Here is a 68564-nt window from a genome sequence, read left to right as displayed (position 1 = left end):
CTTTTATATTTATGAATTCAATGTAAGTATTTTTTTAGATCGCTTCAAAATACCCATCCAATTTAAAATCGGAGACTGATTTCGGGGTAATTGACTCAGAGAGTGAGATTGTTCAAGAGGATTTAGGGCAATGCAATGATGCTTACACTCAACCTAGTTGCTCTTTTTCCGAATGCAACCCAAGAAATGAGGTATATAACAATCTATTAATTTAAAATAATCTACTAATACAAATATCACTTATATCATACATACAACTTATATCATTATATACACATTTTTCTTTTAAATTCGATTGTCCCAGATAGTCAAAATTACTACATAATATATTTATTAAATCCTTTTCCACTTTTTTCAAAACATAGCTTCTCTGATCAAAATTCGGGACTTTCTTGTAGAAGTTTAAAGTGGAAAACTTGTGGTATTTATAATGAATATTAACATAATACTTACCCAGCGAGTGAAAAATGTCAATAAATTTGTCTGTTATACCTAAATATACAAGAAAAACTCATTTTTCTAAATTTGATATTTAAAAAAAAACTTCATTAGATTTAGGACACCGTGTTTGACAATTCGTATAACCATTACCGACGAAATGGTTTTTGTTACGATTTGCAAAAAAATGCTTTATCGGACTTAAATTTATTAAAAGTAATACATATGCTTTTAATATATTATTGTATAGTCATCTATTAATTACCCATATATTATGTGAATAGTTCAGGACACAGGTAACATAACCGTAAATCGTACTTCAATTCTTGGAGCGGTTTCTTTCTAATTATCCTGTGACTCATAACAATTTCATTCGCATGCAAACTATTAATTGGCTGTCATATTCAAGATGACGTCTGGTATTATATTATGTATAGGTTACTTACGTAAAAGGGGCGTACCTTTGGGTCGAAAGTATAAACAAGCTATTCCACTAGTTTTGATCACTGTACACGGTGTTTAACACATAATATTTACAATGCACTTAATTAATGATATTTATTTTAAATGTTGTGATAACAATAAAAATAGTTTTCGATTTAAACCTTAACACCAATTTAACTTGCACTTATCAGAATATGTTTTCAAAGTATGATATTTTTCAAAGCATCCGCCAACATGAAGTGCCGGTTTGTTAACCCGACTGAAAATAGACTATGGGCTCCAAACAATTTTTTGGTGTATTTGGCACAACTATTCTATTTTTTGAGGTAAAATGGTAGTAGACAATGAGTACCTACCATGTTTTCGTTGAGTTACATGATGTCGTAGGATTATTGGGTATTTTATTGGTGAAGCTGGACTATTGGGTGCTGGATTGTCGCGTGTTGGATTAATCGGTGTTGAAGGTCTTATCTTCTTCATCACTATCATCGCTGAGATATGCACTTCGCCTTCTTTTGGGCGGGATAATATCGCTTTCACTATCTTTATCATTATGATAATTAACGGCCCTCCCGATCAACCTATCTTCTTTACTTTCTTCGCTGAAAGAACTATCATTGCTGGTTCCGATAATTACATTTCCACTGTCTGCGTCTCTACGACTATTTCCGATATTTCCTAAATTTTGAATAAGTACGCGTTCGACATCATCAAAATCGATACTATAAAATGTATACAAATCTTCGTCGTCACTTGTATTGAAATGATCACTATCAAAATTTTAATTGACGTTTTCCATTGTGATTGTTATTTAATTATTTTCTTAATCATGTTATTTACTGTAGATAATTATTAATTATTAATAGGTTTCTACTGTTATGGAACGGCGAGATGAACTTCATTAAATGCGAATTTATTTTGATTAAAATGGCTTTATTAGAATGTAATATAATTATAATAGATTATATTGTGTTGGACATTTACGGTCTTACGGTCGAGTCAATACTGAAGGTGAAAGAGTACTAAGATTATATTAAATAATCATATTATTCAGTGCATTGTTAGATATTTAGATTGATAAGAGAAGTGTAACTCAACGCAATATACTTTCTTCATACAAAAATAATGAGGCGTTCAAAGGACATTGTAAATAACAAAGGAACGATTAAGATAAAGCAATCAAAAGCATTCGTACACCCCGTTATACATTGGGTGTTAAGCATTAAAAGTCCGCCCCTTATAGGATATTACGATAGACTGTCTCAAAATTATTTGAAAATTGCAAATATTTAATCAGTTGGATAGATAGGTACATCAATTTTTCCAAGAATTTATTCCACCCAACGGTTGATACTAATGTAAATTTGATGGTTTATCCTACATGTTATAATGTAGTTAAATTTGTCGGCAATAACATTTTGTAGAATTTGTTTTCACTTTTGATAAATCAAGGAGTAAATGTACACCTGCTCTGCAGCTGACCTCCCTACTAGAATCGTTCGGGCCAAAATGTCTGGCCAAGAGAGTGCAAAGAGTTGATTTGAAAGATGTTTGATTTAATAAATATTATTCTCTCATATACCTATGTCGTCTGTCTATATTAATGCGATACTTCACCTTCTTTTAGTTGATTCCTGCAACCACTGCAGTGACCTATTTCGGTAGTCTCGAAGTGTCAGAGAGGATCTTAGAGGTGCATGGGCCATACGATGAAATACAGATTGACTATCAAGACATTAAAAAAGAATTGGGGTTATATGAAACCAACAAAAATATAGTCAGTCGCACTGCTAAACATAAGCATATCCAATCTTACTTCACAGATCAAAAACTATTAGTAGCTGTCATAAAGTTGGAGAAAAAAACGTTCAATGACATAAATTTTGCGTGCAGTTTTTGTTTTGATTTTTTTGCATCGTTATCTCTATTAAAGCTTCACAAAGCTTTTCATAAAAAATCAATAGCGCATACAATGGAAAAGTACAAAAGCAGTCGATCTGATTTTAAGAATGAAAACATAGTAAATCATTCTGAAGAAAAGCCATTGAAATGTGACCGATATAATTACTCATGTATAGGATCTGGGGTTATGAAAATACACAAAATTACTCATTCTGGTGAAAAGCCATTTAAATGTATTAAATGTAATTATTCGTGTGTTGCATCGGGCACCATGAAAAGACACGAAATGACTCATTCCGGTGAAAAGCCATTTAAATGTGACCAATGTAAATACTCTGGTTTAACATCTAGTGCGATGAAAATACACAAAATGACTCATTCTGGTGAAAAGCCATATAAATGTGACCGTTGTGATTACTCGTGTATAACATCTGGTAATATGAAAATACACAAAATTAATCATTCTGGTGAAAAGCCATTTAAATGTATTACATGTAATTATTCGTGTGTTGCGTCAGGTACCATGAAAAGACACGAAATGACTCATTCCGGTGAAAAGCCATTTAAATGTGACCAATGTAAATACTCTTGTTTAACATCTAGTGCGATGAAAATACACAAAATGACTCATTCTGGTGAAAAGCCATATAAATGTGACCGTTGTGATTACTCGTGTATAACATCTGGTAATATGACAATACACAAAATGACTCATTCTGGTGAAAAGCCAATTAAATGTGACCAATGTAATTACTCATGTAGAAAATCTGGTGATATGAAAATACACAAAATGACTCATTCTGGTGAAAAGCCATTTAAATGTGACCGTTGTGATTACTCGTGTATAACATCTGGTAATATGACAATACACAAAATGACTCATTCTGGTGAAAAGCCAATTAAATGTGACCAATGTAATTACTCATGTAGAAAATCTGGTGATATGAAAATACACAAAATGACTCATTCTGGTGAAAAGCAATTTAAATGTGTTGTAACGGAAGAATTAAAATGGTGATAATGCCACTGTCACGACTAAGGGCCTTAGTGTCTAATGTAAAGAATGTAGCGTAAGAAATCAAAGCCTCGTGATATAAGATTATAAAGCGATAGAATAGAATATTACCATAAATTCCCCATTTCAACGGCCTGGCTCAGTTCCTGAGTATAGAAAATAGAGCAGATGAGACTTTATAGAAAACAAAAATATGATAACGGGTCGTGAGAGCGGCTTTTCTATGCTGCCTACCTTCAGTTCAACTTGTGCACAATGTAATGTAACTAGTAATAATTAGGGCGCCATGCCATCCTAGGCAAACACAATGGGAATAGTCAGGCAACTTAAAAAAAAAAGAATGTTTATGCTAGGAACCATGTCCATAATCAAAAGGTTTATTAGAACAAAAGTTAAAAAAAATCATGGTCGGTGAAATATACACATATATGCGAACCAGGAAAACCGAACATATAACTAGGCCTATTCTCTACGAGATAGATATCGTGTGGGGTATTTAATAGTAAAGACAGAAGAAATTAAACCATATCGTATAATAATGATACTGTTAAAATACCGCCATGACCGTTCGACGACGAACGTGAAGATCCTTCCTTCGAGACGTCCTTCTGCGGCGATGTCGGTTGTAGAACTCCCTGTTGATCGGCGTCATTACGCTCACGATGCATACGTACCAACGTAAGCGTTTCATATTTCTCAGGCTTGCAACATATCGGTTGCATATATTCTTAACTGCCAGGTGTGGCCAGCGTTAAGTAACGTATTTATAATTTATGTTGGATAAAGATCGTTACAGTGTCCATTGTAATTACATACATATGACACATTTTGGTGAAAAGCCATTGAACTGTGACCATTGTAATTACTCTTGTAAAAAATCTAGTAATATGAAAAGACACAAAATGACTCATTCTGCTGAAAAGCCATTTAAATGTTCCCAATGTAACATTTATCACATCTAATTTGATGAAAATACACAACACGCCTCATTCTGGTAAAAAGCCATATAAATGTGATATTTGTGAATACTCCAGTACGCATTCCAGTTACTTGATATTACACAAAATGAATTATTCTGGTGAAAAGCTATTTAAATGTGACCAATGTGATTACTCTTGTATAACATTTAATAGGATAAAAATACACAAAAGGTCTCATTCTGGTGAAAGCCATTTAAATGTGACCAGTGAAAATACTCTTCTAGAACATCTGGCAACATGAAATTGCACAAAATCTCTCATTCTGGTGGAAAGCCATTCATGTGTTCGTTGTGATTACTCGTGTAGAACATATTATAGCATGAAATTGCATAAAAAGACTCATCGTTGAGTTGTAAACCTCTTAGACAGTCAATGCTTCTAGTCTTATGGTACGTTTAAATCTAAATTTTATGAGTCTGACATAAAATTTCACTTAATGTTTACACCTGCATGGATTTGACATACAATTCTCGTATACTTCTCGTTGAAATAAAGTCTCTACACTTTATTCAATGGCAACATTTGGAATAAATATATGCGGTATTTACAAATGGCATTGTAACTTATTCGGACACTTATTTCGTATACTTCTCAAAAACGTTATGTCAGTTGTCAATATGGGAATGTCGAGAAAAAAAACTGTGTTATTATTTTAAGTCTTGGCAACAAAAAGGAGGAAAAAACGGTCTAAATGGGTGCGGGAATGGATTCAGCGGCGAGAAGACCTAGGTGCCTTCCGTTTAATATCCGAGTTTAAAATCGAAGATCCAACTCAATTTGTGAACTTTATGAGAATGAGGCCAGTGGATTTCGAAAAACTAGTTTGTAAGATTAGACCCTTTGCCAAAAAACAAGACACACAATTTAGAAATGCCATAAGTGTAGAAGAACGTTTGGTAAGAAGTGAATCGTCCTTGCATATTCAATAATATTATATTATCGTAATACGAGTGCAGTTGTGGGCCAAAATGAATTAATACCATTTGAAGCGCATTTTTCTTCACAGACTGTATCAGAATTAATCGTATGTGCCGAGAACATGCGATATTTTATTTTTCCACAAAATAAATAGAATACGGCACATCTGATTTATTTCTCACTGTCTATGATATTTGACAGACCGCTACAGTACATTTTATTTACGTGCGTTGGGGTTAGAGTCGTTGTTTTGAACTGAAAACACCCACATGTATCAATATTTATTGATGAAATACTTCAATGTGTGTTTGGTCCAATGCGAATATGTGAATGTGCCAAATGTCACATAAGATAATATATTGAATATGCAGTGACGGATATTAAAGATAATAAAAACATATTGTATAGGTACCTACTTTGACATGTTTATTCACACAATAATTTTTACAATTCTAGGTGATTCGTACGCTAGTCTTGTTTATTTATTTAGAATACCCAAATGCACAATCGGTTTGACCGTTCCAGAGATCTGCCAAATACTTGTCGATGTTTTGGAAAAGGATTACATGTCAGTAGGTTCAGTTTAGTTCAATTGGTATCGCAGCTGTCAGTTTCGTTTTCAATATAGATAGTGCACTATCCGATGGGCTCGGTGATATTATAAGAGATTATGGGGGTAAAGAGGTTACTTTTTTATATTTTTCCAAACTATATTGATGCCCAATTACTTTGACTAATCGAGACTCTACTGTACTTACCTTTTTCAAGTTTCAAGGTGATAATTTATATTACTGCGTTAAACATGACTGACAGCTAAGCCTAATTTTTGGGATTGCCTTCTTGCTGTGCTTGGTCGATAAACTTGGATTACAGGATTTAAATTAAAGCTGACAGTAATGTATGTGCTCTAATATTTTCCAGGTAAACCTCAGTCTCTTTAACTGTTTAGGCATTTACGTTTTAATTTATCAACTTGAACGTGTCTGCCTGTACTGCCTTACATGTTGGTATTGCATTTTAACAAATTACAATATTTAATCAATAATAATTAATTATAGTGTGTTTTAGGTGTATGGATGGGAGTACCTAATATATAATAAAATATCTTGAAAAATTATAATACATTTATTACTTAAATCACATCCTGAAAAGTAAACACAACCTAGAAATAAAAATAGTAAGATAAAAAACAAGTAGTTTAAAATACTTAAAGATTAACAAAAGGACGAGGAAACGGTAAAAACACAATTGAAATTAATAATAAAATACAAAGCAATGTACGATTAATTTCCACCCAAAGATTAATCATTGTTCTAATGTTTTTGAAAAACTTGTTTTAAAATGATATAGTATACAATACTAGCTGAAGTACCCGGCTTCGCACAGGGTCGCTTCGTGGTTATATTTATCTTAGATATTTAAAAAATAATAAGAGGTAATTATTTTTTTAATATTAAAATATCTGTGTAATACAATATATCAATATGAAAATAATTCTAATAGGAGTAAAGGTCAAACAAAAGAACACTAAATTAAAATCGAATCCAAAATACGCAAACGTTATTAATGTTATTAATATGCACTAACAAACCAAAATTGGATTAAACGAACTTTGTATTTTATATAATACTAATTTAGAAACCTTTGCAGGTGTGCGCACAACAACTTACAAAAATTTTATCGCAATCAGATGAATGGTATAAGAACGCATACGAATAGAAGAAGATAGAATATATGAAAAAGAAGAAGAAATGGTTGCCTCAATTCAGAAACCTTGGCGGGCGTGAGCACAATACTTGATCAAAATTTCATTGCAATCGGATGAATAGTATAGGAACGCATACGAATAGAAGAAGAAAAAGATGGTTGTACTAATTCAAAAACCTTTGCGGGCGTGCGCACAACAACTTGTCAAAATGTCATCGCAATCGGATGAATAGTATAAGAACGCACACGAATAGAAGAAGATAGAATTGAAGAAAAAGATGAAGAAAATAGTTTTATCAATTCATTAACCTTTGCGGGCGTGAGCACAACACTTGATCAAAATTTCATTGCAATCAGATGAATGGTATAAGAACGCATACGAATAGAAGAAGATAGAATATATGAAAAAGAAGAAGAAATGGTTGCCTCAATTCAGAAACCTTGGCAGGCGTGAGCACAATACTTGATCAAAATTTCATTGCAATCGGATGAATCGTATAGGAACGCATACGAATAGAAGAAGAAGAAGATGGTTGTACTAATTCAAAAACCTTTGCGGGCGTGCGCACAACAACTTGTCAAAATGTCATCGCAATCGGATGAATAGTATAAGAACGCACACGAATAGAAGAAGATAGAATTGAAGAAAAAGATGAAGAAAATAGTGTTATCAATTCATTAACCTTTGCGGGCGTGAGCACAACACTTGATCAAAATTTCATTGCAATCAGATGAATGGTATAGGAACGCATACGAATAGAAGAAGATAGAATATAAGAAGAAGATGGTTGTACTAATTCAGAAACCTTTACGGGTGTTACCACAAAAACTGATAAAGGTTTCATCGCAATCGGATGAATGGAATAGGAACTCATACAAATAGAAGAATATAGAATAGAAGAAGAAGATGGTCGTACTAATTCAGAAACCTTTGCGGGTGTTATCACAACAACTGACGAAGGTTTCATCGCAATCGGATGAATGGTATAGGAACCATACGAATAAAAGAAGATATAATGAAGAAGACGAAGAAAATGTTTGTACAAATTCATAAACCTTTGCGGGTGTTGGCACAACCACTGACGAAAGTTTCATCGCAATCGGATGAATTATATAGGGACCATACGAATAAAAGAAGAAATAATGAAGAAGAAGAAGAAGAAGATGGTTGTACTAATTCAGAAACCTTTACGGGTGTTACCACAAAAACTGATGAAGGTTTCATCGCAATCGGATGAATGATATAGGAACCATACGAATAAAAGAATACATATATAATTAAGAAGAAGATGGTTGTACAAATTCAGAAACCTTCGCGGGTGTTGGCACAACCACTGACGATCGGAATCGGATGAATGATATAGGGACCATACGAATAAAAGAAGATATAATGAAGAAGAAGAAGAAGAAGAAGATGGTTGTACTAATTCAGAAACTTTTACGGGTGTTACCACAACAACTTATGAAGGTTTCATAGCAATCGGATGAATGATATAGGAACCATACGAATAAAAGAAGATAGAATGAAGAAAAAGAAGAAGATGGTTGTACTAATTCAGAAACCTTTACGGGTGTTACCACAACAACCGATGAAAGTTTCATCGCAATCGAATGAATGGTATAGGAACAATACGAATAAAAGAAGATAGAATGAAGAAGAAGAAGAAAATAATGATTTTTCTAATTTAGAAACCTTCATGGGTGTGCATACAAAATATAATAATAAATAAAAAAATATAATAAATATAATAATAAAAATATAATGAAGAAGACGAAGAAAATGTTTGTACAAATTCATAAACCTTTGCGGGTGTTGGCACAACCACTGACGAAAGTTTCATCGCAATCGGATGAATGGTATAGGAACCATACGAATAAAAGAAAATAGAATGAAGAAGAAGAAGAAGATGATGATTTTTCTAATTCAGAAACCTTCATGGGTATGCATACAACCACTTACCAAAATTTCATCGCAATCGGATAAATGGTATAGGAACGCATACGGGACAGACACACAGACAGACAGACATACAGACAGACAGACATTCATTTATATATATTAGTATAGCCTATACTCTTCGCGAAAGTGCAAGCAATAAGTTGACAAAGTTTTATCGCAATCGGATGAACGGTATGGCAGTGCATTCAAAATGAACAAACAAACAAACAAACAAACCCACAAACAAATATTATTTTTTATATATTAGATAATAGTCTCAACGGAAAACCACATGTATAATAAAAGCGCCGTAATTTTGGATTTAAATATGATAAAACAAAATTAATTAGGTCGCTTGTAATAAGCTATTTACATAGTTATTTGGTTATTAACTCAAACGTATAGAATTATTTGGTTGAACCACAACTGTATTTTTTAGGAACCTATCAATATATTATATGTATTAAAATGATATAGTGCTAAGGGTACCTAAATAGGATCTACAAGGGGATATCATATATATATATATATATATATATATAAGGGGCAATTGGTATTATAAAATATGGAAAAGGGAATTCGGATACAGCGAGGAGAAGTTAGTTTCAGGAAGTAGGTCTCGATCCCGGGACCTTACGCCGCTCACGTGCCTTCCAACAATATAACTTACGGTTTAAACTTATGGCCGAGAATGTTCTGAAATGAGAAATACTAGAAATGCAACCCCCGGAGGGGATAATGTCAGATGTATCAAAATAAAGAATAGGTTCAGTTAAATAAAAGACGGTGGTAGTTATAATAAATAAATAAATATAATTTCTTGAAAGGCAACATGGTGTATACATCTGACATGGTAATACTATGGACACCAGAAGTTGATCAAATTTAAATAGACTGGAACGAAGCTATGGTGAACTAATTATAGAAACATAATACTAGCCACGATGTCCGGATGCTAAATACCAAAAGACCATGGGAACGATACAGATAATACTTGCAGTTCAACTCGATGATGACAGTCCTTTGACATTGTTCTTTTAGGTTAAACGGTGCACTGAATTTAAAGTAAGCCCACCGGTTACTAAGTTCACCGGGGGATTACGCTAACACTGGACTCGACCACGGCTGGGTATCAAAAAAAGCCTTGTAATCACGCCGGATTATCTTTTTATATCATCCTTAATCGGTGGAACCTGTCAAAAGCAACTTCAGTGTTGTGACGTTTCGGATGCCATGTCGCTATGTTTTTTACAGGTCGCCGGGCGAAATGGTGTTGCCATCATATCGACAGATATCATTATGTATACTCATTGGTTATGTTATTTGAACATAACAGTATTTAATTAGAAAGTCAATTTATAATAATACTAGCTGACCCGGCGAACTTCGTACCGCCTCAGAATCAAGAAATATTTTGTTAACTTATTAGCTGAATAATTTAATTCAGTTTTTATGAATACTCAAAATTAATTAAGTTCAATAAATGTGCAAAAATCAAATCAAAATTAAAAGTATTTTAATTACATTGAAATGAATGTAATTCACGTGGCAGCAAGGCATTTGCTTTATTGAAGCGAATAGATATGATTCGCGTAGCATTGTTGCACTACTTTCTGTTAAACTATTTGGTGGATGGCTTGCACTCGGGTCGATTCCTTTCATTGAAGTAACTTGTGCTATACGATATTTTTCGTTTTGTTGTCAGGTGCGAGAACGAACAAAGTGGATGGTTTGCCGACACGTTATCATGCTACGTACAATTGACCGTGAGAGAAACATTCATTTTCTAGATTCAGGCCACAAACACTCAAGGATTGGCCTTGTGATTTGTTAATCGTGGTTAGCAATGATGTTTGTAAACACTTTGTTGATGAGGTCGTCCTTCGTTGAGACGAAATTTCAAAAATTCAGCGGAAACGAAATCAATCCATTAGATTCGTCGACAGGAACACGGCCGTTACCGATAGTCAGCAATTGCTTGGAGAAATCTTTGGCAGATGGATCGTTTAGCAATGCAAAGCATGTTTTTCGTCAGCTGAAGTTTCTTCACATAGCGTCACAGAGTCGATGATTTGAGGAAAGTGTTTATTTCATCGGCAGCGGTCGATCTTGGAATGACTGGTAGTGTTTGGCGGAAATCGCCAGATAGTAGAATCATTGCCCCTCCAAAACATCTTGATCGCAGATCTTTCATAGTTCGATTGAGTGCTTCCAATGCGCGTTTGTGCGCCATTGTGCATTCATGCCAGGTGATGATTTTACTTGCTTCCAAACCTTTAGCCATTGCTGAGTATTTAGCAATGTTGCATGTTGGTTTTTGAGTTTTTTGAAGGTTTAACGGCAATTTAAACGCTGAATGAGCCGTTCAGCATCCTTCTAGCAACGTGGCCGCTATCCCGGAAGAAGCAACTGCTACATCAATTTCGGATCTCGCACGAACAGTGGCGAAATCATGAACATGAGGAATGTCTTCCCAGTTCTACCGGGCGCATCGAGGAAAAATAAGCCACCATTTTCATCATCAATTGCCCTCATTAACGTATCGTACACTTCCTTCTTTTGGGGGTTCAACAGTGGTACATTCGTTCGAACTGATTGGTTCAATGCATCTCAATCATATTCATGTTCACTTCCAATTCTAGATTGAAAGAGTCGTTTATTCCACGATGTGGCGTTGGCATTCCTAACTTGACTAAAAAACTGCCGCACATGAGGTAACACATGTCTTCGATCAAAAGCAAAGCCTGGTTATGTATTTACTTATTCACTCCGAGATCGGGATTCCCTTAACTGACACGAATTCAATGTAAAATGTCTTCCGACATGTCATCCTTGTACTTGTTTCACAGTTCAGGTGGATTCGATGGGAAGCATGTCGAAATAATGATAGCAAATAATGTGCGTGTCTAACTTGGAGATGCAGAAACAATAATTACTTCAGCGATTGTCATGTCCCAATGAGTATCGTTTTCAAGTAAATTGAGCGTTGACATGCAGCACGAAATATTGGGCACACCACACCATTTCGAAGTAATTCAAATGATGTCGGCCCACGAATATTCACCGGAAACAACCGCAAGTAGAAGCATTCGTCATTCTTCGGATGAACTGTGTAAATGGGACCAAGAGCATCAGCAAAACGCACATCCGTATGATCAGGAACTGCATCGCCTTGCTTCCGACATTGAAATTTCTTCGATGAAGCGTTCCAAGTGTAATAACGTGGCATCTCAGAGTAGAGCAACGTTCGTTCAAACGGATCGTTTTGGCAAATCGAAAAGAAACTGGTCAATGTTGTCGCTGGAGGTGTTACAGCACGTTGAGCAACATTCGATGCATTAAAATAAACTCGTTGAACATTCTCCAGATGCACCGCCAAATGTACAACGTTGTGATGACGTTCATGAATGGGGAATGAGAAAATACGCTAAATCGCTTCATTGCAACTAACATATCGACAACTTGATAGTGTGTGATTTTATCGTTGGTATTGGAAGTTTGAACACCAAAAACCGCCATATCGCTGCCTTTGGTGACATATTTACAGATTTATTTGATGGACTTCACTGAATTGCAATACTCCACGTTGCAATACGCCTTGAATGTTTTGGAAAGAAGTGGCAAATACGGAACAATCCAAGTGTTGTCGACTACGATATCGTTTCCTTTCACTTTCGATGTGATGGTTCTACCGTTATCATCGGGTGATCGACGCCGATATAGTGGATAACCATCGTTCGCAATGATAGTCTCCGCCGTCAAATTTTGTGGATAACGCTTGTAACACTTGCCGTCGACCATGCACGGTGATTGGGGGTTGATGGCGCCACACGGTCCGTGAACCATGTTAGTAATTACAACATCATGCAGGTCTGGATCGGTTTCGGGATCAGGAATCTCGTCGCATATGATGTCATCTATTTGGTCTGGTCGAATTCTTTCAACTAACCAAAAAAAAATGTGTGCATGCAATCGAATACATCCAGCATCGAGTATCCCCAAAGACGCGATGATTAACAATGTAGTTCATCAGCGACAGGATTTTTTGTTTGAAGACACGTGCGGTGATGTCGTGCTGATTATTTGATGTTTGTCCGGGGGCAGCAATTGAACAATTTCTATCCATTTCGGATTGCACGTAAAGGTGATGAATAGATCTGGACGACCGTAATGACGAACATAATATTATGTCATTGCATATTGCGCATATTCATGCATATGACGCGGGCTGCCAATGTACGTCGCCAGTAGAATATTCAATCGACCAACATTAGCTGCATCTCCTTCGGTGCTGATTGCATCGCGTAAATGAATATACTCCTCCGAACGCAGTTTGGCTTGGTTCAACCGAATGAAAGTGAAGCGCTCCGTCTCGATTTTGACGTACAAAACGAACAACAAACGACAAACAAATGAAGAACAAAAAAAAATCAACGAAATCAGTCAATCAGTTCTCGAGATGTCATCAAAAAAGCCGCTCCATACGAAATGTATGAGAAAATTAATTTTCTTCACATTTTTTCCGTGATTTTTTCGATGTTTTAATAGTTATTCTGCTATTCTGGGCGGAGACAAATCCAACAAATCAATGATCATAAAAATCGGTCCCACCGTTCTTGAGTTATAAATGGTGTAACTCGTATCGTTTTCAAGCAAATTGAGCTGTTGACATGAAACACGAAATGTTGGGCACACTACACCATTGACAGTTAGATATTTCGACTATCATTCTTTCTTTTGTTTGTTTGTTTATTGTTTCTGTCATGTATCAGAGATGGCGTTGTATACGGATTTAAATTTTATGTGATTTTCTTTTATTTTCGATTGCGCGTTCATTGTTCAAAATGTCAAAATGTATGAGAAAATTAATTTTCTTCATAATTTTTTATTCCGTAAAATTTTCCGATGTTTTAATAGTTATTCTGCTATTCGGGGCTGAGACAAATCCAACAATGCAAAGATCGTAAAAATCGGTCCAGCCGTTCTCGAGTTATAAATGGTGTAACTAACCCGACTTTCTTTTATATATATAGATTACCGGTGATCAAATATAATTTATTATTTTTATAATCAAATAAATTCCATCTACAAATCACTAGCCAGTACAAAAATATTTGAAATTGAATGTCGGTAGGTTTAGTTTCGTTCAGTTTCGCAGCTGTCAGTTTCGTTTTCAATATAGTGCACTATTGAATGAGGTTGATATTAAATCTGAATATCAACCTCATTCGACAGTGTACTATCCGTTACGCACGGTGATGCTTAGGATGCAGAGGAATACATTCCTGCTCGTATCATTTCCTCTTCCTCTTCAGTTACCTCTAACATCGCCTGCGCTATTTTTCTGTTCATCTTTTTTCTTAAATATTCAGATTTCTTCGTTCTAATTTGTGATGCAATAAAATTGCTGAAAATGTCATACTAATCATCATCCTGAGAGAGGATGTGTGTGGCTTTTTGCATTAATAAGGCATCACGATCGTCCAGTGTCCTCTTTCCTGGTTTTTTGTTGGCCTTTCTTATTTTATCCACCCTTTCAACTTCTGGTTTCGTAACTGAGGACGATCCTTCAGCTTGTTCTCCAGTTGTTACGTATAATGTATCGTCTAATTCGTTTCTATTTGTGGAAGCATCGTCCTGAAAATATAAATAATAATAAATAGGTTGTAGGTTGAACCGTTACTAATAAGTATTTTGATGTTTTTGTAGGCACCATCAACACCAGAAGCATGGAAGGCTGTCAGTGAAAATTTTCAATTAAAATGGAACTTCCCCCAGTGCTTGGGTGCTATAGACGGCAAACATGTTGTTTATCAAGCCCCAAGAAAAGTGGAAGTTATTATTTAAATTATAAAGGACAGCATAGTGTTGTTTTAATGGCGATTGTTGATGCACACTATAAATTTATCATAGCTTCCGTTGGTGGAAATGGCAGAATTTCTGATGGTGGAGTTTTTAGAACTAGTGAATTTCAAGTTACATTCAAGAGCAAGCAAACAGTTTACAACAAACACCTCTTGTCGGTAGAAATACCTATTAAAGTTCCATATATGTCTTTGTTGCTGATGATGAGTTTCCTCTTCAACCACATATAATGAAACCATATGCACATAAATGCCAAGATTCAATGAGAATTTTCAACCACATGCTTTCTAGAGCAATAAATGTTGTCGAAAATGCTTTTGGTGTAATGTCTAGTATTTTTAGGGTACTAAGAAAACCAATTCTTCTTGCTCCAGAACGTGTTGATAAAATAATATTAGCCACAGCTTCGTTACACAACTTCTTACTTTCAGAGAAATCTTCTGCTGATATGTATGCTCCTGAAGGTATATTTGATAGAGAGAATATCAAAACAGGTGAAATCTAAAATAGAAGTTAGCGAAATGAGGAATCAACACGTAACCTTTTACCTCTAGAACAGCAAGGGAGTAATAATTATTCCTTGGATGCAATGGAGATCAATTTACTGCTGGATGAAAGCATCTCGAACCTGATGTCTTCTTTTAGATCTGTGCATCGTTATATACATCAAAATTGAGGTATATCCATATTATTCAGCTATTTATATTATCATTGCCATCAGCCTGAGACAATCCATTTCTAGACGGAGGCCTCCAAGCTAATTGCATTATTCTTCCGGGGCATATGATTTGCTACGTTCATCATAATTTGTAAGATTATAAAGAGACCTAACGCTATAATTATTATGAACATCATCCCTAATCAATCCACTACCAGACGAAGACTTCCCCAAGCTCATCGACATGTATAATTTTTTGATCAGAATTAATAACGATTCTCTAGATATTTAGTAAAATCCTAAAAAACGAGAAGGGGGCCTTGTCCACCTGACGTCAATTTTTCAGGGAAATTACCGCCAGTCGCCTATATTAACCCACATTTTTCCATACAAATTCAGTGTTCGGCTCCTGCGTTTAGAGATAAGTCTTCTAATCTGCGCCGGTTAGCGCAAAGATTTACAGACGATTGTGTTTTTGAAAACTCAATCGGGAGATTTTCTCTGCTCGTAGCTACGTGCAATACGACAGCGACATAATAAGTAGTCGTCTCCTACGTCATCAATGTAAGACGCCCCCGGAAAATTATTTATCTCGTAGATGAATACGTCACTAAGTACGTAGTTATTAAGTACCTAGAAAAACATTTAGAAAAGGAACAGCGGTTCCTAATCTTTCGTAGTCGGTGCCTCATTAGTGTAATAAACGCGAAGCCATACCTATAAATTAAAAAATAATTAAATAGATATATAAAATAAAATTAAGTGATTAAAATAAGTTTATATAAATAAATATTCTTTTGATTATTTTTGTTAATAAAAATATTAGTGTTTAGATATCTAATAAAATTAATTATAAAAATTATTTTATATAATAATAGAATAATTATTAAATAAATAACTAAACTATAATTACAAGAACTTTTAATTTAACGTAGATCCTCGATCTATATTGCGAGTGTCATAATACGGCACGTAAGCTCGGTGACATTGAATTTAGATCACCAGCTGTTTTCGACGTTTCGCGCGGTGGCCGTGAAACAATTTTAAATTACATAAATAATACACCTATTAGATTCTGACGGCATCCTAATATCAGGTGGCATTTCTAAACCATTATAACGCAGTGTAGATACGGTGTATTCATAGATATCGTTAAGAACTCTTAATTTGACCACCCTCTACGCTTCTTTGCTGAGCTAGCCCAAAGCAGGGGTTCTCAACCTTGTTTAGGGACGGACCAAGTTTCGCTGTAAAGTCTAGACTGTAAAGTCAGATGCCGGACTTCTATACAGATATATCAAACGCTTTCGATCTAGTTGATCATGATATTCTTTTAACTATACTGAGTGCAGTGGGCGGATCTATTAATCTTGTAAATTTTTTTAAATCTTATTTTTTGCATCAATGTCAATACCTATGTCGAGTACCTACGCTGGTTGTGCATCTGAAGTTTTCATACTCTTTCAAAATTAAATCAAGGATCAAACCAAGGATCAAATCATGGACCAATTGTGTTGCTTATATTTGTCAATGATATATTTATAGGCATGGATGGAGTAGAATTTTTAATTTTTGCAGATAATTTGAAGTTATATGCACTAATTTGCAATGAGTTGGACTGTGTCATATTATATTCTACAGCCAAATCTCTGATCACTTCAAAGATTGACAATAAAGAATAAATTGGAATTTAATACTGACAAATGTTTTTGTATTACTTTTTCTAGGTCAAGAACACCGAATAAATATAATTATGTTATGTCAAAAAGTTCATTAAATCGTCAATCTGAGGCGAAAGACCTTGGGATATTTTTTGATTCTTCATTATCTTTTCACTCGCATATAACTTCTACGGCTCTACGTGCGAGCAATCTTCTAGGATTCATCGTGCGACAATCTAAACCATTCAAGAATCCAAATGTCTTACGTACACTCTACGTCTCATTATTGCATAGCATTCTTTAGTATGGGTTGATTATCTATGAGGTTTCCTATAAGCTTATTTTAGAACGCGTCCAGAAGAAATTTCTTTGATGTCTTTATTTTAAGACATTTAAATATTTTCCTTTCGATAATTCGTCAAATGATTATTTTACGACTGCCTTTCTAGAACGCATGCTTACTTTTCACTCTCTTGAATCTCGTCGGTCTGTTCTGCTCTTGAAACACTTTTGCTTTTATTGCGAGTGATGGTTTTCCAATCCTGGTGCCACAATGAATTTGAATTTACTTGCGCCTGTCACTACCTGTCATTATTACGAGGTCGCAGCCATGATTTATTCTGGATCGGAACCGTTTCCTCGTGTCAAGCCCATCAGGCACCATGAGCGACGGGTGCAAGATTAGTAAAGGCGCTCCCTAAAGACATAGACATTTTCAATTATGTACTTTGCATTTTGTTTTTGAAACTTTATTTTGAAATTATACTTAATTAAGTATGTTTTGATTTAATTTTTTTGTTATACCTAATATTTTTTTCTATATTATCTTCTTCTCTCTTATGAGGGTAATATTTGACTTATAGTGTAAATCTGATGTTGTGTACGTCTTGAATTAAGATTTGTTATGTCCACAATGTTTGTATTCTTTAATAAATAAATTAGGTATTAATTATAAATGTATAAAATGGAATTAAAAGAATTTTAGTCTTATGTAGTCACTGAAATTTTACAATTTATTATTTCCTTAGCTCATTCCATGTACCTACATAATTATTATTTCTAATTCTATTTAGCATTCAAACCTAATCTTATCACTATTAGACATACCTTTTAATCGCTTTTATATTATAACAATATTGTATTACGATAGTAATAATACCTACTTTGTTTGTTTATTCGATAACATTAAATGTGGTATTATTTGATGCAGTGAACGTAAGTACGAAAAACCACATATGTGTTTTTAGGTGACATTCGACTTTGTCCTGCCTATGATCAATGATGACATATTGTGCGGCCGTTTCTACTACTGCAGAATGCGACAAGCCGTAATCGAATTTGAACTACGTTTCTTGATGGCCAATTATTTTATATTTTATACGATTACGTGCTAATTGCATATTATGTAAGCAAACATAGGTACTGTAAAATGATGACCAAATAGCATTAAGAAGCATGGCTAACCATCTGAAATGATCAATTACCTTTAAAGAATGTTCTTTTGTTTTGTTGTTTCAAGTATCATGATGATATGGATGAGGAATTAAAATAAAATGCTTTTCCACCAGAATGTGTCAATTTTTAATTACGTAATTTCAAGCCACCGTATTGTGTACAGAAGGATAAGCTATTATTAAAAATAAAAATATTGTTTCGTATTAATATGTTGTATACATTAGTTATTACATTGGACAACCTAAAAAGTAATTTCGCAAGAATGCAAAATTTCAGGAATTGTACACACTAGTCATCCCATAGATTAAATTGTTATTTTTGTTTTTCAACAGAATGAGTCATTTTAAGGGGGGACATGCTCGTCGAAGGTCAAAATTGAGTTTTTGTTGTATTTTCAAACCATGATCCTGGACACTCCTTAAACGTTGTAGATAATCTATTTATATAATTTTGAAGCCTTATTATCCTTTATAGTTATTTTAAACATTTGATGACTGCATAAAGTATTTTTGTTACATAAAATAGTATTCTTTTAAACCTCTCGCTCTAATGTTTTAGAATATAGTCATATTTCGGTACATAACTGTGCAGTGGTGTTAAGATTTTTTACATTTATTAATTTTTAGATGCATTTATAAAACCATTAGTATAATTTATTACGAGATAATTTTTGTAAAATATTCACGATAAAAAAACATATTGATAATCTCTGTGATCCCAAATTTGACAAGAATTAGGCATTTTATTATTCAAAAAATCGGCAAGATTAACACATTTGAAGATGATTCTAAAGATACTTATTATAAGCTATGTCTTTGACCATTCAAGTGTGATAGAGATCTTATGAATAATGATTGCTTTATAATAATTATTGACCTAAGAATAAGGTAGTGTTTTTTTGAAATACGCCATTTCTTTTATCATTCCCCAGTGGTTAAGCTACAACATACGGCCGTAGCCATAAATTGACAAACTATAATTAAAGTAGGGAGTAAAATTATGTTAACGCGCGTGTTTGAACATGTACCTAACCGAATTTTTTTTAATTTTTTTTTAAACGGTACATGTTCAAACACGCGCGTCAATATCATTTTACTCCCTATTTCAATTATAGTTTGTCAATTTATGGCTACGGCCGTATGTTGTAGCTTAACCGCTGGGGAATGACAAAAGAAATGGCGTATTTCAAAAAAACACTACCTTATTCTTAGGTCAATAATTATTATAAAGCAATCATTATTCATAAGATCTTTATCACACTTGAATGGTCAAAGACATAGCTTATAATGAGTATCTTTAGAATCATCTTCAAATGTGTTAATCTTGCCGATTTTTTGAATAATAAAATGCCTAATTCTTGTCAAATTTGGGATCACAGAGATTATCAATATATTTTTTTATCGTGAATATTTTACAAAAATTATCTCGTAATAAATTATACTAATGGTTTTATAAATGCGTCTAAAAATTAATAAATATAAAAAATCTTAACACCACTGCACAGTTATGTACCGAAATATGATTATATTCTAAAACATTAGAGCGAGAGGTTTAAAAGAATACTATTTTATGTAACAAAAATACTTTATGCAGTCATCAAATGTTTAAAATAATTATAAAGGATAATAAGGCTTCAAAATTATATAAATAGATTATCTACAACGTTTAAGGAGTGTCCAGGATCATGGTTTGAAAATATAATAAAAACTCAATTTTGACCTTCGACGAGCATGTCCCCCCTTAAGCGATCTAAGTGTATCAGATTGTGCACATGAGTATTTCATTGTTCAAATTAAAATGGCTTTTCACCAAAATGGGACATCTTGTGTCTTTTTAAACTGCTAGAATATATATAAGAGTAATCACAAATTAAATGGATTTTAACCAGAATGGGTCATTTTGTGTAATTTCAAGTTACTAGATATTCTACAAGAGTATTCACAATGGTCACAATTAAATGGCTTTTTACCAGAATAGGTCATTTTTTGCGTTTTCATCTTGCTGGATATAATAGAGAAGTAATCACATTGATTCTATTCAAATGGTTTTTCTACTGAATGAGTCATTTTGTGTATTTTCATATCACGAGATCGTACACATAAGTAATTACATTTATCACATTTAAATGACTTAACACCAGAATGCGTCATTTTGTGTATTTTCATCGCACCGGATGTTGGACAACAGTAGACACAATGGTCACAATTAAATGGCTTTTCACCAGAATGGGTCATTTTGTGTTTTTTCATATCACCAGATCTTATACAAGAGTAATTACACTGGTCACATTTTAATGGTTTTTCACCAGAATGAGTCATTTTGTGTATTTTAATATCACGAGATCGTACACATAAGTAATTACATTTATCACATTTAAATGGCTTATCACCAGAATGAGTCATTTTGTGTATTTTCATCGCACCGGATGTTGTACAACAGTAGACACAATGGTCACAATTAAATGTCTTTTCACCAGAATGGGTCATTTTGTGTTTTTTCATATCACCAGATCTTATACAAGAGTAATTACACTGGTCACATTTTTATGGTTTTTCACCAGAATGAGACATTTTGTGTAATTTCATATCACCAGATCGAAAACAAGAGTATTCACATTGGTCACAGTTAAATGGCATTTCACCAGAATGTTTCATTTTGTGTAATTTCATATTACTAGATTGTATACAAGAGTAATTACACTGGTCACATTGAAATTGCCTTTCACCAGAATGCGTCATTTTGTGTATTTTCATCGCACCGGATGTTGTACAACAGTAGACACAATGGTCACAATTAAATGGCTTTTCACCAGAATGGGTCATTTTGTGTTTTTTCATATCACCAGATCTTATACAAGAGTAATTACACTGGTCACATTTTAATGGTTTTTCACCAGAATGAGTCATTTTGTGTATTTTCATATCACGAGATCGTACACATAAGTAATTACATTTATCACATTTAAATGGCTTATCACCAGAATGAGTCATTTTGTGTATTTTCATCGCACCGGATGTTGTACAACAGTAGACACAATGGTCACAATTAAATGGCTTTTCACCAGAATGGGTCATTTTGTGTTTTTTCATATCACCAGATCTTATACAAGAGTAATTACACTGGTCACATTTTAATGGTTTTTCACCAGAATGAGACATTTTGTGTAATTTCATATCACCAGATCGAAAACAAGAGTATTCACATTGGTCACAGTTAAATGGCTTTTCACCAGAATGTTTCATTTTGTGTAATTTCATTTTACCAGATCGAAAACAAGAGTATTCACATTGGTCACAGTTAAATGGCTTTTCAACAGAATGTTTCATTTTGTGTAATTTCATATTACCAGATTGTATACAAGAGTAATTACATTGGTTACATTTAAATGGTTTTTCACCAGAATGAGTCATTTTGTGTATTTTCATCGTACTACCTTGTATACAAGAGTAATTACATTGGTCACAGGTAAATGGCTTTTCACCAGAATGTGTCATTTTGTGTACCTTCATCTTACTAGATGTTATACAAGAGTAATTACATTGGTTACATTTAAATGGTTTTTCACCAGAATGAGTCATTTTGTGTATTTTCATCGTACTACCTTGTATACAAGAGTAATTACATTGGGCACATGTAAATGGTTTTTCACCAGAATGTGTCATTTTGTGTATTTTCATATACCTAGATCGAATACAAGAGTAACCACATTGGTCACATTTAAATGGTTTTTCATCAGAATGAGTCATTTTGTGTTTTTTTATATCATAAGAGTGTAGACAAGAGTAAACACATTGGTCACATTTAAATGGCTTTTTACGTAAATGATTATTTATGTTTAGATTTTTGAAATTAGATTGAATGATTTTGTAAATTTCCGTTTTATCCGCTATTGATTTTTTATGACACGCTTTGTGAAGCTTCAATAGAGATAACGATGCAAAAATTTCAAAACAAAAACTGCACGCAAAATTTTTGTTATTAAACGATTTTTTTTCTAACTTCATTACGGCCACTAATAATTTGGGGTCTGTGACGTCAGATTGTGTGTGCTTACGTTCAGCAGTTCGACTGCCTTTATTCGTGATCGTTTCATATACTTCCAATTCTTTTTTAATATCTTGATAGTCAATCTGTATTTCATCGTATGGCTCCTGTACTTCTAAGATCCTCTCTGGCAATCCGAGACTAGCGGAACAAGTCATGGCAGTAGTTGCAGGAATCAACTAAAAGAACGTGGAGCATATTGCATTAAACAACATATATAGGTATATCAGAGAATAATATTAATAAAATCTCATACCTTAAAGATATGTAAGCATATTTAAATACAGAGGCTGGAATTTAGAGACAGAATGGGTGTACTGAAAAGTTATATCAGTTTGTTTATTTGAAGTGAATACGCATGATTCCAAAATATATAATTTCAGACGATTGCTTATGTTTCCAACAGTACATATATTATTGATGCAGATTTCTAAGGGATGCGTAAGACATAAAGATAGTACGGAATCTGGCTAAATGTATTCACTTGACCGTATGGGGATTCATAATACAACACCAGTCTCCCATCTATTTTTATCAAACAATAGTAATCGGGGCCCAGTGGCGAAGGGTAGAGGTAGGCTATTAACCATTAACCATTGTCAGTCATACGTAATTATTTTCATTGAAATAAGACTACAGTTTACGGAAGGTGAAATTATTACATACATTTTAACGTTTGCGGAAGTTACCCTATTATACCTCGTGCGAAAAGGATAGAAAATATATCTTGTATTCACATTCCCCGAATCCACAGTTCAGCCAATTAATAAAACAGTGAACTCCTAATAACATCAATGTGAATGTGAACATCAAAAGAAAATAAAAGCATAATATAAGTGTCTTCTTATGAAGATATAATATGGTGTACCGAAGAATTGTGTGTGTAATAAAGTGTGTTAGTGGATCAACAGATCTTTGCCGTCTATTAAAAAGTTACACCTCAATAGATATGTCCAAAAAAATCGATTGTTTTCGACCAAAAAATACTTTTGTTGCAAAAACTAAGCCTACCTACCATAAAGTTAGTCAATAAAGAAATGCACCTAATGACAAAAAATCTGTGATAGCATAGTCATTTCGTTAGTACGAAATATATTATTACAATCCTTAGTTAAAATATGTAGGTAAATCGAATTTTCGCCACCCCACGTACCATTACATGTGCTTAATTTAGTTTGTAAATACACTCCACAATATAACTCATAACACTTTGAGAGCATTGATAACTAATTACAGACATTTTCAAATACATTATATTAGATTTGCCTTGATTTATCTGTCTGTAACGCACGGCAACAGTAGCAACACTCTTATACCAGATCTGACGTTGACGCGACAACGACCATCCTCTTCGGGTTTCCATTTCTGTACGTCAAAGTCGAAATTAATCTCAAGATATACGAAATATAGAATGCCAGATTTTGTAAATCATGTTCCTGATAATAAATGTGTTGAGGGCCGAACAAAAAAGGTTGGCGGGCCGCAGGTTGAGTATCACTGCTCTAAGAGCATGGATAATACTGACAGACATTTTCAAATACATTATATTGTATATCATTTGATTTATCTGTCTGTAACGCACGGCAACAGCAAAAGCGCACAGACTCTTTTTCCTGTTTGCGCATTACATATTGAAAGCATCGAGCCCAACTACAAGAATTTTGATTGGTGACACTGCTACCCGGTGTATAGAAACTAGTTATTATAATACTTATCTAGAAAAACACTTGGCTTGAATCCTGTTTCACACGTAAGTAAGTACCTACCTAAGTAGTGATGTGAAAATCCCGGGAATTTTACAATAATTTTACTTGCACGATCATATCAAATGTTTCGGTACCTTCGTATTGAACATAAGACCAGATTTTATTTCGTAATTCGCTACTCCTTACACATCGAACATGCCTTCCTAACTTTTAACTGACATGAAACACTGCTCCAAATTAATAATCGTGCAGAACAAAACATCGCTGTAGATGCGCACAGTACCGGGATTAATAATATGTAACACATCTATGAGACACAGTTAATGAATGTCAATAATAAAATACCAAATATACTAAATAACAGGGAGTCCTTTTCGCAAATCTAGTACCTATCCAAAAACCAAGCTAAAATCTAAGCATTGATATATTATGTAGCGTTTTGTTCGTTACGATAAATTTATATAAAACATATTCTTAAAAATACACTTTGAATTCAATGGTATAATAATAACGGAACCAAAAAGACATGATCACTTACAAGCATGATATATGTATATTACACAATATTGTATAAGAATGTAAGCACCTGATTTATTGGCTCGCATTTTGAATATGAGCAGCCAGGTTGCGGATCACTGTCTTCAACAAATTCTTCTTTCAAATCAACTCGGAGAGGATCAATCTCTGGTATAACATTGGCAAGGCTGGTTACAGAGCTCTGAAAAACAGGACAGAAGGTATTTTATGATATGTGTTTACGCCTATATTGTTATTATGCGTTGAACGCAAAAACATGGGCGTTTCTGCGTGTGACCTATTATCACTGTTCGACAGTCTCGCTATAATTAATAAACGTCCAACAGCTGTCTTCAGATGAATGAGAGTAGTTAGCCTGCAGCCACAGAGAGGCAGAACCTATAGGTAGGTACTTAAGTGTCAACACAACGGTGTATAAGTGTTATTGCATGTTTCAGTTAAGCCTCAATTACATAGAGCTTCTTTACGAGCTGTTTATTTGCGAATTTAAAAGCGGGCGATTCAGCTACTGCGATTTGATGATTACACACAAAACTTTCCATTCGCTGAGAAGCCACAAGCCAGCGACTATTTTGACGGAAATTAGTTCGTTTTTTTACCGGGAGGTTGGTACTACTGCGCAGACCCAGTAAGCCCACACGCCGGCGTGTAGCGTGTAAAGTTGACCGGTTTTCAACTTTTCTCGGTAGAGTGTTTACAACGTGCTTATTAGCTTATTCGATGATTACACTGGGCGTCTTTACAGGCAGATTGTAAATTCGCCAATAAACAGCTCGTAAAGAAGCTCAATGTAATTGAGGCTTTATTGAAGTCCAAAATGTCACGCAACTGTTTTATTTGCATCAATAAGAAACCACTTCAACTTAGAATAAACATTTTTTTACAGTGTTTAATAAGTTTGGAAAAACTAACCTCAATAGTGCTGTTGGCATCGAAAGCATTCTCTTGCTTTATACAAATGTTTGTAACCGGATTATTTGGATGCATTGTTACACCAACCCATTGCTGCACTTCCGCATCATCTTCAAATGCATCTAGTTCACGTTTTATATCCATTTTACGAAGTTTAATTGACGTAAATATGTCACAAGATACACGGTAAGTAGATTGACAGCTGACGTGACAATAGACAATTAGACATGCGTCGTTCTCGAACGAACGTATCTTTTAAAAATAATCTATAACCGGCAAACAAATCGGTCCCGTGTCACCTGGCGCTTATGTCGTTCGAGGCGAACGAGATTCGCGAGAGTGCGCGCGCAGTATATAGGAAGAAACGTGGGTACGAAGGACACGCTGCCAGGCGAACTGAATATTTCGTTCCGTTGAACTAGAGTGCGCGCGCAGTATAGGAAGAAACGTGGGTGCGAAGGACACGCTGCCAGGCGAACTGAATATGTCGTTCAGGGCGAACGAGATACGCGAGAGTGCGCGCGCAGTATAGGAAGAAACGTGGGTGCGAAGGACACGCTGCCAGGCGAACTGAATATGTCGTTCGGGGCGAACGAGATACGCGAACTCTGATAGTAATAATCAACTGGATACAAATAATTCGATACGAATTACGATACAATAATTCGAACAAATTCGATACGAATTCCGCCACCTATCTTGAACGTCACAACGTCGCCATCTTGCTCCGCCACTTCCGCCGATTGATTTTAATACGAAGCTGCCACCTTCGTTGAAATAATTTCACCACCTCCGCCGACCCAGCCCGCCACCTTTGGATGCCACCGCCATTACCATCGCCCATCCAGAGGAAATTGATCCGAGTTCCGCCACCTTTCTCGAACGCCATAACTCCGCCATCTTGCTCCGCCACCACTACAGATTGATTTCAATACAAAGCTGCCACCTTTGTTGAAATAATTCCACCACCTCCGCCACCTTTGGATGCTGTATCGCCGTTATCATCGCCCATCTGGAGGACATCTAGTGAAAATCTGCCGCCACTGATGGTCTTTCTTAAGATAATTATCGACGGCCGAGTGAATTAGAACTTCTCTGAAGCCTTCATAACGGCGAATAGAGCAGACACATTCAGATATTGTTACCGATAGTACGCTGTAGTTCGATAAGCGTGTCAAGATGAGCAAGATCCCCTCGCTTACCGGTTTACTGAACCCGGACTCACATGCGCCGATCGATGACAACTTTAAAGCCGACCTGACGCAGATCCATGGGCTGAGGAGGAAGCTGAGAGCGGCAGATTTTGCCTACATCTACGGCTTTCTCTGCATCGCTTATGGGATCCCGCCACACGAGTCACTGCCAGATCTCCAAAAACAGAAAGATAAGCCAGAGAGAAAAAAGAAACCGAAATCAAACATGCAGAGAGTCTTGGAGGAAATCGAAGCCATCAAACTAGTTGCCTCTGATCACGCCGACACGGAGGACGACGCTTACTATGAGGACCTAGACATAGATGACTCCGACTACTTTAACGACGAATCACAGACTACGGAAGCTGACAAACCCGCTCAGGCCCCTGCTGAGGCTACCGCCAAAGCCCCGGCCTCAAGCGGCCCTTCAACATCCACCGCCAAAACCACGACCAGCTCCGAAAAGATGGACACCACTCCAGCGGTGCCATCAATTCCCAGCACCAGTAAAGACATACCAAAAACATACGCAGCTGCAGCCAAAACAGATGCAGCCGCAGCCATGATCAAGAGGAGTGAGGACGTAGATTACTATAAAAGATTAAAAGCCGTCAACGATCGCTTCGAACGAGAAGAAGACCGATAATAAACTTTGTTCCTGTTTAGTGATATCGTTGGCGTCATTACAATATGTTAATTGTCTAGAGCAGTTGTCGACAAACCGCGGCTCTTTGGCCCCTTGTGTGTGGCTCTGACACAAATGACTACGTACGGGTTAAAACAGTGAAAGATAGAACAGTCAAAATCTTTTCGAATATAACCAACCAAGGTTAGCAAGTCAAATTTTAAATGGATTTCAGATTTATCAATAGCAGTTGACGAGTCTTGTGACATAAATGATAGCACAGTTTTCATTTTTGTACGATTTATTTTATCTACTAATTAATTCTACTAATTCTACTAATTTATTCAAAACCAACGTTCCAAATTAACCTAACATCTCAATAAATCAGTCTAATCATCACTGGCGACTCATAGTAATTATACCTAGTCGTTGAAAGAGTTGAATAATTTCCTTTCACGGCTATTGAAACATTCTAATTCCATTTCCAAAACGAATACCTTCGCACATCCGATGCAACAACGTGACAAGTGCTAAAAAAATCAAAAATGAGATTATTGTCAGAAAACATGCCTAATAGGTCTCCGCACCTTTGGGTCTATTATATTCTATACTTATCGACCGCTAAAGTGATAAAGTGATATATATTATCAAACTTATGGTAGGATTTTATGAAGGTATAAGCACTTATTGTAACAATTACAATAAGTTGGTTGTAATTATTGCAATAAGTGCTATAATTTAAAAGCAGCGAGAGAGGTGCAGTTGAAATATAATATAGCGAATGAATAAAACAATTTTAACTACACTAACCATTATTGTTATTAATAATTATATTCCATTTAGTATGTCATAAATGAAGCTGTAATTAAATCCTAGTGCAACAATGATATAATTGAGGGTGTATTTGACCAAAAAAAATAATTGAATGCAATATTTTTTTAGACAAAAACCTTTAAATATTTCGAAATAGAAGGTATAGACAATGATAGACTCACGTAAAGATCCTAAAATCATAAAACCAAGTGACTATCAAGTTCACAACCTTTAAATGCTTCTCCTGAACAAAAGTGTGATTGCACTTATGACGTTATTGCACCGGTTGTGCGAATGATTCTTACGGAAATATACACAAATGTCAACTGAATTTATAAAACAATTTATTGATTTGTATATCAGTTAATCGATACTTTCGTGAACAAAAAAAACTCACCTCAAAAATGCTTTTAAAAGCGTCGGCGTCCTCTTGTTTCAGAGAAGTATCGAAGCCAGGGCCGTTTAAATTATCCATAGGTGGATCAAACCATTGTCCTGTGTCCACATCAGATTCGCTGCCTTCTAGTTCACGTTTATCGTCCATCTTGCGGAAATATTCAAAAAAGGACAATAATAATTACTATGTATGACGTGCGACGAAGAGCACCCAAAGATAATATAGGTAAGCAAGGCATTGTGGTCAGTGTTACTATCTTTTTATTTCCTAAATAAAAGTGCGTTCCAGTGATGTTTCCAACGGTTTGGCCATATACGATATACGTACAAATTGTATGTAGAAAGTAGACCGACAACAGTTTGAGATTTGACGTTTGGTCCACCGTTCCTTTCAATTAAAGCATTCTCGGACCGTCAGAAATGGTTTGGTATGAAACGTCAAACCACTTCTGACGATCCATAGACTTATATGACGATATGTAAAAAGCCCAGACAGGAAAACTAACTTAAAATTATACTTAGTATTTTTTTTATTATATTCCGTATCTGTCATTTTCTCGGCATGTTGCGTTACTTATGAACATTATAATATTTTATGGATTACAAAAAAATTAGATGATAAGCATTCTTCGGCATTTATATATCATGAGATGTTCATATTAATAGTTTAGACATTTACACCATAACTTGAATTAGGTATATTGTATCTTAATAATCAATACTTACATATTATTATTATTCATGCAAACAAGAAACTGCGTTTGGGCTTATTATCCCAAAATTCCAGCCATATTTTCTATGCAGAGTTCGTTTTATTATCATTAGGTACCTAGAGTCTGTATTCTATAAACTGACGTACACGTCATACGGAAAGCATTGTCCCGTCGCGTTCAACTGTTGCATGTATTCAATGGAAGGTAACGAGATGGATGCTGAAGCGGGCTGGAAACCGGCAAGCCAGCTTATAGAAGACAGAATCTACCTACCTTAATTATTATGTGAGACCAATGATTTATTTTCATTTTATTTATATTTTATAACGGAGATTTTAAGCTAAAAACTGTGTTAAATAAACCCGGAATGATCAGGTTTTATATTACCTAACGAATTTTATCAATAATTATTATTGATTATGTTCGATTGTCGTTAAGTCACAATATCATTTCGACATGAAAATAATCAAACATGTGGGCGATTATGAAAAGCTTTGGGCAAACGTAATTTTTATTTATTTAAAAAAGACACGTTGAGCACATAACAAATTATTAATTCATGAAGTTCACAACATGACATTTAGAATAAAAATGACAAGTAAATAAACTAGAGAAAAAAAATAATGATAAAAAAAGTAATCAAAAAAATACAAATTAAACAATAAAATAGAAATTAAAAAACAGGATAAGTACATAATGCATCGCTAAAAATGTCTACATCTCTAGGGAGTGCATTGACCAGCCGCACAGCCCTCGCTATTGGTGCCTAAATAATTAAACATTTGTCATATAAACCTTACGAATCAACTAAATGGCTATATAGTCGTGAAGCATTATTTATATTTTGTACATTTAAAATAAATTAATAGAACAGCTATTAAATTTGTGTTATTGTAGACGATGAGCTATATGAGGTTAGAATTTCATAACAAGTTAACATTTCAATAAACGTGTTGCTGTTTTAGAGTAAAATAAGTTTTTGAATTAATTTAAGTACTGGCAACACTAATTAATTAGTCGTCAGAAAAGCGTTCCCAAAGACATTCTGCCAAATGGTCCAAAATCAAAAAAAAATCAAACCGCCCGGTTTGATTCGTTCGATTCAGTAATGGTACGAACCTAGCGGTTTTGAATTGCTTGGAAAGTTTACCATTCAATGAATGTGTTGCTGTATATAGACAACTGTATTATTAAATTAATTTTAAGTAGGTTCCTACTGGAAAAACTGATTAGTCGTCGGACACGCAACATCGTAAAAAATCTATCAAATCGTTCAAATCCAACCGTCCGACTTCATTTGTTAGGTTTGAAATACTATACATAATACGTTCTACAATAGGTAATTGTTATTAATAATTTATATGGAAAACTAACCTCAAAAATGCACGTGGGATGGTCATCAGTATCCTGCTTTATATTAGTATTGGCGTCTGGTTTGCTTGTATGTATCACATTAGAGCAATAATTATGATCTTTTATATACGATTCGAGATCAAATATATCGCGTTTTACGTCCATTTTGCGTGTTTGAATAATTGAGAATAAGCTAACGATTATCGGGACAGAACACTATTATTTTGGCAGCCGTGAAATGACAATATGCCGCAGTGTTGCCATCCTTTTGTCACTGAATAATTTATAAAGTACGCGGTCCAAGAAAAAGAGAGCGTTGTCATTTATTAGCTATGACGTGCTATAATATTATTATATTAATTGATAATTTACCGAGACCCTTTTTATTTAGATAACTCTCCCGACCAAAATTTTTACCTACCGGTGAATTTAAAAAAAATCCATGTTAAATAACAGCCAATAATTGCTTTAGTTACCACTTTTGAATACTTTTTTTTCTTTTAAGATAGATTTTATGTAGGAAGTAGGTAGTTAATAATTATACTAGGTACCTATATAATTATTATTGTTATAATATTAAAATAAGATAAGTAGTAAAATGATCTCATATTTGACCAGACTTTTTATAATGTGCATTTTATTAATTTGCAATTATAATATGGTGAATAGGTACCTACCTAATACCTTTTAGGTCCTTTTACCTGGATCACCCAATGTTAAAACTCCAACTTTTTTTGGGTGCATTTGTTTGTGCATCGTTAGTGCACGTTTGTGCACGTTTTTTTTTTCGTTTGTGCACATATAATAACATAAAAATTCCAATTTCAAATTGGGTGTTCCAGCTAAACGTTAGGTCTCTAGTGACTTGATACTTGAACCATTAAATTAGCCTTAAAATTTTTTTGTTAAATGCATCTGATTAGGTATATTTATGTAAACTTTAAACACGATTTTTTAAATTTTTATCTCTTATATTAAGCTAGTAATTTAATTTTGAGCGGCCGTCAAGTTTTAAGACCAAACATTTTTTTTCCACATTTTTTAATTACACACCTTTGAGTAATTTAATTACATGATTTTTCATGAAGTTTTTATTGTTTTTTCATTTAAATTACGCGAATAATTCGCATTTTTCCATTTTCACTAAGTACCCCGTGAAAATATCCCGAACAAAAAAGACTGCATCCGTTTGGAAAATCCAGTCAAAAGAGTCTATACAAAATAGCCAAAACGGTGTAATGCTCACTAAATATGTCGGTTTATAATAGACTACCTTAAAATTGATATTTTGATGACACAAAAGTGTCAAAATTACAAAAACATTCAACATTCTTAACATTTATCTTTTTATTTATGATTTTGAATAGATCAATGTCAGTTGCATACGGGAAAAGCAGTAATTAATAATTTTTCTTAGGTACCTACTGTTTTTTAACAATTTGATCCGTAATAAAAATAAATAAGTTATTAGAATGCAATTAGGTATGCATATTTTTGAAAAATGCAATATATTTTTATGAAACGATATTTTCTTCAATAGATAATATTGGAATGATATTTATATTTATTTTGTATATAGGAGTTACCTTGCAGGCACTTAACTCTTCCTAATAATATTTGCATAGGTATTATGATTTTTTTCTTTTTCTCTGTTTCTCCAGATGGTGCAACGTATGCTTGTAGTTCTGGTAGGTATAATGTTAGGAGAGAAGTGTTAGACAAAAACTTCATATTATGCTCTTCAGAATCGATATCAAATGAAGTTTTGTAGATACTTTAAAGAGTTATTGCCTCTGACAGCTTCGACAATTGTTTCACGCAAATGGTTTTCTTCATAATGTGTGAGTTTATGAGTTCTTAAACAACGTACTGACCTACATATCTGTTTACAATTATATTTAAATTCATCAAGTTTATGAGTTTTTAAATGACATATTTGTTTACATTTAAAATGAAATAGATCACATGCAAATAGTTTTTCTTCTAGTTCATTTTATGAACTTTAAGATAATGTTGTGCCGAAACTTCGTATAAGTAGTCAATTTATTTAAAAGGTTATTCACCATTTTGTATCTTTACATGTGTTTGAAGATTACTTCGTCGCGAGCATCCAGATGCTTAGTTCGTATGTAAAGTATGTTCTAGTATATATTCATTTCATGTGTTTTAAGAGAACTAAGTCACACCCATTTATATGAATATACATCGCATCTATAAGGCTTTTCACCAGTCACCAAAAATGCCGGCGCGGCTTAAGAGTTGGCCTATTGCGTCGAGGGTCTCAGGTTCTAATCCTCGGTCTGGCAAGTACGCATATTATTCGCGAGAATCTATATGAACATACAATGCATTTTTTAGATTTTTATTCAGAATGTGTCATTATAAGTCTTTTTAAACTTTAATTCGCGAGCATCTATATGAACACAAGTCGCATTTGTGAGGGTGTCTACCATAATTGTCATTCCACATATTTTAAGACTACAAGGTATTTTTAAATGACATATTTGATTACATTTCAAATCATAATCATCACCAGCAACTGGTTTGGAAAACAAAATGCGTCATAATATGTAGGTATTTTAAGACTACCACATTGCGAGAATCTATAGAACATACATTGCATTTATTAGATTTTTCATCAGAATGTGTCATTGTATGTCATTTAAAACTTTAATTCGCGAGCATCTCTATGAACACAAATCGCATCGGTGACACATCACCAGTATTGTCATTCCAGATGTTTTAAGACAACTAGGTATTTTTAAATGACGTATTTGATTACATTTCAAATCATAATCATCACCAGCAACTGGTTTGGAAAACAAAATGTGTCATAATATGTAGGTATTTTAAGACTACCACGTTGCGAGAATCTATATGAACATACATTGCATTTATTAGATTTATCAAAACTGTTTGTCATCTCATGTATTTTTAAACTATTATGTTGCGAGCATCTATATGTACACTGATCACATTTAGGTTCTTTATCACAATGTGTCATTTCATGTCTTTTACGACTACTGCGGGCACCATTCATTCAGCTTTGTGAGAAGAAGAAGAAGAAGATCGAAAAGGCTTCAAAGTCTTGGTCGCTCAAAGGATGACAAAATTTAAAAGTTGTTAAGATCCTCAGCCATGAGTATACAACTAAGAAGTGAAGAGAAGACAACTAATTTGCGAGCATCTATATGAACATTCATCGAATTTATAAGGTTTTTCATCAGTATTATCATTCCATATGTTTTAAGCTTGCTAGGTATTTTTAAATTACATATTTGATTACATTGGAAATCACATTCATCACACGCAAATGGGTTTTCTCTTCTTTTTGGAATGTGTAAGTTCATAAGTTTTTTCATTGAATAAGTTTATGTAATTTGAATATGTTTCTGATATATCTTTCATTTACTTTCTGTTGAAAATAATGTTATTTCTATGCCATTTTACCATAATATTTACAAACTTATTTCGGAAGTCCTAACTTTTAGCTCAACTATTGGAAAATAATAAGACGGTTAGGTAATACTATTACATAGATTTTACCACTGCGTTTCATTGGTAAGATTTTTATCTAGATTAATACTGTAAACATCTTTACAGTCTTTAGATGTTGGGAAATTGAAAAATCAAGAGTTACGTATTTTTATCAACATAATGAATAGCTAAAATAACAATGTTCTAAAAATCAGATGGTCTTGATTTTTTTTCTAACAAACTTTTATAAGTATAGACATCTTATCCGTGGTAAACTCAAAATACCTAAACTATCGACTTACCAACTTTTGGCAGCAACGTATTGAATATGTTGTTTAAGAACTCATAAACTTACACATTCAGGAGAAAAACCAGTTGCGTGTGATGATTTGTGACTTGAAATGTAATCAAATATGTCATTTAAAAATACCTTGTAATCTTAAAATATGTGGAATGACAATACTGGTGGTGTGTCACAAATGCGAATTGTGTTCATATAGATGCTCGCGAATTAAATTTTAAAAAGACATACCATGACACATTCTGAAGAAAAATCTAATAAATGAAATGTATGTTCATATAGATTCTCGCGAATAATATGCGTACTTGCCAGACCGAAGATTAGAACCTGAGACCTTCGACGCAATAGGCCAACTCTTAAGCCGCGCCGGCATTTTTGGTGACTGGTGAAAAACCTTATAAATGCAATGTATGCTCAAATAGATGCTCGCAACTTAGTCATCTTAAAAACAAACAAATGACCAATTCTGGTGAAAAACCTTTAAAATGCGATGTATATTCATTTGGATGCTCGCGACGGAGTAATCTTCAAACACGTGTAAAGATACTGTCATGTTATATTAACTTGCCACACTAAGGAAAACAAGTTTTACGCTGGCAACACGCAGAAGGAGGAGAGAGCAAGATGGCGGCTCGCGACGGAAATGAGTTGCCGTTTTTTTGGTGCTGTGATTGGCGAATTTGTACGGTGATAAATTAATAATCGATTAAGGAGACGAGAGGCTGGTGACAGGGGGCTTACGTGTGGGGACCTCGAGGCAGGACGGACGTGCATGGGTGGCCTTTTTTCGGTCCGCCCGAATTGGAGATGGCTTACCGACGTAAACATAACGCCCGGACAAAGGCTTGTCGACGTCGGGATTTGGTTCCACCTCGGAGACCTGGATTATCGTAAGCTGTATCGTTCCATTTGTTCCATTATTTATTAATCCCTTTCGCGGGATTGTCAGAGTGTCTTTTCTCGCTATTCAGGGTTTGATCCGCTAGCTGCATTTGTTCATTTTTCTAACCTGTAAATTACCTGTCAAACTTATCGACAATATATAACTTATATCTTGAACTCAACTTAAACTTTTATTTCGCTCCTAGACTCCCAAATTTATAGCCTTTTCAGATCTAGGGGCTGGCGCCCACCTACCAGCATCTGTTCTGGGTAATATACAGTGGTTTATCCTTTAGATATTCACGTTCCGGAGGAATGAAATTTGATAACGGCCGTTGGTACTCAAAAAACCCACGACCGGAAGGTAGTAGTCTTTTATACTGGCTAGCCGGCCTATACATATATCTCCTCTATAAACCTTGACACAAAACCCACGTTACAATACTTAATGGTGAATAACCTTTTAAATAAATTGACTACCTATACGAAGCCTCGGCACAACATTATCTTAAAGTTCATAAAACGAAACAGGAGAAAAACCATTTGCGTGTGATCTATTTCATTTTAAATGTAAACAAATATGTCATTTAAAAACTCATAAACGTGATGAATTTAAATATAAATGTAAACAGATGTGTAGGTCGGTACGTTGTTTAAGAACTCATAAACTCACACATTCAGAAGAAAACCATTTGCGTGAAACAATTGTCGAAGCCGTCAGAGGCAATAACTTTTAAAAGTACCTACAAAACTTCATTTGATATCGATTCTGAAGAGCATAATATGAAGTTTTTGTCTAACACTTCTCTCCTAACATAATATCTACCAGAACTACAAGCATACGTTGCACCATCTGGAGAAACAGAGAAAGAGAAAAAAATCATAATACTTATGCAAATATTATTAGGAAGAGTTAAGTGCCTGCAAGGTAACTCCTATATACAAAATAAATATAAATGTCATTCCGATATTATCTTTTGAAGAAAATATCGTTGCATAAAAATATATTACATTTTTCAAAAATTTGCATACCTAATTGTATTCTAATAACTTATTTATTTTTATTACGGATCATATTGTTAAAAAACAGTAGGTACCTAAGAATAATTATTAATTACTGCTTTTCCCGTATGCAACTGACATTGATCTATTCAAAATCATAAATAAAAAGATAAATGTTAAGAATGTTGAATGTTTTTGTAATTTTGACACTTTTGTGTAATCAAAATATCAATTTTAAGGTAGTCTATTATAAACCGACATATTTAGTGAGCATTACACCGTTTTAGCTATTTTGTTTAGACTCTTTTGAATGGATGTTCCAAACGGATGCGGTCGTTTTTGTTCGGGATATTTTCACGGGGTACTTAGTGAAAATGGAAAAATGCTAATTTTTCGCGTAATTTAAATGAAAAAACAATAAAAACTTCATGAAAAATCATGTAATTAAATTACTCAAAGGTGTGTAATTAAAAAATGTGGAAAAAAAATGTTTGGTTTTAAAACTTGACGGCCGCTCAAAATTAAATTACTAGCTTAAATAAGAGATAAAAATTTAAAAAATCGTGTTTAAAGTTGACATAAATATACCTAATCAGATGCATTTAACAAAAAAATTTTAAGGCTAATTTAATGGTTCAAGTATCAAGTCACTAGAGACCTAACGTTTAGCTGGAACACCCAATTTGAAATTGGAATTTTTCTGTTATTATATGTGCACAAACGAAAAAAAAAACGTGCACAAACGTGCACTAACGATGAACAAACAAATGCACCCAAAAAAAGTTGGAGTTTTAACATTGGGTGATCCAGGTAAATGGACCTCCATATTTTCCATAGTGCATCCAGATCTCGTCGCCGGAAGGCTTACCGGGCAGTTCACCAGCCTCGACATGGAGAGGTTGTGGACAGAACTGTTTGAGCAATTGAATGCTTGTGTGGGTGGTGCCACAAAATCTCACAGACGATGGAAAAAGGTGATGTACTATTTATTACTAGTATCGGTAGAAATTATTATTGATTTAAATTTAATAGACTGTGTCAACAACCTATCCAATATTATTGTACAAAATGACTTACTCTCCACATAAATCCACCATAGGTAGCTATAGATAGCAAGTTCAAGTAAGAAATGTTTAATAATTAATTCTTCGATTATCAGCTGTTTTCATAAATTAAACCACATCTTTTGAAAGCATCCCAAATTTCACTGCCGTGTATAGTACTAAATCGTTTGTAATATTGTTGAAATTGAAAATTTCTAATTATTATTGTTTACAGGTATGGCAAGACACGAGGCGGAACACGCGGGCCAAAATGGCCAAAATCCTGATCTCCCAGAGGAAGATAGGAAGCGGCCAGCCCTCTAGAATCCGGCTGTCTGCTCTCCAGCAGCGAATTATGGCTCTAATCCAGCCATTTACAGTTACTGGGGAGCAAGGTAGACAGGGCAATTACTCTGGGGGGGGGTAGGTCATTCATAAAATTCTATATTGATTAACAGTATAAAAGGGTTCACCCGTCGCATGTTTACTTATGATGATAAAATTTAATTCACAGATACCACAGGAAATTTTGGATCGCGTCTGTGTCAACGTCGCGTCAACATCGGAGCCCCAACGGTGGATCAACCAACCCTGCACCAGCAGCATGGAGGTGGCACTCACCGCAACTCCTCTTACTGTACCTACTACTGCATATTCAGAATCATCATCAGATGCTGATATGATGACAACCCCCGAATGTGCAATTTCTGCGACACCACGGCTCACGGCTCAAATTGTTGCACTGGAAGACAGTGCTGCCTTCACAAGAGCCCATGCTGCTACACGTGAAGGCAGTGCTGTCTTCCCAGCAACAGTGAGAGCCCGCAGGCTCTCGTTATCACAAACTTCTGTGGCAACGCAGACGATGGGTCCGTTGTCTCAGAATACCATCCTAGAGATGCTGGCACTCAACATGGCTGCGCTCAGGTCAGAGGTAGTGGTACTGAACTCTGCAAACAGGTCTGAGATGCTGGCTCTAAAAACAGAAGTGTTATTACTTGGTGCCAAGATAGATAGTCTGGGCAATGCACAGTAACACTTCCTTTTTGGGTGGTGGTTGTCGCTATTTCGGTGGTTTCACTGAATCATAATTACCGTGTTGAGCCGAATATAAAATAATATTTTACAGCATCGTGTATATCAGTATAAGTGATCCTTGTTACATTTTAAACCATGCATTATTTCACCTGTTTACAATCAACTGTAAAACATTATTCGAATTTGACTTTGAAGTCCTTGAGATAGGGTTTGCTCTTTCTTCTTCGCGTGAGGATATATTCTACTAATTTATTTTCCCTTTTCTTGTCGTTGGTCGTTCCCGTTGCCTTTTGACAGTTTCAGATGTAGCCTATGATTTGACGTTTCTAATTATCAAAAAAATTATCTTGGACGAACGTTAAGTGATAGTTAAGTGAACGTTAAGTGATCAGTGATTATGGCGCAACATCTGAATTACCGTGAGGAGGATATTCTAAAAGCAATGGACAACAGACGGCGAAGCAGAACTGCTACAGGAGGAAAAGTTCAACGTAGGTACGAGCGTCGATTAAGATGCTAATGTTTGAGGTATCCTCGTTACGTACCTTATTTCAGCAGGGGGACCAGCAAGGAGTGCCACAACGCCCAAAAAACAATTCTTGCCCCTATGGTCGTAGAGTTAGATCTAAATGACAAGTTGCGTCGGTGCGACCACTCGTCATCAGCTAACCATCTGACGAAGAGGACCATCGCGGCCCTCCAGAACTCGATGTTTTCCCATCGGGACAGCTTCTGAAAGCGTATGCAAGGGTTAGTGGATTGGGCAACCAATCCTCAAAAAATCATAACAGCGATGAGCCTGTACCAAAAAATCGAAGGGGGTTTTGGGGACAACACATAATAAAATTTGCGAGAACATGACTCAGATCCTTACCGGAAGGATACCTTCACTCGGGAGGCACTATCAAGGATTCCTCCGAGCTTAAAGCCTGGAAGGCCCTCGAACTCAAATTATGGCCGGGGTACTCCCAAGGGGCGACGTCCTGTGGGAAGGGAGTTCTCCATCGGAGGTACGGGCTCCACCAGGGATCCGTACTCTAAGCGAAGGTGACCGCATCTGGACGACCAATAACATTGGGGACTGCCTAAGAGACTTTCGTGGAGTCTGGATGGCGTAGTGTACCCCCCCCCCCCAACATTGGTAAAAAATAATAGCCGTAGCCCGCATACCTTTTGTGCGGATACCACTATTGGTAAGTCCTTCTTTACTTTTACGGAAAGATTTTAAAACGCAACAATCAGCAGAGGTCACTCTCGAGATCGAGGACTTAAAGAACTCAGGGGTTCTAGAAGAAGCGGGTCAAACCCCCAGTTTTTCTCTCAACCCTGTTTCTGATCAAGAAAAAAGACGGGGCTCTATGCCCTGTTTTCAACCGAAAGCGTTTGAATGCGTTCCTACAGCCAAAGCCATTCAAACTAATTCACCATTACGAGGTTGCAGCCGTCTTACAAACAGAAGACTGGCTAGTAATAATAGATCTAAGCCAGGCGTCCCTCCAGGTGCCAATGGCTTCTCAACATCGTCGATTTGTTCGACTAGCCTATCAAGGGGAGCTCCTACAATTCACGTGACTCCCGTTCGTGCTGCCAACCGCTCCGATTATGTTGGCATCCCTGACCAATTGGGTCGCCGAACGCCTACGAAAGAATGGCTGAGAATATTCACTAACCTAGACGACTTCTTAGTAGCCAACCAATACGAGAAACAGTCTCGGTTCAGGTAGAATACAGGATAACCTTCCTACAGTCTTTAGGGTGGTTAATAAATATTAAAAGATCCTGTCTGAACCCAAGCCAACAATGAGGGTCCCTGGACATCACGTAGGACACACACACCAAGCGGAGGTTCCTGTCGCCGGAGAATTGTGTAGCACTCCGTCACCATCTGCTAATGCAGGTACAAAAAGGCAGTTGGTCCCTCAGACAGGCACATATCCAATCCCTTCTGGGGCGACTCAACTTCACATCCTACCTCCACGAGGAAGGTTGCATTGCCGACGGCTACAACGCTCCAGTCATCAATATGGCCGAGGTCCCATCCTCGCCAATTGATGACAATCCCACCACAGGCCCAACGGGACATCACGTGGTGGCTCTAGGCGATAGGATCCTCAGAGTTGACATAACGCAGGTACAAAAAGGCAGTTGGTCCCTCAGACAGGCACATATCCAATCCCTTCTGGGGCGACTCAACTTCACATCCTACCTCCACGAGGAAGGTTGTATTGCCGACGGCGACAACGCTCCAGTCATCAATATGGCCGAGGTCCCATCCTCGCTAATTGATGACAATCCCACCACAGGCCCAACAGGACATCATGTGGTGGCCCTAGGCGAAAGGATCCTCAGATTTGACACAACGCGGGTACAAAAAGGCAGTTGGTCCCTCAGGCAGACACATGTTCAATCCCTTCTGGGGCGACTTAACTTCGCATCCTACCTCCACGAGGAAGGTTGCATTGCCGACGGCTACAAAGCTCCAGTCATTAATATTGTCGAGGTCCCATTCTCGCCAATAGACGACAATCCCACCACAGGCCTAACAGGACATCATGTGGTGGCTCCAGGTGATAGGCTCCTCAGAGTTGACACACATCAATCACTTCCTGTTGACAGACGCAACTGACACAGGCTAGGGAGCCCAACTGAATGAACACCACCTATCAGGTACGTGGGAACAAGACCAGTTACCATGGCATGGCATTCCAACAGGAAGGAAATGTTTGCAATTCAATCTCAGGTACAATCAATCATAGGATCAGATCTGCTTCTGCAGACAGACAACAAAACAGTGGTGCCATACATCAACAACGAGGGCGGCACAAAATCTGTCACCCTCCTAAGCCTATGCCGACAGACACTAGTATTTACCAGTCTAGCCAACATCATGTTTACTACATTATACACAACTGCGTGGCAGATCATCTCTCCCGCAGACAACTCATTCCCGAATGGCACCTCATCAACACCGCAACCACCCCCCTGTTTCTGTTCCCGAGGTGGATTTATTCGGAAGCGAAACAGCACATGTCATTGCAACGTATGTGTCACGAGACGTTACAGACAGTGGCGCGCTGTTTCACGACGCCTTCAGCCGAGTGTATGACTTCAGATTGGCGTGAATATTTCCCCCACCAAACTTAATTTCACGAGTCCTAGCGCACCTGAACTCAGAAAAAGGGAAGTACTTACTAGTGGCACCGAGCTGGAAATAATGCTTTTGGGGAGTGGACTTACGAAAAAGGGCGATAGTACCTCCTTATACAATGCCGCACCTACATACGACACTAGTAGGTATGGAGACCAACCGTCCACCTCCAAGGACCCAGGACCTGTTCCTTCAACTATGGCTAATTTCGGGTGGGGTGGAAATAACATCAAATCGAATGGTGGAAGAAAGGGCACTCCTTACTTTCAGATGGCGGCCTTCGACTCTAAAAACTTACAAACCAGCTTGGAACAAATGGAAGACAATGACATGAGTAACAAGAACCTAATGGATCATAATAGCCTTCAACGAATGGAATTGGCCAGATACCTAGGCAACATGCACAACAAAGAGGGTTTGTCGTACAACACCATCCTGGTGCATAAGTCAGCCATAACCACTTTTTGCAAACCGATTATCATTGTAGATATCAGAATCAACGTGGTAGTACAACACAATATGTTACAGGCAATTTCGGTACATAAAACGAAACCCGTCAAACCACCGGTTTGGGATCCAGGACGAGTGGTAGATCATCTTAGGAAAACAACACCGGTGGAGTACAACCTATTCGAAACCTCTCGCAGGACAGCTACCTACTCGGCTGCTTCTCGCATCGGGACGAAGGGTTCATGGCCTCACACTACTAATAGTAGACAATGGATTGGTGGAAAAACGTGACTACATAATTGTATGGCCAATGTTTGGCGCAAATACAAATACCGCCAAGCATCGTCAATCGGAATGGAAGCTAAGCGCTTCCACGTGTCAAAACATCGACCCAGTATTATTCTGGTTACGGAAACTCGTCTGCATGTCAAACCCTAGGAGAGGGGAAGGTAGGGATATTTCGAAATTATTTATATCTTCAAGAGGATCACCAAAACCAGCCACCAGGACAGTTATAGGGAATTGGATAAGGTCAGTACTGTTGGAAGCAGGGGTACAAGAACCACCAGGCAGTGTCCGCTCAGTGGTGACTTCCTTAAACTGTACATATACCCAATGATAATCTTAAAGAGAGGTATCTGGCGTAGTAAGTCAACATTTCACGACAACTACCAGAGAACGATGGATACACCACCATCAGAAGGGGAAAAGAACCCATTAACTTCTCTATTCAACCATATACATGGAAAGTCACGATGGTCTTTTACCTCGTCAATGAATCATTGTCACATACAGGAATTTGGCATACCCAACACCAGGTGATAACAAACAGATATCTCAAGGACTTCAAAGTCAAATTCGAATAATGAAAGGAGTTTTACCTACCAATAAAACTCTTATTATTCATGTTGACTTTGAAGTTCAGGTAACTTCTACCTGGTTCCTTGAGTCATATCATAATGAAGACAAAAGAATCCCAAATTACATACATAAAAAATTTACGCGCGGGTATGACCAGTAAATAAAAACAGGAACGACCAACGACAAGAAAAGGGAAAATAAATTAGTAGAATATATCCTCACGCGAAGAAGAAAGAGCAAACCCTATCTCAAGGACTTCAAAGTCAACATGAATAATAAGAGTTTTATTGGTAGGTAAAACTCCTTTCATTATTTTATATTTGTCTCAAAACAGTTTTTTCATGTAAATACTCAAAAGAAATCCTTTCAATGTATACATTCATGTCAGTATCCTAATGAAAAACCAATATTTATTTGTCTAGTTCTGTTTCAATGCAGTGATTTATTTAAATGGAATTGTTTTATGAGTATTTATGTGTGTCTGCATCTATGATTTTTCCAGCCTTATCTTGTGTGTTATTATTATAATAAGTGTCTTGAAAATTTGCAAATTTTATGCAAACCTATATTAAATTTCATATTTTGTGCGTATAATTACTATGTATAATTAGTCTATATAATATTTCTAAGGAATTGTTTAAAGAGTGTTTATGTGTGCCAGCATAGTTTATTTTGTTTGATATTTCAATAAGTATCTTGAAAATCCAAATTTTACGCAAAACTATATTAAATTTAGTGATTTTGTGCTATTGATTGTGTATATAAATCATTTTTTGAGACAGGATGAAATAAAAAACCAAAGTATATGAAATAATCATTTTTTTATTGCTTTCATATTTCACAAGAATATTCTCAGAATCATAGTTTTGATTTCGAAGTATGTGTCCAATGCATATCGTTCGTAAGATATGAAAACCTCGTAACTTCAAAGTTTTTTACATATTTTATTGCCATGTTGATGAGCTATTGAGGCGTCTAACTCATGTGGTATTTATTTATAGTTACTGATAGATACTTCGCTGCCTTATTTCCAGGTTATTCTATATCACATTTTTTAGCAAACTGGCTTTTTAATGCCATTTTGTTCTATTTCCAGAACTCTATTTAATCTATTAGTCAGAATACAAGAATTATGAATGGATTTCTCGATATCTGCGATTCTTTTTTATTCTATCTCCAATTTAAAAAATATTTTCATTTCCAGACTGTCTTAATTACATTGTTTAAAAAATGTTCATTCCATGTTGTTCCATTGCACGGATGTTGTCATTCCTGACCAATAGCATCAAGCATACTGACCCACGTGACGTCTTGAGTTTGAATATCGATCGAGTAGTATTCAAGATTGATTATTGCATTTTTGTGACTGCTAGTGGAGTGGCGTTTGCTTTTAATAATATTGATAATTATAAAGATATAATTAGATATTGACGTTCAGGAGATGACATTTCCAGTGCCATTATTCTTATTATTGCAGATGTAGAATATAATAAAAATGGAATAGAAATTTCAAGAATCTGGCAAGGCCGTGATATGACAAACAAAACTGAAGTACCCAGCCCTTTGGCTATATTACGAGGGGTTACCAACGTGTAGTCAAATAAAAGTAAATTGAAACACATTATAATATGAACAATGTAACCCATATATTATAAAAACAGCCAAATATTCGATCCAAATATAGATTTACCCAATAATACTCGTAGATTTAATAATGCATCACGAGTTATTCATATGGCTTTACCAGTAACCAAAAAATTAAAAATAAAGCGAATAATATTCGCTCTTGTAATCGTGGTTGTAGTATTTAAAATAATTGGAAAATTGAAAATGGTATAATTAACTATAGCGCTTTTGTAAATCAATATCTATACTGGCAAAACACGATACGTCAACTAAAGATAATTTGCCAGTAGAGATTGGCGTGTGTTCGCATTGACCGAGTCATATTGGGCGGTCATTTAAGACAATGCCTGTGTATAGTTTGGTATGTCGTGGAACTAGTACTATACTGTACCTGAACATTCCTGACTGTAATTTTAAACGTTTACCTCCTCAGCTTTATATAAATATGTAATTAATATGATAATCATCATAATATTTTTTGTACTGTCCATGTTAGCTGGGACACCACACTGCGCTTCAAAAATACATGACACTTGCGAGTCTTCTTGCATCATTCCAAGTTATACCGACATCCCGTAGGTCTTCCTCTACACTCTTTAGATGAGTAGTATTTAGCGGCCTTCCACGGAGCTGGAATCCATTTAGGTAGCTTGAAAAACAGGCAAGCCAGGTTGAAGTTTTCTCTTGGTATCCGCAGCACTTGGCTGAGCCGGGTCTAATGGCGCCTTTTCAGGCTCGGTTCGTTCTCGTATCTCCTCGTTACTCATACCACCGCAAACCTAATATCCGTCGCAAACATTTCCAGTAAAGCTTCGTTCACTCTTCTCGGTCCCTAATTCTTTGCTGCCACGTGCATCTAACGAACTTCATGGGTTCGTCTATCCAGCTGGTTGTTCGACGCCCCTGTGGGCGTTTAGTGCTCTGCTCCTTGGGTACCACTGTAGGACGGCATTTGGTCAGCGGTTGTTCACTCGCTGAAGGCAGTTTCGGACTGCTCGAGTGGCGAGTAAGTTAGTAACTAAACGTTTACGAACAGACAAATTGAGTCGAGTAACGATTGCCGCGCGGCTTAAGCGTTGGCCTATTGTGTCGTGGGTCCCAGGTTCGAATCCTGGGTCTGGCAAGTACGCATATTGTTTTTCAATTTGTGTATGAGTCAGAGTATGTTGAGCAAGTGGCTGACATCTATTTCTCGTGAAAACAAAATCTGTCAGTACAAACCTCCACTTTGTGTTGGATCCTATTAGGATCGGACATGATCGAAAGAAATTTAATAGAGTCGATCCATTTTGTTATATTTTCGGTCGAGTAGCAACTCCACCACCTCTCACTAAATACTAAACAGGCCACAGAAAGAGTCTGAACACGTTATCTTTAGTCAAGTTTATTAGTTTCCGTAGAGATGACGTTTCGTTGGAGCGTGGATACTACCCATTAATTCGTTTCGGAATATTTAACCCGCGAGTGGTTTTTGAATTTTAAATCTCCACTACCCATATAAAAATAAACAAGCTAAGCAGTCTGCTTAATTATAATGACTTGGAAAATACAATGAATATTTCTGGATTAGGTGAGAAGGAGATTATGTATAGATTTTTATGTATTACAAAATATTTTGTTTTTATTACAATAGTTAATTAATAACTTAGTCAGGATAAGTAGTTAATTCTTATTAAGTAGCCATTAATATTTCTTTTATATTTTTAGATCTACCTACTCGCAAGAGATCAGAAAAATAAAAGATTCTAAAACGTTCCGTCTACAAGATGGTTTAATAATATGTTGGATGATCCTCTGCGAAACATGATATAGCCATTACAACTGAAGTTATTAACTTAATTATTTTTATTAATATTAATACTATCGATCGAAAGTACTTGATGGAATTTGAATTTAAATTCTAATAGATTTAAGTTTTGTACTATTCCATTTGAGTCGTTATGTGCGACCCGGGTTTCACCTTTCGGCATCTTCAGGTGCTATGTACACTAACCAAATGGGAACACACACTGACAACTGACACTCTTAACTCTAGCTTATTATAACAAATCAATACAACAAAGTAGGTAAAAACTCCATTACTTACCTATCCAGTCAAGGGTCAGCAATAAAAAAATACAACAAACAAATTTGCGGTCAACGGCTGGTCGGCCCCAAGTGGACACATTGACGCCAGTAGATGTGTTCATAGCAAAAGTTGGGAAATGCCAAACTGCCAGCAAGTCCCATCTGCTGGCCTCCCCGCGGCGACCTCCGGGTAATGCAGCGTACGCTGTAGATAACAGCAGGGGACGAAGGGCGAGTGACCGGCGCCATAAAACTGGCCTTCTGGCTAAGGGAACGAAATCACCGACAGAAAAACCTGGTCGAGCCGACCTTCAGGGCCCTCGTGGCTCAGGCCTCGGGAGCGCTGGGCTAATCACCTTGCCTCCTTAAACGAAACAGATTAACAAAACACCTACACAGCAGCCTTGGACAACAACCGGCTCTGTAAAACGATGACCTTGCATGGAAATGGATAATGAAACAGGTAGAGTAATCCTCTCTAACAACTCGAGTATGCGCATTGAACATGTAATGTTCGCACCCTGCGTCCCCCCGGAAAGACCTGCACGCCACACGCATCATGCACACCTACGGTGTGGACATCCTAGGGCTGAGCGATGTGCGCTGGAAAAGAGCCGGGAGAAAGTTGATTGAGGGTTACTCTATTGTCTACTCAGGTCAGGAGCAATACCATCGCCAGGGAGTGGCGGTATTGATGTCAAAGAGAGCGGCCCGTTGCCTCGTGAAATGGGAACCAAACTCGGAGAGACTGATACGTGCCTCCTTCAAGACGCCTGGTAGCTCCTTGACCGTCTTTCAGTGCTACGCCCCCACTGAGGATGCCGACGCGCAGAAAAAAGAATGCTTTTTACGATTCTTTCCACACGGCAGTCTCTGCCATCCCCCGAAGAGACCGCGTGATTGTAATGGGGGATTATATTACGAGAGTAGGAGCAGACCCGGTGCTTGGCCCCACGGTAATTGACGTTGAGAAGCTCCGACGCCGAAGAATTCGGATCGACTTCGAAACTGCTGTACGAGATAGTGTAGATCGTATCTACAAGCGGCACAAATTTGAATCCGACCTCATTGAGGCGGATTGAAGCCTCATAAAGAGTGCGATTGTGTCGTCGGCTCGTACTGTCCTTGGTACCAGAAGGAGTGAGCAGCCAAAGTGGATGTCTGACGAAACGTGGGTTGAAATTGGTGAACGAGCCAGGCTGAAAGCCCTGAGAGACGAGGAGACAGACCCCGACCGAACCAAAGACCGCCGGACTGACTACCAGACCCAAGACAGGGTAGTCAAACGATCCGTACGGTTGGACAAGCGCAATTTTATGAACCGGCAAATTAAAGCGGCAGAGTAGGCAGCAAGCAGAAATGACACCAGGAAACTCTTCCGAATCACCCGTGAAGTCTGCAGCAGGCGACCACCGACTCCCGGAGCTATTCGTGGTCCCAGTGGAGCAATAGAGTCTGACGCAGAATGTGTCAAGATTTGGAAGAATTATTTCTGCGAAGTGCTGAACCGCCCACCCCCTTTGGATCCCTTTGACATATCTGCGGAAGCTTTACTTTTGGACATTCCCCGAGCGACCGACATTTCCGATTGCCCGCCCACGCACACCGAGATAAAATCGGCTGTGAAAAGGCTCAAGAACGGAAAGGAACCGGGGGGAGACGGGATTTATCCTGAATTCCTCAAGTACAGCCTGAGCGCAATCCTGCACCCTATGTTTCATTTGATGACAAAGGTGTGGGAAGAAGAGCGCTATCCAAGGGACTGGGTGAACGGTGAAATCATCACACTTCACAAAAAAGGTGACCCTCTAAGCTGCGACAATTACCGAGGCATTACGCTACTCAGTGTTCCGAGAAAGATTTTGTCAAACATCCTCTTGATGAGAATAAGGGACCCAATAATGCACGTCCTCACGAAAAACCAAGCCGGGTTTCTACCTGGTCGAGCGTGTGCAGACCAAATCCACAACCTTCGATGTCTTCTCCAGCAGAGCCATGAGCTGAACAGTCCAATGGCCTGCTGCTTTGTGGATTATGAGAAGGCTTTTGACAGTCCGCACCGCCCCTCCCTCTGGACGATACTGGGAGCATACGGGATCCCTCCCAAGATCATTGCCATAATCAAAAGCCTGCACGAGAATAGCGAATGCTGTGTCAGAATTGGAGACACTGTCACGGAATGTTTCGGGGTCAGGACCGGAGTCAGACAGGGTTGTGTCCTTGCACCGTTTCTCTTCATCATTCTCTTTGACTTCATACTACGGAAGTCAATACCACCCGACCGAGGCATACCTGTTACCCCCACGGTGAAGCTATGTGACCTAGAATACGCCGATGACGCTGTCCTATTCGACAACTCAAAAGTCCTGCTAGAGCTTGCGTTTAATTGAGCGAAGCCGTTCGGTATGCTCTGCATATTCGTATCGCTAGTGCTCGCTGAACCGTATTGAGTTTTTTTGCTATGTTTTTCCGTTTGGCAGCTTCATACCATATGCTGGCCGCATACGTGATCATAGGCTCAATAGCACAAGTGTAGAGAATTCGAAGAGCTTCAGAAGATACACCCCATGTGGGTTTGGCTATTCTTGCTAGTTTGAGCGAAGTCACCGCCGCTCTTTTGCAGATGCTGTCCGCGTGCTTTGGCCAATTTAGTTTGTCATCGATTACTACCCCTAAAAGTTTAAAATCCCCGTTGCGCCTGCATAATTCGACAAACATTTTTTTTGCGTTTTTACATTTTTAAGCTATGTGATAGAACGAGACGCGACGGACGGGCTTGTAAAACCCGTTTTTAATATCAACGCTAGTTTAGAAAAATGCAAAATAAGCTATGTATTTTCACTTAAATATGGCTTGCAAAATACGCTATGAATATTCCGGTCACATATCGCATTTTAAAGTTAAAAAAGAAACTATTAATTGCGCCTGTTAATGACACATGACGGAGTTTGCACTGACCTTTGCTTCAGAATGCGCCTTTTACTACCAGTGCTAGTGCACATAGCGGATTATTTACGTTTGTCGACAACAAATTTATATTAGACAAGCGTTACATATATACTTCAAAATATTTATTGGCGTTGCTATGGTAATAAACAAAAATTGCCAGGCGTTGCCATGGTAAAAAATCTATAACAAACACACGTTACATACATACTTCAAAATTTTTATGGCGTTGCTATAGTAATAAACAAAAATTTCCAGGCGTTGCCATGGTAAAAGAATTATATTAAACAAACGTTACATACATACTTCGAAATGTTCAATATCGTTGCTATGGTAATAAACAAAATTTCCAGGCGTTGCCATGGCAAATAATTCATATTAAACAAATTTTACATACGTACTTCGAAATATTTTATGGCATTGCTATGGTAATAAAAAAAAAATCTGAGCGTTGCTATGGTAACAAATTTAAATTAAACAAACGTTACATACATACTTCGAAATATTTTATGGCGTTGCTATGGTAATAAACCAAATATTCTAGGCGTTGCCATTGTAACAAATTTATAATAAAAAAACCTTACATACATACTTCGAAATTATTTTATGGCGTTAATATGGTAAAAACAAAAATTTCTAGGCGTTGCCGTGGCAACAAAATCATAATAAACAAACGTTAGATACATACTTCGAAATAGTTGATGGCGTTGCTATGGTAATAAACAAAAAATTCCAGGCGTTGCTATGGTAACAAATTTAAATTAAACAAACGTTACATACATACTTCGAAATATTTGATGGCGTTGCTATGGTAATAAACAAAAATTTCCACGCGTTGCCATGGTAACAAATTTATAATAAATAAACGTTACATACATCCTCCGAAATATTTAATGTCGTTGCTGTAAATGAACAATAAAAACCTTGGAACTAAAAGATTAATAACACAATAACGTGTGTATATGAAAAATACATTATAGGTAATCAAACATTTACAAAACCATCAAACTTTTTTTTATTCAGCCTCAAGATTTTAGAAAAAATCCCAATGAACTCTAGGGATGTTACAATTACCAACTTGTTTAACTATTAACATATTTGTATGGCATTTCATTAGAATGCGTAGTTTTCTGTATTTTTATATTGCTAGATTTAATATGAGTTACTAAAGGGTTCACGAGAAAAACAAGATAAATTGTCACAAAACCAAAAGTTGTCATAATTAAAAAAAAAATTTGAACACGTTTTTAAAATGCTATTACAAATCGATAGTTCCAGCTGTATTTCTACAGGGAATGTTTTGGTTTGGATAGATGAGTTAAATGATAAATAATACATTGGAATTAATGCATCTTCTACAAATGTAATGCATATATCAATGCTACATATTTTTTGTAAATCGATATAACTACCAGTTTTTGTGTGAAAGACTAGTCTGATATTGACAGCTGATGAATACAGGAATGTTTTTTTATTTATTAATAACACTGATACCTAATTAATATATTAGATTCAAGATATTTTATTATTCATCTTGAAACGAAAAAGGGCGAATTAATATGTCAAGCAATCTGGGATCTCATGTTGACATCTAAACAGTGGATAACTCGTTGCTTGTGCAAAATGATATGCTCAGGCTTTATTAATCTAAAGATGGCGCTGACTTAAGTCATTTTTCAGTTAAGTGTGAAAATTTCTGTTTTGCCCATGTACTCCTTAATCAAACCCTTTTATCGAAATGAGTCATTTTGTGTCTATTTATACTACTAGATTTGATAGAACAGTAATTACATTGGTCACATTTAAACGGCTTTTCACCAGAATGACTCATTTTGTGTATTTTCATACTACCAGACCTTATACATGAGTAATTGCATTGGTCACATTTCAGTGGCTTTTCACCAGAATGAGTCATTTTGTGATTTTTCATATCACCAGATTGTATACAAGAGTATTCACAGAATACACATTTAAATGGTTTTTCACCAGAATGGGTCATTTTGTGAAATTTCATATTACTAGATGTTATACAAGAGTAATTACACTGTTCACATTTAAATGGCCTTTCACAAGAATGAGTCATTTTGTGTTTTTTCATGTCATTAGATAGTATACACGAATAATTACATTGGTCACATTTAAATGGCTTTTCACCAGAATGAGTCATTTTATGTATTTTCATATTACCAGATTGTATACAAGAGTATTCACAGTAGTCACATTTAAATGGCTTTTCACCAGAATGGGTCATTTTGTGAAATTTCATATTACTAGATGTTATACAAGAGTAATTACACTGTTCACATTTAAATGGCCTTTCACAAGAATGAGTCATTTTGTGTTTTTTCATGTCATTAGATAGTATACACGAATAATTACATTGGTCACATTTAAATGGCTTTTCACCAGAATGAGTCATTTTATGTATTTTCATATTACCAGATTGTATACAAGAGTATTCACAGTAGTCACATTTAAATGGCTTTTCACCAGATTGAGTCAATTTGTGTATTTTCATTCTACCAAATGTTTTAGATGAGTAGTCACATTTAAATGGCCTTACACAAGAGTGAGTCATTTTGTGTTTTTTTAAATTTCCAGAATGAAAGATATAGTAGTCACATTGATTACATTTAAATGCTTTTTTACCAGATTGAGTGATTTTGTTTTGATTCTTGAATTCGGATCGCATGCTTACATAATTAAAAGTCTCCGCTATTGAATTTTTATGACACTTTTTGTGAAGCTTCAATTGAGATAGCGAAGCAAAAAAATCAAAACAAAAACTACAAACAAAATTTTCCTTATTAAATGATTTTTTCTCCAACTTTATAACAGCTACTAATAATTCGGGATCTGTGAGGGTAGATTGTATATGCTTACGTTAAAAAGTGTGACTGACTATATTAGTAATCGTTTCATATACGCCCAATTCCTTTTTAATGTCTTGATAGTCAATCTGTATTTCATGGTATGGCTCTTGTACTTCTCTCTCTGATAATCTGAGACTACTGGAATAGGTCACGGCAGTGGTTGCAGAAATCAACTAAAAGATGGTGAAACATCGCATTAACATGTAAGCAAACGACTTAGGTTTATGAGAGAATAATATATAAAAAATCAAACATCTTAAAGATAAACATAGGAATCTAAATTATATATCTAAACTAAAAATCTACAACTATTTTCCCATTTTTTTTTCTTAAAATCTTACGAAAATTACTAACATACATATAGAAATTCTTTATAAAATATTAGGTGATATTATTTTGTGTCTTCGTGAGCAGACACAGCAGCCTTCAGTAATTGAGGTAATCGCGAAGAAACACCTTACGTGGCTGGGACATGTGTTCCAGATGCCACCAGCAAGTGTGACCTTACGAACCCTTGTGGCACAGCCTCAAGAGTTCTGTCGCCGTGGCCAGCCCTCGATAGCGATCTACGAGAAACAGGTCTGGCATAGTGGGGGGCGCGAGAGTTGGCGATGGACCGAAGAAAGTGGCGCCTCAATACTGGGTCGTGACTAGGTAAAGGTGCTTATCTTTGCAAAATTCAATGCAATATTACTTTCATCAACTCGACAATGATGTATTCCGGCAATTTCTGAAGAAAAGATATTGTAACAACCAAATATTCGCTGATGTATTAACGATTCGTAAATGAAAGATGCTTCAGCTGAAATACGGAATGACAATGTAAATAAATTGGTCTGAATGATGTAACTACTGATTTATGTGGGTAATAAATAGCCAATTTAAAGATTATATTGAAAGATAACAACTGTACCCTCTACTCTACGTTTGCTTGTCTGTGAGGAGCGAGTAAAAACAAATCATTGAACTATTTCACGATTCAAATGAGTCCATAAAATCTTTGTTTTAAAAATCTAGTACGAATGAAAAAATGTGTGTTTTTGTTTCTGATGCTAAAACTGGTCCAGTGATTTAAGTGTTTACTCGAAATTACAGGACATAACTCTTTTGGCTGGTGGACTGGAACAATTTCTTGAGAAAATATAAAGTCACGTTCCAGAACCTAAATAACTTTCGCGCCAAAGTGCGCGTACCTATTACCCAAGTTTTATTAATATTTTAAATATATTAGGTATTCTAGTTTTAAACAAATAAAACAAAGTTTAATTCCTAATAATGTCAAAGAATCCGTGACATCACGACAATTATTACATAAACTTTCAGATATTAGGTTTTTGATACTTAATTTCATGTCCTATACTTATCTCATATGAAAAAAAGACACCCTATGATCACGTACCCGAATCTGTGGTGTTTAAATCAAAACAAACCACGTACATGCATTGTTTAAGTTTCATAGCATATTGTGTAGATACATACTGGATATACTGGTTTCCATTCAGAATTAGAGCAACCGGGCTTTTGTTCCTCGTGAATGCTTTGGCTTATTGTGTCGTCAACACACTCCACTTTGAAATCAACTCGCTGAAAGTTGGTATCCGATTTTATACTGGGCACGTGTGTTGAAGCCCACTGAAAAAACTTCTTCTTCTTTGCCCATATCCGCCCCTTAACTGGAGCAAATGGACACCACGCGGCGCCTCCAAGAATCCCTGTCGCTCGCCAGTCTTCTTGCTTCGTTCCAGGTCAAACCAGCATCCCGTAGCTCCGCCGTATACACTCTGTAGATTGTATTTAGCGGCCTTCCAGGATGCCGGAAGCATTGGAAGCCTTGAAGAACAGGCAAGCCAGGTTAAAGTTCTCTTCTGGCATCCGCAGCACGTGGCCGAGCCAGGTCCAACGTCGCCTCTTCACTTTCAGCGTGATGAGAGGCTGTTTGGTACGTTCTCTTATCTCCTCGTTGCTTCTAAAGTCATACCACCGCACACCCAGTATTCGTCGCAAACATCTGTTTTCGAAGCTCAGTATACGGTTGCTCTGAGCCTTCGTAAGGTGCCATGATTCGCTACCGTAAAGCAGCACCGTCAGAATGCAAGCGTCGAATAGGCGGCATTTGGTTTTGACCGAGTACAATCGTGAGTCCCAGACATTTCGCATCGAGTTGAATGTTGCTCCAGCCATTCCTATTTGGATAGCGAGCTCTTTCTGCAAAATGCCATCTCCCGTGATGTGCACCCCTAGGTACTTGAAGCTGTCGACGCTCTCGATGCTTTGTCCATCGCTAATCAGAGGGAAATCTGGATCAGGACAGGTGCTATTGCACAAGACGTTGGTTTTCTTCGCGTTGATTTTCAAACCAACGCGATAGGAGTTGTTATGCAACCTGTCGATTGTCTCTTGAATGCCCTCGATTGAGTTGTCGAATAGGACAGCATCATCGGCGTATTCCAGGTCGCATAGCTTCACCGTGGGGGTAACAGGTATGCCTCGGTCGGGTGGTATTGACTTCCGTAGTATGAAGTCAAAGAGAATGATAAAGAGAAACGGTGCAAGGACACAACCCTGTCTGACTCCGGTCGTGACCCCGAACCATTCCGTGACAGTGTCTCCAATTCTGACACAGCATTCGCTATTCTCGTGCAGGCTTTTGATTATGGCAATGATCTTGGGAGGGATCCCGTATGCTCCCAGTATCATCCAGAGGGAGGGGCGGTGCGGACTGTCGAAAGCCTTCTCATAATCCACAAAACAGCAGGCCATCGGACTGTTCAACTCATGGCTCTGCTGGAGAAGACATCGAAGGTTGTGGATTTGGTCTGCACACGCTCGACCAGGTAGAAACCCGGCATGGTTTTTCCTGAGGACGTGCATTATTGGGTCCCTTATTCTCATCAAAATGATGTTTGCCAAAATCTTTCCCGGAACACTGAGTAGCGTAATGCCTCGGTAATTGTCGCAGCTTAGAGGGTCACCTTTTTTTAAGAAGTGTGATGATTTCACCGTTCACCCAGTCCCTTGGGCAGCGCTCTTCTTCCCACACCTTTGTCATTAGATGAAACATAGGGTGCAGGATTGCGCTCAAGCTGTACTTGAGGAATTCAGGATGAATCCCGTCTCCCCCCGGTGCCTTTCTGTTCTTGAGCCTTTTCACAGCCGATTTTATCTCGGTGTGCGTGGGCGGGCAATCGGAAATGTCGGTCGCTCGGGGAATGTCCAAAAGTAAAGCTTCCGCAGATTTGTCAAAGGGGTCCAAGGGGGGTGGGTGGTTCAGCACTCCGCAGAAATGTTTCTTCCAAATCTTCTTGACACATTCTGCGTCAGACTCTATTGCTCCACTGGGACCACGAATGGCTCCGGGAGTCGGTGGTCGCCTGCCGCAGACTTCACGGGTGATTCGGAAGAGTTTCCTGGTGTCATTTCTGCTTGCTGCCTCATCTGCCGCTTCAATTTGCCGGTTCATAAAATTGCGCTTGTTTAACCGCACGGATCGTTTGACTACCCTGTCTTGGGTCTGGTAGTCAGTTCGGCGGTCCTCGGTTCGGTCGGGGTCTCTCTCCTCGTCTCTCAGGGCTTTTAGCCTGGCTCGTTCACCAATTTCAACCCACGTTTCGTCAGACATCCATTTTGGCTGCTTACTCCTTCTGGTACCAAGGACGGTACGAGCCGACAACACAATCGCACTCTTTATGAGGCTCCAGTCCGCCTCAATGAGGTCGGATTCAGATTTGTGCCGCTCGTAGATACGATCTACACTATCTCGTACAGCAGTTTCGAAGTCGGTCCGAATTCTTCGGCGTCAGAGCTTCTCAACGTCAATTCGTTCGCGCTTTGGAGGCCTCGCCTGGCGACTGAGTTTTACTCGGATGTTTCCAATAAGTAACTCATGATCGCTATGGATATCGGCGCCTCTGTAAGTACGCACGTCGAGAAGTTCCTTTCGGTGCTTCAAGCTGTATAAGAAGTGGTCAATCTGCGTCCTCGTGCGTCCATCAGGAGACGTCCACGTTTATTTGTGAATGTCTTTGTGGGGAAAAACAGTGCCTCCGATTGCAAGCTCGTTCAGAGTTGCGAATTCTACGAGCCGCTCACCATTATCGTTGGGGTCACCGAGGCCGTGTCGTCCCATCACCGTGGGGCCAAGCACCGGGTCTGCTCCTACTCTCGCATTATAATCCCCCATTACAATCACGCGGTCTCTTCGGGGGATGGCGGAGACTGCCACGTGGAGAGAATCGTAAAAAGCACCCTTTGTCTGCGCGTCGGCATCCTCAGTGGGGGCGTAGCACTGAAAGACGGTCAAGGAGCTACCAGGCGTCTTGAAGGAGGCACGTATGAGTCTCTCCGAGATTGGTTCCCATTTCACGAGGCAACGGGCCGCTCTCTTTGACATCAATACTGCCACTCCCTGGCGATGGTATTGCTCCTGACCTGAGTAGACAATAGAGTAACCCTCAATCAACTTTCTCCCGGCTCCTTTCCAGCGCACTTCGCTCAGCCCTAGGATGTCCACACCGTAGGTGTGCATGATGCGTGTGGCGTGCAGGTCCTTTCCGGGGGTACGCAGGGTGCGAACATTATATGTCCCAATGCGCATACTCGAGTTGTTAGAGAGGATTACTCTACCTGTTTCATTGTCCATTTCCATGCAAGGTCGTCGTTTTACAGAGCCGGTTGTCGTCCGAGGCTGCTGTAGAGGTGTTTTATTAATCTGTTTCGTTTAAGGAGGCAAGGTGATTAGCCCAGCGCTCCCGAGGCCTGAGCCACGAGGGCCCTGAAGGTCGGCTCGACCAGGTTTTTCTGTCGGGGATTTCCTTCCCTTAGCCAGAAGGCCAGTTTTATGGTGCCGGTCACTCGCCCTTCGCCCCCTGCTGTTAGCTACAGCGTATGCTGCATTGCCCGGAGGTCGCCACGGGGAGGCCAGCAGATGGGACTTGCTGGCAGTTTGGCATTTCCCAACTTTTGCTATGAACACATCTACTGGCGTCAATGTGTCTACTTGGGGCTGACCAGCCGTTGACCAAAAAACAATAATTAATAAATATATTTCAAATAAAACAAATCGGTTATCAGATAAAGGTGCACAGATAGGCAGATCTGGTAATAAATTGATTTATAACAGATATCATGTGCGGGCCTTTATTTCGCGAGAGTACTGGCTGATGCATAGATAAGGAAAGTAACGGCTGAGGGGTAGGCATGTCCAGCATACATGTGATTCAGAACAGCCCGATCCATGGTAGATAAAAACCATAGCAAACACAATGTTTACGCTCCTACTAAAACATTCAACAGTGTCAAGTTCGTTATGTTTTTATTAATAAAACATCGGCTTTCATTTATTCACTTTGAAGAATTGGAACGGTTGGTTGTTCAATGAGTTATGCAACGGTTGGATTTAAGCTGTTTTATGTCATCTGAGCACTTTACCTAATGGCGTTGAATTGTTAAAGTGAATTTTTCGACAATGGTTGCATTTAAAGTAGGTAGCACTCTCTTATAACTTATTTTATCACTCCTCCAATGCTATCCGAATACTTTACCCAGTAGTTACCTATTATCAAAGTACCTACTTCAACAATAGGTAGGTATGTTTCACGAATAGTACACTTAATAGGTATTGGTGTATTGCTCTTAATTGCAGAAACGACAAGAAAAATCTAGAAATTATTAAGTAGGTATATATGCATATTGTTTTATTATTTCTATGGTACCTACTGGTGACAGCTAACAATATCAAAATATTCGAATGTTATACAGTGCATTCCGTCACTATAATCATTGCACCCCTTCACACGATTTGTACTTATTAATTAAAATAAATGTACTTACCCGATTCACTTGTTCCGAATAAGAACAACCCTGCTGAGGATCTTCATAAATGTCTTCAATAAGCTCAGTCTTGATGTCAATTAGCTGAGTATCTGTCGTGAATGTTATTATTGTTGGGTCTGAAACAATATTCTGAAAAAGAAAACATTATATAATAAAATCTAGAATATTTTTAAGAAGACCGATAATACGTGTGAAGCTCGACCACACACGTGAGGGGTATCAGCTCTTACACTCTGCAATGAGGACATGTGGGTCTATTCAATACTTATCGACCGCTAAAGTGATAAAGTGATAAGTATTATCAAACTCAGGATAGGTATGTTTGCAACAATTACAGCCAACGTAATGTAATGTTAATTCAAAGCGAACGTACCAACGATACCTTATCTTAATAATTCGGTTTAACTAACCCTGGCGTCTCATTTACAGTAATTATACCTAATCGTTGAAAGTGTTAAATAGTTTCATTCTACGGCTAGTGATAAATTCCTAATTCGATTTCCAAAATATCTACATAAGTAATTCTTTCGGTAATATACTTTATTCCTGCTTACATAAATATATAGTTGGCGTTATCAGTTGTTGATTCACTGGAGAATATTTACCATGAGAGAGAATAAAATAACCTTTGAAAAACTAACCTCGGCAGCGTGGCAGGGATCATCATCATACTCTTGTTTGATGTATGTATTTGACTCAGGATTATTTCCCTGTAAGGAGACAGCGAACCAATGCTGTTCATCTGCATCAGGTTCGAAGGCACCTGGTTCACGTTTAACGTTCATTTTACGATTTTGAGCATTAGTTTTCAAAGATTATCGAGTCACTAATGAAATGTAAGTGATATTGACACCGGTATTTGACTTCCGTGATAGTAGTCAATGATTTTTTCTGCCATAGACAAAGGATAACACTTTATAGTATTGCCACATTATATTATGTATTATTTTGATATTGTGATGCTTTTATAGTAAACTAAATAATAATATAATACCTACCAATTATGCATCCTATCAATTATATTATTATAAAGTTTAAAAATTATGGTACATCTGATGTCTGGTCAAATGTGAGGTAAGTGTATAAAACGAAACCAAAGGCATTCTACAAATTGCTTATGGCTCAAATAGACTCTATAAAGATTGGTCATATATATGACGAAAAACCTGTTTCTTATATTGGCGTCCTGTGTCACAGAGTGTAAATACGATATTATAGACTGTCATATATATATAACGATCTATGACAGCCTTCAATGTCATGGTTTTTCGGCTCAGTGTAAACACCTCGGTATTTTTGTATGACACTCGTTCCTTGCTGTGACATGTGTGTCAAACGTGTTATCACATATTATTGTTTATAGATCGTGCGGGAAGTGTTTTTTTCTGTCTTTTATTTCAAACGTCATCTTGAAGGTAGACACAGGTACACGGTTATAATTATTATTGTAATATAGACAGTAATTAAATGGATACCTATAAATGATAAATGAAATCGCAAAATCGTGGTGGAATGGACGCATAACGATGTTATTATTTAATTAGAATCTTGCAAACTAGTCAACTATTGTGGGATTGCGCAAAATCTGACTATGAAAACAATGGGTTGAAATAAATGCTGCTTTGGTCGAAATAGTTCAGGATTTGGGACGCAATGATATTGCCAATCGCTCACCCTCTATTCTAGAGGCTCACGGGTTCAACCTTCAATAATCACCGAATCACCCGTCGAAATCTTCACACGACAAGCACAGGTACATGATAATTACTTGTCTTCTTATTAAATAATGGTAGCATCCATGGGTTTCCAACATTCGCCTGCATTATAATAGCTACGATGTGGCCAAGGAGAAAATAATTAAGTAAATAAGTATACTTAGGTGGTTTTAAATCTCACTACCTACAACCCAGCAAGTTAACTGAAATGCAAGCGATGTATTTCGATTTTCATTTGACAGACTGGCGTTCGCGAATAATCATAGCCTAAAATATTTTTAAAGACGTACCAACCATACTGTCTATCGAACGTTATATTGGTAATATTTTTTATCAGTGGAAAATAATATGTGACACGATAAATGTTACGGCATCGTGTGTAAACGGATTGGTACATACGGGTGTCACAGAATCTATTCCCACGCCTCTGTTATAAACTTTTTTGACATATATTCGCTTATGTGTAAACGGAAAGGCATAGATATGATTATAGACACTAAAACGCTCTTGACATATTATATGTATCCAATCATCATAGAGTGTATTTGGTCCTTTTTAGATTACAAAACGCAATAAAGACTCCTAATTTTGTCTATGGTCTCGAATATCTATTCCCGTTGACCTAGCTGTCAAACTAGATACCTACATAATATTATTTAGCCACGCCGTTCCGTAGAGGAGTTTTGCTTTAAATACTGTATAAAATGAATGTAAAACGTGAACCGGGCGAATTCGATGCTCATTCGGACGAGCACAAAGGATGTGATGTGCCATTATTGCATCCAAATACCCCGAATGTCAAAATTTGTATAAAGCAAGAGACAGCCGATGATCCTGACATCAACATCGAGGTTAGTTTTTAGTTTTCCATAACCTATCATTTTAGTTCACTTTTATTAATCCGTGCTGTGAAAGCCAAAATACTTGTAATGCCTACATGTTCAGTGGTGTCGATTAAAGATTATTGACGAAGAGTTTTATTAGTGTTAGTCAAAGGCTTAGTGTTGCAACGAACTCATATTTTATAAAATATTTTATTCGTGAACACAGAGCATCGCATTAATAGATTTACTACCCATGAAGAAATGTTCTAGGTACAAAATCAAACCAAAAAACGCATTAAACAACGTCAAAATAAGACACCACTCCGTTAATCTGCGACGCCCCGCGTGTCTCATTATCATTAGGTATAAGAACAGCTTTTATTTGTATCTAACCTAAAAAACATCTGGCAACGCATATCTTACAGTACATAGGAGTTCCTAGATGGTGCTGCAAAGACGTGTTGTCATTGCAAATAAAGAGCAGAATTACATAGGCATTATAGCAGTGATTCCCAATCGGGCCGCGAAAACCCCGAATTTGTAAAATCTTGCGAAAAAGTCCTACTTAAACCATTTTCGTAATAGCATACAATGAAAGACTACTGAGTACTGACCATGTCAGATCCTAACAAGATTGTATGGACCTTCACAGAGTATTACTAATTACTATTTTTACAAGAAATGGAAGTTAGCCACTTGCTCAAATTATTAGGTCCAATCTCTGACTCAAACATAAAATGAAAAACATTTATTTGCCAGACCCACAATAATTCGAACCTGTGATCCAAACGTTATAGGCCGTCAGCACATATAGCACTTATTGCATCAATTACAACCAACTTGTGCTAATACTTTGATACAAACCTAATCTAATTTTAATAATATGTATCACTTTAGCGGTCGATAAGTATAGAATATACCCATTGGTATACCTATTTAACAAAAAAATGACAACATTGCAAAATGTGAGTTATGACTCTAGGTGGCTCATTGGTTCTTTGGATTAGTCAACTATGAAATTATGGTTTATAGACTATACCCCAAATCCTCGGCAGGTCAAGATGGTATTCCTTTAATTGCAATCGAAAGGATGCAAAAATCTTTCTGGACCAGTTAGGTGGGAGTCCGTCCCTCACTTTTCTGCCTTATCTTACCAATACTAGTGGTAGGATGCACCCTTATTAAATAACCTGCATATTATTAAGTCGGATACTAATTTTCAGGGAATCGACTTCAACGAGTTTGTTGACGAAACAATACGCCAAAACAAATACGAAGTCCCGCAGCCTGGCTGCTCGTATTTGGACCGTAGACCAGTAAATCAGGTAGGTACACAATATTTCAGGAAATTTAAATATACCTATTAACAGTCATAGTTTAATATATTAAACGCACGCATCAATAATTACTGCTTTGGTGAGTGTACACGGTGCCTGCAGATGTCGGAAGGCGAAACCCGAGTCGAAAAAAACGAATTAAATGGAATAGTTCAAAACTTAAATCTATTAGAATTTAAATTCAAATTCCATCAAGTACCTTCGGTCGATAGTATTAATATAATAATTACTGCAGTTATAAAATTAATAATATATTTCTTTTTGGTTTTACTAGCAGGTGCTATATATATATATATATTGTGTAACTTAATCAAGAATACATGGGTACCACCTAAATACATACTTTTATGGAAGTCTCTCATTTGTAACGAGTAAGTTTTCGCATATCGTCGTTGCACAAAAAAAACCTCCAATGTGCCATTTTTACGAAAATTGGTTTTTGATGCAAAAATATTCTACGATTTTTTCTGCATCGTTGACAAGAACCTCCAATGTGATATCACGAGAGGTATTGTTGTGCAGGCACTCGGCACATCGGAGCTAATGAGTTATACACTAACATTGCGCCGGTAAACTGTCAGTTGCTAAATGTGTGTTATTCGTGATATAAATAAGCTGCTATTCTAGATATTATTGCAGAAATACTTTGAAGTAAGTTATTTTTATGATTTACATGTATTATTCAACAATTTCGTCATCTTTATTTTTACTTTAATTGCTAATTTGGACATTAAAAGTAAAGAAAAACCAAATGAAAAGAGTTCTCGGAAAATCGTATTCCGGTATACAAATAGTATGCATAGAAAGTTGTAGAAGGGAAAAAAACAGAAGATATACTGCGAAGAAGGCTTATGGGCCGTTGTGGTCATATTATGACCACACCTAAAAGTAAATATTCTTTACTTTGCGGACATATTTCTGACGAACGGCGTAAAAAAATATTTAAATTCTTTTGGGCTATTAAATCATGGCCCGAGAAAAAGTCGTATGTCCAAGGTCTTGTAAGCACTCGAAATATAAGAAAACGAAGGGTTACGTCATCATCCTTGTGCAAAAATAAACAGGATGGGCACGACAATTACCTTCCAAACGAAAAAGGAGAAAAATACAAAGTCTGTCGGATTTTTTTCCTTAACACACTTGGCATAAAAGAAGATATTTATAAACGATGGACAAAACATAATGATATAATACGTCTTCCAAACAACTATTTAGAAAACAATACATGAAGTATCATTTACCAAGGGACATGACAAGATAAAATCAAGGAGGTCAGGAAATGGCTCAATCTACCTTTAGTAGGTACCCAGGAACTATTGTAGAGCTTCTTCCAATAGAAAGTATGTGGAGTCAAATTTTATATCCATTCTGCATGTGCATAACATATGGGTTTGGAGAATAATAAAATTTCAATGCACAAGCCTAGAAAAGACCAGTGTAATTTATGTTTCGGATTCAAGCTCGGCGATGTAAACGAAGAAGATTATGAATTACACATAAAGAAAAAGAAAGAAGGTCGTATTGCCAAGGGTGAGGCCAAAGAAAGTGCCAACAGCTAAAAAATGGTTTCACCATGGATTTGCAAAGTGTTTTGCTATGTCCGAATATATTAGAGTCATCCGCATATTACAAACAAAAACTTCAATTTCACAACTTTACCATCTTTTAGTTAAATGATGCAGATGTAATTCTTTATGCTTGGCACGAAGCAGATGGTAATGTAACGGCCAACGAATTCACATCTTGCATTATTGACATTTTAAGGAAATTGTCCAACGAATATGAAGACATTGTAATAATATCGGACGGTTGTAACTATCAAAACAGGAACAAAGTTCTTGGGAGTGCATTGAGTGATTTCGCAAAATCCCACAATAAAGTGATAGAACAGTAAGTTATATCTTGAAAAAGGGCACACTATGATGGAGGCAGACGCTGTGCATTCAACTTTAGAACTTTATTTTAAACCGCCGATTTTCTCACCTTCTGATTACATTGCGAGAATGCATTTAGCTCGGCCAAGACAGCCATACAAAGTAAAATCTATATATTACGATTTTTTTTTTAAATAATATGACGATTTAAAAACAAATATATCTTCACTTCGCCTAGGAAAGAAAGTTGGTGATCCAGCAGTTGTTGACATTCGCGGCTTAAAATATCTACCGAGTGGTGATATTTTATTTAAACTCAATTATTCTGTAGAGTGGCAAAAGTTATCTCTAAGACGCAAATTATGTCCAATTGTTGAGCCACCTGCGTTGTATACTGAGCCTCTATCCATATCTGAATCAAAATATAAGCTCCTTCAAGACTTGAAGGATGTAATTGATAGAAACCATCACATCTTTTATGACAGTCTAAAATATAAGCCAGATAAGAAAAAATAGATAACTTCCAGTATTCCAATAATATAAAATTTTTTCTTTTAATATTCAAATTCACATTTTCAATTTTTCTTTTAGTATCTATTCAATTTTAGCAACGAGAACAATAATTTTGAGTAGGTAACACATTAGTTTTTATTTGGATAAACAATATAAATTTATTTAATTATAATTTGATTCACACCATATGATCACACTCAATTAAGTGTAAGAAATCTTTTTCGTTTTCGTATCCCTCATTGTTGAAGATCGTGACTCTTTGGAAAAGTCCCTTCAGCGATCCCTGCGCTTTGCATAGTTAAAGGTATTGAAAGCCGCGTAGTGTCCTTCACTTGGTCGGACCATCTTGTTGGCGACTTCCCTCTCCCATGTCGACCCTCGATATTTCCGCTAACAATGAGCCTTTCCAAATTATCGAATAAATAAGGATAATGTAATAATATCTGTGCTACTCGTATTATTTATAACTACTATTTTGTCTTTGTCAATATATTGTTTCTGTTCCAATAAATGTAAATTTAAAAAAAATAGTACGGCTTTTTTCAATTTTCTCATTGATTCTTCTTATAAAATTATGGTAGAAGTATTAAAAACGATAATAACGCATAATAAATTGCTCCAATGTGCCAAAACGATGCAACACTTACCTCCTATGTGACAGTGTAAACATGTTATTTCTTTTATTGTAAAACTGATTAACATTATCGATCATTTTAACAACTAAAATAGTGTAATTAATATTACTCAGATAAACTGCAGTACTATTACTTAAATTAAAAATATTTTTTTAAAACTGCTTTTTTTCTTTATCTCAAAACAACAATGACAACGCAAACTAAATATCTCCAATGTGCCAAAATTGTGCAACGCTTACCTCCTATGTGACAGTGTAAACATGTTATTTCTTTTATTGTAAAACTGATAAACATTATCGATTATTTTAACAACTGAAATAGTGTAATTAATATTACTCCGATAAACTGCAGTACTATTAAATTAAAAATTATTCTCCTGATTTTTTAAAACTGCTTTTTGTCTTTATCTCAAAACAAGATTTTTGCACATCGGAGGTTTTTTTTGTGGAACGACGATATATTCTATACACAAGACTGCTATCAGTGGCTTTCGAATGTAGTTTATCATATTTACGTATTGGGTATTATAATTGTTACAATAAGTTAGCCGTCTAAACGGTCTATCTCGCTCTAAAAGTTAACACGGCCAAGAGAAGTGCTGTTAAAATATAGCACTTATTGTAACAATTTCACTTGCTCAGGTACCATCAGGGACATAGAGTACCTACTGTAAGACTACTGACATATTATAGGTTGATAACCTTTTCTGATACTAAGTAAAGATATCTCATCCATAATTGAAGTTTATATCTACAATATTTATGACAATATTCATAAGAAAATGATTCAAGGAGCATTCTCTTCATTTTTTTTCAGCACGGATCACACGTCATTCCTGAGATGCAAGCCGCAATGCCGTTCGATGCAATTACAATACAAGAACATGACATTAAGCAGGAAATAGTGAATGTTCCCGAAAAAGAAATCTGTTTAAAATTGACAAGAGCTTCCTTTTATCGCAATAATTTTGTATGCGATGTATGTTATGCATTTTTCTCTTCAAAAAAGATTCTGATCAATCACAAGTGTATGCATGATGTATCTCTGGCTAATAATGAAGTTGGTCTTCGAGCACAAGCCTTCCAAGAGTTTGGTGAATGCTCGGATTCGTCAATGTTCAATAACGATTCACAGGTACGTTCCATTCTCATTTTATCATTGCTACCTACTACCTATATTAAGTATATTAATTTGTTAATTCAAACACTTTTCATAGAGGACTGTAAGTGATTGGTCGAATGATTAATCCATTATTACCTACATAAAAAATATTTTCTTTTTCGGTTATGATGATCTTATTCACTACTTCAATTATCGTTTGTCAATTTATGGCTACGGCCTAATGTTGTAGCTTAGCCACTGAGAAATGCCAATTGAAAAGGCGTATTTAAAAAAAATACTACCTTATTCATAGGCCAATAAATATTGTATAGCAAAGCTATCTATTATAATATATATTATAAAGCATAAATTCTATTATTCGTTGGTTGTTTATCACATTTGAGTGGTCAAAGACAGCTTATAATCAGTATCTTTAGAATTATCTTCAAATGTGTTAATCGTGCTCATTTTTTTGTATAATAAAATACCTAATTCTTGTCAAATTTAGGATCACAAAGAATATAAAATATAATTTTGTATCGTAAATATATAATGTTATATAAGTATATAATGTTAACAATAATTTTACTAATGGTTTTGTAAATACGTTTAAAAAATAATGAATACAAAAAATCTTAACACCACTTCACATGAACAAAACATTGGAGCGAAAAGTTTAAAAGAATACTATTTTATGTAATAAAAATAATTTATGCAGTTATCAAATTTTTAAAATAAATATAAAGGATAATAAGGATACAAAATTATATAAATAGATTATCTACAACGTTTAAGGAATGTCCAGGGTTATGCTCTCAAAATACCATAAAAGCTCAATTTTTAACTACGCTGAGCATGTGGGCCGTTAAGTTATATTATTAATTATTATTTAATAGGCAGGTGATGCAGTGTATATCTAACAAGGTACATAAGACTATTAAATTTTACTGATTTTCAATTTAGATGCTTTTAACTGAAAGCGGAATTATCGCACACGTCAATCAACTCATCATTACGAAATCAAGTAACAGGTTGAAAAGGTGCGGGTAAAGGAATGCGTACTAAATCGTATACTAAATTTTAGGAAGTTGATTTCAACGAAAAGTATGTAGCTGATAAAAAACCTCTAAGCAAAAATAAGAATTCTAATCCCGGTTTCTCTTTTTTATGATGTATACCTGTAATTCAATTACTAACAAAATATTCCATAAATTTAAACAAGATAGTGTGACTTCCACTCAATAAAAGTACCTGGTAGTCTGCTGCTTAAATAATATATAGGTCGGCAGCGAATATATTTAGCTAGGGATAGGATGCTCTGATAAACATATATGGACGACTAATGTTTTTTTTATAAATCCTCACAAGCTGAAATGAATATATTATCTAGTCAGATTCCCTATTATTATAGTTATATTTTAAGTCTTAATAATATATTTAAATCCCATGCGAATTGACTTGAATTCAAAATACTGATCAACATAAGTACCCATTTTCCTCTAAATTTTATTCACCATGCTTGTCAAGATTCCTATGTGTATTATTAGGATGTTTGATTTTTTATATATTATTCTCTCATACAGCTAAGTCATTTGCTTACATGTTAATGCGATATTTCATCTTCTTTTAGTTGATTTCTGCAACCACTGCCGTGACCTATTCCGGTAGTCTCGGATTGTCAGAGAGAGAAGTACAAGAGCCATACGACGAAATACAGATTGACTATCAAAACATTAAAAAAGAAT

General features: G+C 36.5%; 1 protein-coding gene across 1 annotated transcript; it reads right to left on the bottom strand.

The window, feature by feature from the left end:
* Nucleotides 1-52462: 52462 nt before the first annotated feature.
* On the bottom strand, nucleotides 52463-59700 carry LOC147071010 (uncharacterized). Its single transcript, XM_085948690.1, has 3 exons — nucleotides 59462-59700; nucleotides 58818-58949; nucleotides 52463-53161 (listed from the first exon to the last, which is right to left on the bottom strand). The coding sequence occupies exons 1-3, from the start codon at nucleotides 59603-59605 to the stop codon at nucleotides 53000-53002; spliced, it is 438 nt and encodes a 145-aa protein (XP_085804816.1). The 5' UTR covers nucleotides 59606-59700; the 3' UTR covers nucleotides 52463-52999.
* Between the last annotated feature and the right edge of the window lie 8864 nt (nucleotides 59701-68564).

Source organism: Rhyacophila brunnea, unplaced genomic scaffold (assembly GCF_057557595.1).
Source record: "Rhyacophila brunnea isolate RB1 unplaced genomic scaffold, BYU_Rbru_1.0 scaffold_201, whole genome shotgun sequence".
Taxonomy (NCBI): Eukaryota; Metazoa; Arthropoda; class Insecta; order Trichoptera; family Rhyacophilidae; genus Rhyacophila; species Rhyacophila brunnea.
This window is presented reverse-complemented; position numbering and strand designations above follow the sequence as displayed.

Bases quoted from the DNA above. Each gene is read 5' to 3' on its own strand.
- LOC147071010 (XM_085948690.1), bottom strand. From the start codon at position 59,605: ATGAACGTTAAACGTGAACCAGGTGCCTTCGAACCTGATGCAGATGAA. The intron at 58,950-59,461 runs GTTAGTTTTTCA...TTTCTTTTTCAG, and splicing joins ATCCCTGCCACGCTGCCGAG to AATATTGTTTCAGACCCAAC. The intron at 53,162-58,817 runs GTAAGTACATTT...ACCATCTTTTAG, and splicing joins ATTCGGAACAAGTGAATCGG to TTGATTTCTGCAACCACTGC.